At 45.9% G+C, this 71,871-nt stretch overlaps 2 protein-coding genes across 3 annotated transcripts; both read right to left on the bottom strand.

The window, feature by feature from the left end:
* Window positions 1-2,852: 2,852 nt before the first annotated feature.
* On the bottom strand, window positions 2,853-17,599 carry LOC146205904 (purine nucleoside phosphorylase-like). 2 transcript variants are annotated; one of them, XM_084590568.1, is made up of 6 exons: window positions 17,270-17,599; window positions 7,679-7,848; window positions 5,956-6,059; window positions 4,977-5,152; window positions 4,247-4,440; window positions 2,853-3,841 (listed from the first exon to the last, which is right to left on the bottom strand). In XM_084590568.1, the coding sequence occupies exons 1-6, from the start codon at window positions 17,311-17,313 to the stop codon at window positions 3,639-3,641; spliced, it is 891 nt and encodes a 296-aa protein (XP_084446694.1). In that variant the 5' UTR covers window positions 17,314-17,599; the 3' UTR covers window positions 2,853-3,638. The 2 variants fall into 2 exon arrangements, with proteins under 2 accessions (XP_084446694.1, XP_084446695.1); XM_084590569.1 differs by lacking the exon at window positions 17,270-17,599 and adding an exon at window positions 8,618-8,726.
* A 16,740-nt stretch (window positions 17,600-34,339) lies between these two features.
* On the bottom strand, window positions 34,340-48,921 carry LOC146205903 (uncharacterized). The gene is made up of 3 exons (XM_084590567.1): window positions 48,749-48,921; window positions 36,271-36,357; window positions 34,340-36,083 (listed from the first exon to the last, which is right to left on the bottom strand). The coding sequence occupies exons 1-3, from the start codon at window positions 48,770-48,772 to the stop codon at window positions 35,037-35,039; spliced, it is 1,158 nt and encodes a 385-aa protein (XP_084446693.1). The 5' UTR covers window positions 48,773-48,921; the 3' UTR covers window positions 34,340-35,036.
* Window positions 48,922-71,871: the final 22,950 nt, after the last annotated feature.

The raw sequence follows: 71,871 nt of genomic DNA, 5'->3' as shown, positions 1-71,871 counted from the left end.
TGCAGTCTGCTGTGCAAAACTTCGACAAAAAACATTAACAAAAAAAAAGAAACGAGTGCAGTACTATTACCCTCCCTTGCCCATAATAGAAAAAAAAAAAACTGGGAGGGGATTACGTCTGCATGCAGTTGTTGCGAGTTATGAACGAATTGTATTTTTTTCCATGTCATTCAAGACCGGACTTGCTCTCGTTAATTAACGCAGCATAAACCACCGGAGAAGAAAATGGCAGTCAGGTGTACAGCGTTGAGAACAGAGCGGCATGCTTTGATACAGGGAGTTTACATTAACCCGATAAAGTCGGGGTCGAGTCGGCCTGCAACGACCGTCGAGTCGGGTTGAGTCAGCTCGACTGCAGGGGCAGGTTGGCTCTTTCACTCGACTCGACCCGCTGGACAAGGATGCGTCGGGCCAGCGCCTCCCCTCTTGCCAACTTGCCCTCGGTGGTCGAGCAACAGCAGGACACGGACCGTGAGCTGTTCGTTGGCGCATTCCTCCTCTCTCTTGCGCGTCTATCTTCTTTGTTAGCATGGTTCGCTTGCTCGATGCAAAGTGTAGTGGTGACCTCGGCCCTACTAGGCCCGACAGAAACTGATTCATGTAAACGCGAATGGGTCAGGTTGACTCAATTCGACAACCGGCTCCCCCAGAGTCAACCTCGTAGCGTCGGGGCATACCTCGGCGTTCTGCGCTGAAGAAGAGGTTTAAAGCCTGACGCAAAGAGCCTGTCACCGATTTGTCAAAAAGCGAACTTCTTTCGCACGTGCACGCACTCGTCCGACGTCTCATACAGCGGGTTTACATGAACCCGACAAAGTCGGATTCATTTAAGTCTCCAAAAACGGAAGTATCCAAACATGCGACTTGCTAACCACGATCTCCTGAGCTTTACGCGCGGAGGACCTCGATTATGCTGCTTGTAAACTCAAACAATAATCAACCGCTCTACACGCTACATACAACTCACACAAATCTTACTGCCTCTTCCAACACAGTTGGTCTATGCGGCGATGGTGGTAATAAAAATATTCTTATAACTCCCCCCAGATACAGGCGCTGAAAGAAACATTTTGTTTCTGCGCAGAGGAAAAGTTCAGAGGACGATTACGGTACTCCCTAATAAGAAATTTGAGCGCAGCTGGTTAAGCATTTTTCGATATATTGAGGCAAATAATTTTAGAGAGGCCTGTGCAATTGCAAAGCATCTTTATTTTTGCCCCGAGCTGAAGACAATTTCTCACAAGAAGAGAAAGAAAAGCCACGAGCAAGCGGCGCAGAGCTCGCAGCTCTTCTTTCTGTTCTGTGAATTTTTTTCTTCTTTGCTCGTAACTATTTACCGTTAGGTTACATCAACCCTCACCCATACATCGTTTCAGAGTTCCTTAATTCAGAAAGTAGCCCGATCCGTCCCTTTTGCGGATAAATAGCATTATAAATAACATAATTTGGGATTGTTGGGCCCATCTAACTCTCAGAGAACTCATGCCTGATTTTTCTCTTGACATGTGGAACGAAGTAAAGGGCAGCGACGACCCGGACATCCAATCCTTAGCCGTGGCATGGACCTCTGTCGCCCGGAGCCTCCATGGTCTCGGAGGCAAGTGCTGACCACCTACAACAACGGCGACGTGGCCAAGCGCTCTTCATTTTTCTGACGAGCTAAAAAGAAGTTTCCAGAAGAGAAAGAAGAGCCACGAGCCAGTGACGCTGAGCTCGTGGCTCTTGTTTCTTTTCTTCTGGGAAATTTTCTTTGATTCGTGACTCTCCTTCACTCGGTTACACTAGCACCCACGGCGACGCCGCACAACCAACGAACTGGCGTATAAGAGCTGGGCTCAAGTATCTAAAGTAGCCCAACATGAACGTCAGCCACTACTGTGGAAAATAGCCGGAGATTGCGCACGGGTGGCAAAAGCCCTACGAAAGGTCTTCGTGCTGTCTCCTGTGGCGATACTGTAACGTACGCGTCCAGAAAAGACATATCGCGCATCAAATGATTGTTATCAGTTAAAATTAAACCCAACTATACTGGTCTCAATGTTATATTCACCTGCGTATCACTGCTTTTATGAGCACCGATGAAGAGGCTGACGTTAGGACAACCGTGCGGCTTTCTGTTTTCGTCTGCTGTAGGCCATATTAGACGGTACGAGACAATTTCACCCTACGCGATATCGAGCCGACCCATCAGTATAGGCTGTAATTTTAATGCTCAAGAATCAAGAAATGTTTTCAGCTCCACCACCATAACAATTTCAAAGAAAGTAGTAGGATATACTCTGCTTCGCAAGTCTGTAGATTGTGCGTGAGTATGTCCAGCCAATCACCAATGAACACAAGAGCGGAGTAATATCCTTAGAAAAAAATTTGATCCAGTCACTCTGTACGTGCATATGCCAAGGGGCAGCATGAGCTAACTTTCTAATTTTAACCCCCCCCCCCCCCCCCCCCCGCACAAAAAAAAAAAAAGATTTTTACGGTTATTGAAATTGTACTCCAGATCAGCACTGTAGGCTACGAGGGATAACGTTAGTGGAAGGCTCCAGATTATATTAGACAACAATGGGCACTGCAACGCGAACCGTTGTCCCAATACGTGGGTGCTTCTCATTTTTTGACCGAACGTGGCCGCCGCTGCTGGACCCGCGAACTCAGGCTCGGCAGCGGAACTACATAGTCACTGGGTGACTGTGGTGGGTAAGCAAAGAAAGGAGAAAAAAAAAAAAAAAAGTGAAATGCTGATTTTAGTCGCATTATTCAGTCACGCTCATCGGAATGAAGTGTGACTGATTAATGCTAATACTAGAAGCACCAAATTGAAAAAAGTGAAGAGAGACGGGAACATACGCATGTTTCATTCGTAAGAATATTTTATCGTATATAACAGCACCGGTACATAACGCCACTTCTACATTTACCTGCTGGCCAACTATTCGCGGCCATAATACATGCTACAGTCTGGTAAACGCTGCCCAAGAATTTCGTTTCAAAACGGCTTCAGCAGCAATATCGTTGGTGATTATGTAAGGCGGAACTGGAAAAAGGAAGACTAAAAACGATAAGAACGAGTTGATCACTGACTGTAGAGTAGTCATCTGGCTTCGCAACAGAACTTAATGCATGAAATATAACTAGAAAGAATGAACATGTCACACACCTAAAACGCGAATGGGTAAACCGCATCATTGCATTGGCGAACACGACACAGGCGACAAACAAAATGAGCACGTAATAAAACGAACAGAATAGCAGGTGGCAACTTCCGAGTCCTCTTCGCGAGAGTTGGTCTCAAAGGCTGGGCGCGCCACAAGAGGGCTCTGACTACAGGCAGACTCGCACATTGGGGTGCAGAAATTGAAATGTATTCACATGAAATTTATCAAAAAAAAAAAAAAAGAAAACTTCGGAGTAGCGCCGCTGGTTCAATGGCTCTCGAGAAGTTGCCTGCAACACTACTGTGACGCGTTGAGGCTTGCGCGAAGTGCAAGCTAAAGCATACAGAAAGTGGTCAAGCCGTTTGCTTTAGCTTTGCCTGCACGCAAGCCGCCGGCTATACCTAAGAAGTGTCACGTGCTTTCGAGGTCCGTAAAGTACATTCCGTATCGTGTCTAAGTGACTCCCGGGTGTAGCGCAGTCCCTCAGGCGTCCATCCGTTTGATGAGAGCCCTGACGAGTTTCTCGAGGTCCTTCTTGCGCTTCTGACCGGTTTCAAGGACCTCCTCGTGGTTGGCCACCTGTTGCGTGTCGTAGTTGCTGATGCACTCGTTGCTGATGAGAGAGAGGCCGAAAACGCGCAGACCACAGTGCCTGGCCACGATGACCTCGTGCGCCGTGCTCATGCCTGCGACGATCAAACGGGCAAAGGTTATTCACCCGATATTCGGCGCCTATTAGCCATCACGGGAGAACAAACAAAGAGCGAAAAGGAAGGAAATAAATGTGCACTGTCTACCTCGGTAGTGTAGGCTCCTGAGCTGAGGCAGTGTACCTCGTGACTAAAGAATTTTATGAAACCCACACTGCATGGGAGCAGTGAACAAACTGCATGCTGTATGGAACTATGCTACGAAACTAGCGGAAAGGCACGTCATGTTCAACGCAATTTTGGAATGGTATGACAAGCGGCTAGTTCGTATTTCACGATACTTTCGGTCGAATGCCCGCGATCTTTCAATTGCTTTACAGAAGCCGGTTATGGCAGTGTTGTAGCTAAAACAGTTGTCATGAAGGTTGGTGGGTCACTCACCACAAGCGTCCGCGCCGAGCACCCGAAGCATATTTATCTCGGCAACAGACTCGAAGTTTGGGCCACCTAACATGCAGTAGACGCCTTCTCTGAGGTAGGACCACAGTCCAAGTTCTTCGTTGGCGATTTTCTTGGCCAGCTCTCGGAGCTTGTTATCGTAAGCGTTGCTCATGGCCGGAAACCTCGGGCCCCACCTGCAGGTGAACACAGAATAGAAGGGAAGGTTATTCTTATGACTTACTCTACCCTTGACATCAATGTGCGTGAAATGTGCGCTTAACGCTTGAGAAAGGCAAAATGTGCTGTCAAGTATCCCTTTAATACTCGCGAAAATCTGTACAAGACCGCCTTGTAGTTTTTATAAAACACAAAACCACGCTTAAAATTTGAACAGTTTAATAAGCTGCTATTATCCATTACAATAATGTCGTCTCTGTAATACCTTGCCTGCCAATTATTTCCCTCTCTCCACACGTCAGCTGCACTCAGAACTACTCCCAAGATGTTCAGGTCAGACGTCCATTTAAAAAAAAAAAAAAAACATGTTGAAAGATAAATTATGCTCTTTCTTTCTCTGCTGTCGTACGTTCTTAAGCTGCTTGCTTATACCTCTTCAAGGAATTTCTCACGGCGCTAAAATTTGTTTCAGCCTTCGAATGTATCTTGGCAAGTTGCGCGATTTAATTCACGTAGCACTTCGTAAAATTAAAGCTGGAAAAAAAAAGCTTACCTTTCGTCATTTCGACCCTTCAGAGGATTGTCGCCACCGAGGCCAGGGAAGTTTATATGGTCCCGGATGATCATGATGTCTCCAGCTTTGTAGTTCGGGTTCACACCGCCAGCGGCGTTGGTGACAATGAGCGTCTTCACACCAAGGAGCTTCATCAGCCTCACCGGCATGGCACACTGAGGAAATAAATAAGGAAAGGGAACAAAGCGGTGCCATTACTAACACTGGTCAGGCGAGATTTATCACTGTCAGTGCAGGCAAGAGACTAAAAAGAAAGAAAATGAATTAACTCGAACAAGCTTTTGGTTGCTCGAGAATGAACAGCCGCCAGACAATTTCGAGCTATAAGCTATAGTGTTGCGTTTTTTTTTATTTATTTACAACTCAAAATCCCGTCATTTCTTACAGTATTGAAGGAACCCTAAGTTTTCAGGATGTTGCCTACAACAAAGATGGCGCTGTCTAGAAAAAGGTGCTCGAGCTCAGTTGTTGACGAACTGTCTATTTAGCCACTGCATCCTCTCCAACGATCTTTACTCGCTGTTTCATTGTAGCTTGTTGTTCAAAGTTATATTAAATTATTAGACAATTGCTACTGCTAAACTAAAAAGAATCCGTACTGTTTTTTATGCTAGGGGTGTAATTGATTGCTTCCTGTTTTAAATATGCTCCGTGGCTCGCAGAACTCTTCTAAACATAGTGCGTGATAAGTTATTCAGGTGAACTTGGGATATGGTACATGCTATAGAGGACGAAGAGGGACGAGAATAAATACTTTTAGCACATAAACAAAAAATCTTCCTCTACTTTCGTCTTCGACTTTCGTGCTCACGCACGCCACATGTTGCACCACGGTGAGGCAAATATATGGCGGAACAACGCTCGAGCAACTCTGGTACTTCTGAACAGAGTTCCTGCCGCATTGTGGCTGTGCGGCAAAATTTAGTGCGGGTGACAATTCGATTTCATAAACACGTACCTTCCATAGCGGATAACCCTCGTAAGCGTGAAAGCGTCCCTGCATGCATATCACAATTTTTCCTTCGAGTTTTCCGAAAACTAGCTTCCCGCTGTGGCCAGGAACTGCAAAAAGAGACAAAAGGACACACGCAAATTGAGACCTTTCACAATACGAGTCCCCACCAAGTCGCGGGCGAACAGCACTGTAACCACAAAAAGCGCATTCTCAGCTGTGTCGTGGTGTCATTGCAGGAGTAATGTAGAAAATGCACTCAACACGGCCAGGCAGAAAACAAAAAGGCAATATTTTGCCGGCTCTGCAGTGGCACATTTCCCTTGAACCTAAAGGTTTTGGCTTAGGTCAACTTTTATTTCGAGTATTTCTGCAGCGCAGAATCGTTTCATTTTATGAGGACAGGGCACGCTATGCATCCTGGGTGTGATGCCCCGGAGGATAAGAGAGATTATAGAAGACCGCCTATCGCACTTTGATTAAACGTCGAATAGCACGGCTTGCCGGCCTCCCCGTCCATTTCATGGCGAGCGCTTTCATCCGACGCGGAGATCAGGAGCTCCGGCGGGAATGACGTGACCTCGAGTCGGTCTTATCTCTAGACGGCGCCCATCGCCGGGCGCTTATCAGCGTGGTCCCGGAGAAACGAAACGAGACAACCAAGGGATAGAGAACGAGAGGCCACGAAAGCCGCAGACGGAGTCAAGGTTGGAAAAACACCTACGTGTATGGGGCTTCCAACCGGCTCTCTCATGATACCACGTGGAGCGGGGAAGGGGCCAGTAGAAGTTCCGTCGTCAAAACACAAAACCAGTCGGTCCCGTAAGAAATGCGTGAGTCTCAGGGCTCAGAATCTACGACGTGATGACAAGTTTTACTTTCAGTCAATGCGTTATAATTCGGAAATGCCATTGTTCTCTTTGCGAGCTTTCCATCAAGATTAACCCTCGTGCTTATCAGAGAGCGCATTCGGCTACATAATCGCCACTGATCTTGCAGCGCAGAAGGGGCGACTTTTGTGTATGTGCGAAAAGAACACCGGGGAAAGTGGTGCCGTGCTCCCTTATGCGACCGTATAGTGCACGACTCATATATGTTAAATCAACTGTTATGGTAGCGTAGAGCATGCAGATTAGGGTGAATGCCGTGTCATTTGCGACGTGACCCATTTCATTCCATTTTGCGTTACTTGAATCCCAAGATCATTCGCACTGAGTAAACTCGCGCTTATTTTGCACTATCTGTACCTCCAGTATACAATTAACTATTGCAGTTTCTACGATATAATAAACTATGCAAAAAAAAAAAAAAGAATTCATGTTCACCTTGAATGTGGCGAAGGTTGCACTTACCAGCAGCTAAGTTGACACAATAGCCTGTTATGTTTTGAGTAAACAAAAGCACACAGACAGGAAGGATAGCATACCGCTTGCGGACTATAGCGACGCCAGAAATCACACGCTTGCAGCTAGCGCTCCCGCTTCGCATGTAGTAGGCTCGCAGTATTTTGCTTACATGGTCAGTATTTACATGTCGGTAATGGTAGCGCATAAGAACTCCGGTAACAAGTATATTCTGTTACGTCTCACCCTAGCTTTGTTGCCGACGCTTCGAGCAGTCCCGCTTTTCACGTTTAATTGCTAGATCGAGCAAGTATTACTGGAACGCACCACAACTCTGTTCACTGGCCAGAGGCCCCACGCCCACAAATGTACCGAAAGATGCTGACCTGTGCTGACAGGAAAGTCTGGGATCTCCTTGTATTGAAATTGCTTGCTGCTTTCGATAAGATCAGCCAGGGAACCCAATCCTGAACCACAGATGATGCCAACGGTTGGTCGGTGCTCAGTCTTGCTGAGGAGAAAGTTTGCAATACTTTCGATGTGCTCGTAGGAGTACCTGCACACACAAAAAAGGAAACAAAAGCTTTGCATCGCGTTCTGACGAACGGAATTCTTCACATCAAAGTAAGTGGTAAGCAAACACACATGTACGAAAAAAGAAAGAGAATGCGAAAAATAAGCCGATAGTGTGTTAAGGGTTCGCCCATCATGCACACTTCGGTATCTAAGGGCAGAAATGCTTATCATGGCTAAGCTGGGCTCCCATTTCTAAATACCAAGCTGTTCGTTGTTCGGTGCACCGTAGTATAAAATATCATTGCAAACAACACAAGTAAAAATATCCACAGCGCAGAAGTGAAGTAATGAAACGTGTAGCATGTGCATGACAAGGATACAGTCAGGCATAACTGGACGCATCAACTACGATGTCTATGCGATACTGACTTGCTCCACATAGATAACTCAGGGTTAGAAGATCTATAAGAAAGATGGCTAACTATCACCTATTTATCTTCTACATGACCACAGTGCGCACATCGTTACGAGCTACCGCAGGATATTGGAAATCCTATAGAAGCTGGTTAAACGCTGCAAGCTCTAACTGGCGGAGGACGGTGTAATATCGAGACCGGACCAAAGACTCACTGGTAGCTACGACAGAACCGGCCTACGTTTCACTCCGCTCAGTAGAACGGCGAAATTTTACGAAAAGTATACCCATTAATCATTCTGATTCACTGAAAAATCCCACATCAATCTCGGCTGAAGGAATATTGAAAGAGCCATGCATCAGAACAGACATATGTGCGAAATACATTTCTTACGTTTCGTCCTTGGAGCTCATGGCGGAGTTGTGTCCTCTGAGACTGCGAAATGCCGACTAGCACTAGTGCGCAACTGGCTAAGTGAGTCCGGGAAGATAGTACGGGCTTTTATATACGTCGCTCGCTAGGGTCTGATAATGCGCCGGTTTTTAACAACTTAACGGCCACCATATCCTCTCAAGCCTATAAGGTGAGACTCGGAGGCAAAAAAGACAGTAATCCGTACAAGCAGCGGTTTTGGCCCAAAACGACTATGTACGCCTTCGGTGCACGGTAGTATAACGGCCATTAAAGTGCCTCTTCAGCACGTGAACTCTTTACTGCAGGTCACTGTATGCGCTGCAGAATTTTTCAACGCGTACAAAAAAACAAATAAATGCTTACGTCTCTATATAAATAGGGAGAGCACAACAACGGCAAACGGGTACTTTGTTGAGAGAATCGGTACATGTCTAACTGGTAAAGGCACAGCGCAACTAAGAGAGGAGGAACCACAGAGAACCTCCTCCCAGGAGCAATCTGGTCGTATACATTGGCTCTCATGCAAAAACTGCACCCCTGAGTTTACACGGACCAGAGTACTGCACAAACATAAGGGTTAGCAGACGCAGGATATCACTGAAGCGTTTCGGATACACCGGGAGAAAGACACGTGCGTCAGCGAACTTTTCGTTGCACTCAAACGAAAGAAAGAAAAAAAAAGGATATCGTAGCACCTAAGACGACAAGGTTGCAAGTTTTTTTTTTTTATTCTACAATACTTTTATGATACTTTTCTAATCTTTGATGCAGTAATATGGGTAAGTTGTACTAGTTTCCGCTTATTTATTGCGTCACACGACCCTGAAGTGCGAGTCAGCGCTGTGTCTGTGTACTCCCGTCGTCCCGTCTCAGTTGGGCTGTGCCTTTACCTGTTCAACAAGCTTCATAATGATTCCTCCACTTAGAATTTCATTTAGAGTCTATGTTTCGGCGAGAAGCCCGGCCTTACTCCAGATAAAAGATAAGCGTACGACTATATATATGGTCTGGACCGCTACGGTAGTTCAGCGGCTGTCTGGCGCTGAGCGCGATGTATCGGATTCGGTCCTGGCCACGGGGGACTGCATATCAATAAAGACGAAATGCTAAAAAGGCAGTCAAAGATTTCGGTGCACGTCGAAAAAGCCAGGTCACCGAAATTATTCCAGCGCTCCTTCACCATAGCGTGCACCAAAAGACGCTCATTCGGTTTTGGCGAGTGGAGAACATTGCATCTATCAATTTTGTGGTGCGTCATCTCAGCACTCTACAAAAAGTTCTCTCTGTATCATACAGACCTGAATATGTTTCTTGGTTTCCTTAGCTCTCAACGAGAATGTCCAGAGCAAAAGCGGAAAAAAAAAAAAACTGTCTTCTGCTAGGATGTTGACACACAAACCCGGTGATTTCACATCCTTCCTTCCGGCAGTGCCCAAAGGTGCACCTGGTGCCAGAAACTTGGTTTTAAAAAAGTGCCGTGAGACCATGAGATGCAGCTTGAAATACAGATGTTCACGAAGCGAATTTGGCATTCGTCGTTTTCAGACTCCATGCCCAGTAGGCACAGTAGCTTTGCCGTTTCCTTGCTGATCCCAAGGTCACAGATTCAACTCCAGCCACGGCGATCATATCTCGATTGAGACGAAATACAAAAACCCCCGTGTAGTATGCGATATCACTGCAGGTTACAGAACCTCGAGTGGTCTAAACTAATCCCCGCCGGATCCCCCTTCGTTCTTCATAGTCTCTGCTTTGTTTAAAAAAAAAAAAAAACCGTCTGCAGCGCTAAGAAAGGCAAGGGCAACATAGGCCATTCAGGCGCACACTACATTGTTGTATTCCTATGTGCCTATTGACCACGGGCACTCTGTAAAAGTGTGGTAGGAATTCAACCATATAGTGTGCGTCATTCTGACTGGCCCAGGTGGTTCTTGTCTATCCTAGTCCTTAAAAAAGCTTACGAAATGGAGTGCAGGTGTCGGATGTGCATGTTAAACCCAGCAAAGTACAATATTTAAACTGTGCGCCAAGGCTGCCAGAAAATTTAAAATATTTCGTGGCTGGCTCAGATGTGTAAATTGTGGACGCAGGGGGAACAATTAAGCGTGCCGTCGCAGACTCCTCACGTAACGAAAAATTATAAGGATGAAAAAAAAAAAAAAAAAAAGATAGCTCTTAGTTTTTAGCCAAGAAGTGATTCAGAAGCAAGCCGGCTTAAAGGGACAGTCCGAACGGTCGCATGCTGCTGGTTGTCAGTCGCTTGCCCGTTTGAGAGAATCGCCATGGAGAAAACGTGCCCCGATAGGAGCTGTTTTATCGTATCCGAATCGTTAACAACAAGACGCGCGACCCTCAAGACTTCACGAGCATAATCTTCCGGGGGGGCCTGTAATGCCCCTCAAGATCTGTGTACATCTCAAGGGGGCGAGAACAACAGTCATTGCAAGCGTAGCGTTTTTATCAGCAGCCCATTCAGCTAATAGGTCAGCACGTGCCATTCCCGCAAATAAGTGCTCCCATGCTGCAGCATCGCTTCCGCAAAGGCAACTGAAGCAGTTGAAGAAATCTCACGAAGAAGATAAAAGTTAGCTTGTACGCCAATCGGCTCATGCAAGCGACACTTGAGAGATTCTTGACCACTACTCGCGTGTCGTCATGGTAGAGTGAACTACGCGTTTCCTTCAGTTTTGATACGGCGTTAGAGAACAAGAGATTGTTCGACGCATCACGTTGGTTTAACAACTGTCCGCTTATCGCCGATACTTCCGAATCGGTAAGAAAAGAGTGCATGCCGCCGGGACTCATCGTGGTGTGCTGCTTCTGTGAGCAGATACCTCGTTCTTTTTACAACCCGGATTATACTGAAACTTTTGCGGTGCGGTGTTCGGGGCAATTTGATGTTTTGTGCTAAACGTCACAGCCGAGCGGCATTTAGTTTGAATGCAAATTATTTTAAATTTTCCCATTTGGTGGCCTCAGTCTGGCGATTTCTAAGGGCAATCTTGCGTGTGTGACGTCAAAGATGAAAGCCGGCCGATATTCTCTCCACGTTTGCTAATGACACTATTTTGAGCTTATTTATGTTTATTTCATACAAATTATGATCCATGAGCTCTCATTTACAGTCACTCATTGTTCTGTCGATCAACAAGCAGATGATAGGCTTTGTAGCAGTATGCCTGACGTCGTAGTTTTGTCCGTTGTTACGTCATACTTTGGTCGAGACTCGACTTAAGTATCCTGGTTTTCGCTGCCTGAAAATGTGTAAAAATAGTGTTAAAAAGTAGCTTTCGCTCCTGAGGAAGGAACCTGTAAATGTGATGTGTTTAGCAAATTAAAATTGTGAAAAGCGTCAGCAAAGCTGGCCTTCGGAATCCCTGTCTTTCCACCCTTAAGCCAGCGGTTAAATGTGTTTTAAATGTTACCTTTATCACAACCGCTTCAATTGAACGCTTCTTCTACACACACACACACACACACACACACACACACACACACACACACACACACACACACACACACACACACACACACACACACACACACACACACACACACACACACACACACACACACACACACACACGCACACACACACACGCACACACACACACACGCACACGCACACGCACGCACACACACACAGAGAGAGAGAGCGAGAGAGAACCGCTTTCGGGAGAGAGCGACAGCTCGGTAACTGGTTCCATTTGCTTCTGACAGCCACAAGGCTCGCTGCTGCGCCTGAAGTACGTTCAATGGAACCGTTTCCTAATGCCACCTGACACTGTTGTGACGGCGACTTTGACACTGCGAGTTGTTACCCACCTGGACTTTTGGTTTGGTTTACGGTTTGTAGGGTTTAACGTTCCAAAGCGACTCTGGCTACGAGAGACGCCGTAGCGGATGGCGCCGTACAATTTCGACCGCCTGGGGTTCTTTAGTGTGCACTAGCGTCGCACAGCACGCGGGCCCCTTGCTTTCCTCCCCCCTCGAAAAGCGGCCGCCAGAGTCAAGAGCGGACACACTTTACCCGCGTCCTTGGATTCAGCTGTCGTGCGCCCTAGCCACTGAGCCACCATGAAAGGGCTAGTGGGCTTTTTTTCCCGCCTGCTAAAGCGACCAACGCTTTTTACTGCATACGAAAATGCTGCACCTTTTCCTGTGCTTCCAAGCTGTTCCTCTGAACTTGGCAACGCATGAGTGTTTCAAGCGTGTATGACTTGTTACCGTTTTATTTTTGGTGTCTTCCAGTGACATAAATACCAAAAAATATTAAAATGCTGCAATCCCACGCCTGTATGACTACTCGTTGCTCCGAGATCATCCATCCGCTGCCGAGATAAAAAAAAATGTATTTCCTTTACCTATAAATGATCCACGCTTACCTGGACATGTGCATGACCCCTCTCTGGCTGCCGATTTTCTATATCTCGAACAAGGGCATTTATGATGCCAAATCTGAAGCTCGGTTTCTGTTTACATGTTTTCAGGTGTGGATGACTGGTGGATTATTTCCAACGGAGTGTATAAATTAGGCAGCGACGTTGCTGGACTTGCAGCGTTCATCTTACAAATTGCCTCGTTGTCGTCTTGTGCCTTGACATAACTGGCGTGGAGACGGTCTTACTGTAAGCGCGACGCAGTTGTTTATTGCTTTTACTAAATTAGCACTGTTTTTCCTTCTGCGGGCTGCTGCCGAGTGGTCCTTTTTGCAAGTGAAATTCTAAACCACGCACCAAAAAAGAAAAAAAAATTCCTCTGGCGCTCGTTGAGGATCCAAATGTGTGCAACCAAAATTTCTACTTTGCCCCGTGTACACACAACACAAAAGAATTCAATTGTATAGTTCCTCCCTTGAACGTGCACATATCTCCAGTCGTGACGGTGCGCAGCTGTTTGACCGTGCATGTTGCAAGGAGTGCCAGCACGGTATAAAAAAAAAAACGGAAATAGAGAAATCATGAGCCCGCAATGCTGTCTAAGCGAAACACCTCGTTGTCGGCTCTCGAAGGTCTCCTCATTCGCACACCAAACCTGATTACAGAATGAATTGGTGCAGAGCCGCCTCAACTTGCGGCCTCAGATCGCTTAGAAAACGCTACAAGCTTCGATTTCACGAATTATAAGCATGCTCCGTCTCGCGCCGAGCGTCTATTTCCGAGTCAATATCACCCACACCGCTTTATAGCATTCCACTCAATAGAAGAAGAAAAAAAAACGAAAAAAAAAAAAACCCCGAGTTGCGATAACAAGCGATGGTCGAAGCTTAGAAGGCAAGAAGATATATAGAAAGGGCGAATCGGGCGCTGGCAACGACGATATTGAACGAAAAGTCGCACAAAGAGAGAAATCGAGGGATGAGAAAGCGCGCCATTCCGCACTCTGACCTTGAACTGCAGGACAGGTTCTGCCGCTTTCCTTCCCCAGTGATAAGGTTTCTAATATTTTTGTTCATGTTTAGCTGTTTTCCTTAGAATATATTTTCCTTTTTCAAAGCGATGTCCATGCTTGGAATGTCGTCCCGTTTACTAACGTCGTCTTTTGGCCGCATTCTTTTTCTCCTTTTCTACTGGAGCCACAGAGCTTGCAGAACGTGGAAACAAATGATCCATTTTTACGACGCCATCAGGCTACGAGAACTACCTGAACGTAGAAGGTAACTTACAAACAACAAAGCTCGTTCAAACATAAAAGCGTGTAATTTGGGAATGACACGCCCATACGGCCAGGCTGGGAAGAGGTAACAGCTACGCTGCTTAAAGCAAGAGATGGAAAAGGTCCAGTAGATAGTGTAAAGCTGTTTAAATGGGCGGCTTCGATTCATGTCTTGAATTCTAATTGGACCGCGACGATACGTTATCTAGACTCCCAAGAAATTTTTCTCCATCGCGGCTTTGGAAAGCGCTTCGGATTGCCGGTTGGAATTCGCCATAAGCGGGCTGCACGGTATATCGAATCCCAACTTCATTTCGCCAAAAAGCTGCAGTCTTCAATAGGCTTTGATCATATTCTGTGGCTATTACGTATTCATAAGGGTTTACAATTTCTCTCTCTTGCGCCCTCTTTTATATAAAAGTGTGCTTTCCTTGCGTTTCGCTGCGCACAGGATTAGCGCCGCTTTTTAGCAACTCTGTTGTTGTCAGTGTCGCACTATAGTTGCTAACAGACCACTGCATGAGCAAGTGCCTTTTATATAAACATCTACGACCTGCATGCCAGGTGAAAGGGGGTGGACTGGGAGAGTGTGTCGCTGCAGCAGCCGGCGTCGTCACTTTGGCAACAGCAGTCGCTGCGACGCGCACCTTCCCTTTGAAGCGAAAGCTTCTCTACGCCATGCATCAGCCAAGATCAATCTTTTCGACAGCTTGCCCTTCAAAAGGGTGGTGTGACCTTGGCCCGATTAAGTGTAGGTGTTCGCCATTCCTTAGCGTCCACCCTAAAGTATATTTTGCCTTCCTCTCCACAAACCTTAAGCTAAAGAAAAAATACGAGAAAAAAAAAATCGCGGATTAAAAAGGCGGTGTTTCAGGGGATATCGCGTCTACTCTCAAGGCGAAGCCTAACCGTCCCCTTAGTTCAAACCGTCAAACCGTGTACAACCTTGCTAAAACATGCTTAACACAGCTTTCGCTCGTGGACGGACTAAAATCCGCAGACAACGCGATTGCAAAGCTCGTCATAAGTATCCTTGTACCAGCGTTCTGCGTCTTAACGCCATTTGCCTTAACTTATATAGCACCCAGAGAGGTAACGTGAGTTCACACCAACTTTAGTTGATGTCTCGTGAATAAAGCTGACAAGTATCATTCAGACGTTCCGTTTGCTCAGCTTGGTTTAGCTTGAACGGCTAAAGCCGCAAAAGCCTACGCGCCTCCATTCACAGTCATCTATAACCCCCGTGAACGTGTTGTGCTTCGTAGCACAGAGTCGCGCTGTCATGGGCAGCTCCTGCTATTTACATACCGAAAGCACGAAGCGAGCAGCAACGATTTGCTTTTACTTTTGTATTAGCGAACCTCCTGCAAAGAGCTAAACCATTCAAGTGCGCATGCATGAGTCGTACTAAAAAAACCTCTAATCTCCTCATTACATCGCACACTCAGCAACACGTGCGTGAAGATAAGCTCTCAATTGGTCGACCAGTACCTCGCTTAGAATGCTTGCCTGGGTGAAGTTGCGAGTAAGGTTGCTTTTGGAGATCTGGCCAACATCAGACCAATTACCTCGCTTCTCAAAGCAAGGACTGTGCGGGCAACCGGTTTGTTCCGTCGCCATATGCATGCCAGACTAATCTGTTTTCACTCAGATGCCTTAGTCGACCGCCGTCAGCATAACACTTGTCCAACGCGTTTCCTTTTGTTTATGAACTGAGAAAACAGCTGAAAGAGCGAGGTCCGTGCACCGCCCGTGAAACCAGTCCCTTTTTATGTGTCAGGAATGAGGACAAAAATGCAAATAAAATCTCATCGGAACCTCGATGAAAAAGCTTTTTAGTTTTAATCTGATATTCAATTTGAAACTTCTTGATTTCTTTTAGATTGACAAACGGGTGGAGCTGTAATCATAGCCACTGACTTAGAAACGAGAAGTAAGCCAGCATTGAGAGTAGAAGGCTTAAGAGAGGTCAGATTTTTTCTTACTTGCATTGCTTGCTGGAGGATTAAATACACCTGAAAGCAACTGGCTGTAACTTCAGCTTTTTCTGGTTCCTTTTGTTTAATTGCTCCATAATAGAAGAAAATGCAACATAACATTTTACACTATACATGCAGAGCCCTGGGCGGTGACTCTGCAATATCAGACGATATTTTCTCTGCTATGTGCTTCCGTGCACTTTCATATCTTACTGTCCACCACATTGAACCCCAACACTGAAAACACTGATGGCTTCAGGAAGCATGCGAGCCTAGAGTAGCACGTGCAGGGATGGCAATTTCAACAACGCGGATCGCGATAACATGAGAAATGAATGAAGCGCAGTAGTGATGAGCATGTTGAAGAGTGTGCAAATTATTCTAGGTGGTGATTTTCAATATTGCAACAAGCCGGAATGACTCCTTAGTTTAGTAGCTGAAATGCTCAATGTTTCAACGATTTGAAATAAATTCATTGAGTTTAATACCTAGTTCAATCGCTTGAATGGAAGCGAGAGAACATGAAGTGCGCTTCTGATTACTAGAGGAAAAAAAAAAGCGAAATAATCGCAAGCGCGCTTCAACATTCTCTCGAAAAAAATTTCAGAGATTAAATGTTGCGTCATCAGGCCGTAGATGCGCAGAGATTGGAGGTAATTGAAAACAAACGTTGTTTCCTGTTTCAACACGCGTCGGACGTCCACGAAATGCAAAGTGCGGTTTCTCGACGCACGCGCACATGGATGAAGAGACCACCGACGCGCACTGATCAGCATCGTTTTGCTAAGCTCTACGTCGATGCCTGCGAGGAGGCGCATGTCCGCGTCAACGCATCACTCATTAGTGGCAGGTGCTGTTGTCACATTAAGCGCCCACCCATCGCATAACTCCACAAACGGCCAAGGACGGTGGAGACAGGCATGACGGCGACGGGAGAGCAGGACGAAAAAAAAAAGCGATGCATAAAGAAGCAAGAGCAAGATGAGGCCGGTCTCACCCCTCGATACTATTCTCCGATGACTGTCCGGGCACCTTAGCCATTTCGGAAGCAGCGTGGTCGAGACGTGGCAGGAGGACGTGCAGGCAGCGGCAGCTTTCAGTTCGGACGCCGTGCAACTCCGAAGAGATGTCGAGGGAGAGCGGCAGAGGGGAAAGGACGCCTCCTCCTCAGCCAATCGCTACGACCAGCGGCACAGACTGTTGCCTCACAGTGGAACCTCTGTGGCTGCGGCGGCAGTAGCCTTGGCGCGCTCTCTCCGGCGTGGGTAATGGTCCCGATGACAATGGACTGCCGCGCTGGCGAGGCTGGACGCGCCACGCGCGTGATGATAAAGAAAGTGCGCGTACTTAACTGAACCGCACCTATCCCCTTCGCTTCCTTCTTTCCAGATAATTCCCGCCCTTTCCGTCGGCGTGTCAGCGCCGACGTCAAAATGAAAGGCGTGCGATGTCGCGACTGATTTCCCGTTGGCATTTCCCGCTTGGCCGGGGACGCGCGAGCCAGCTCACCGAAAAGGAAGGCGTGTCAGAACGCAGACACAACATGTGCCGCAAGGGGAAAACATTAGTCTACCAGCTTTGTCGGCAAGAGACCATCTCATGGTCACGTGTTATGTTTTTGTGCGGGGCTAGAAAGAGTTCTCCGATTGGCGGAGTCAGAAAGATGCGATGATTTTTAACCTCTCTTAAAGTGTAGCTGTAAGGTATCAACTATAAACCTATGCACACGTTCTTTAAACAGCGGTCAGACTAAGAGAGATTCAACGTGAAGCTAAGAGTTGCATGGCTAATCGTGCTTCTTATACAAGCCATAATTTAACGTCGGATGGGAGGGTCTGACATATTTACCGTAATATCTACATTGCCTGTGAATCAGCTTCTAAAATTCGAAAGACAAATCGATGAATGTTACTCGACAGAACAGCACGTAAAAGAAAAAGAAGTGGAGGGCATTCAGGTGCTGAAATAAAACTGGGGCGGCTGGCGTCGAGAGGGGGGTGCGGTCCGCACCGGGTGCAACGCTCAGGGGGTGTGCAGCAGTTAGATGAGTGAAGGGACAGGGGGCGAAATAAATTTTGTGTAAAGACGCGAAAAGGCGCGCATTGGAGGAGACACTGAATGACAAGTCTGATCTCCTCGTAGAACGAATTATTCTGCAGTGCGTAGAGTCTCTAGCACAAACTAAGGAATGTGTTTTCAAGCACATTCCTTAGTTTATGCTAGAGACTCAACGCCATTTTAACATTGGACCGGGCCTGTGTACGTGCTTGTACCCTGGAAAGACCAGCATTATTGCCTCGTTCACACTTGAGCATTCGGTGGAGCGAGCGAGCAAAATCCGCTGCCGCCGACACGCTCCTTCGTTCACACTTCTGAGCCAACATATCGCCGCCGTTGCCGCTTTGACTGCGAGCTTCCGTTAACCCTGACCTGACCGCTCGACTGCAGCTACGAATGCCACGAAAAGCATACAGCTATGCTAAGTCCCGAAGGAAAAACGCATCATTACTCATTTCTTCACTAAATCATGGCACATTTGACCCACGTAATGTGGCAACAAGAGCTTTAGCGTACTATTTGCAGGCATCGTAAATAAAAGGGGCATATTTGCCGCTCATACCAACGACAGCGCCATCTTATTCCAAATGTCATTCTTACCCTATTGCATCCTTCCCTATTGCGCTGTTTGCCCGGCGAAGAAGGGCTTCGGTTAAAAAGTAAATACTAAAAGGTAACGTAGCTCCTCAAATATATTAAAAAAGCTAAAAGAATCAATTTGTAAAAGAAAAAAAAAACGGCAGCGCGAGCGGCATTCGAATTCATTATCTCTTGCAGATTTCGGCCACGCCGAAATCTGCGAATCTCGGAAATATTTTTGCATTTTTTTTAAGGGCGCATTTATAATGGAACTTCATGTTTCGAGGTGTACAGGCCATTGCTGCCGCTCTAAAAATTACAATTTCTTGACCATCGGAGTTTGCTGCCTGCTCTCAGGACTTGCAACTAATGTTCTGGATACCTATGCTCACTATATTCTGCTCTGGAATCATTTTAATATGTGGAGTTTCACAGCGCTGACAAATTTAGGAGTGCCAGTTCTTCGGTCATGCTCTGCTAGTGGACGTAATTTTTGCTGAATACGGAGCTGCAGCACAAACATTCAAGGAAAAAAGAGCGGCGAAGCTTCAAAACCGGCAAGCGCAGAAGCAAGGACACTAGTTTGCTGGTAACTAAATCTTATTTGTATGTAAATATTTCGGGAAGCGTTGCGATGAACGAGAGATCGGTTTGGTTATACGCAGTGCAAGGAGGAGTGCAAAAGCTTGCGAAACACGTAAAGTAGTATTCATTGCAAGCACTCTATGTTGTTCTTTTTTTCTCTCATGAGCCCGTCGCTCGGTAAATTACTCTCTTCCTCGTTTTATCTATTTTTTTTTTTCTGCTGTTTATACTGGGCCCCGGTGCGCGCTACGCTCTCTGATGCGTAGGCCCGTTTTGAACCTGCAGTGAACATTTGGGCAGTAATCATCGTGTCAGAGTGGCCTCAAGAACAGCTGTGAAGATTGTCATGCATGTAGACCACATTATTCAATTCCAGATTTAGTTGTACGTTATTCGCCATGTGTTATGACACAGAGCCGCGCCGATCATCGTCTCTCTCGAAACGCTCGAAACGACGTAACGAAGCGTGGAAACTTTCGAAAAAAAAAAAAAAGATACCGTCGAAAAGATACACAATATAGCTTCACGGCGTCACGGCATCGAAAGCATTTCGGCTGTGGCCGTCACAATTTTCGTGAGCCGATGGTCGATTGCGAGTATGCTGTTGCCATGTTGGCCCCTGAGGGATGCTAACTGGTCGACGCTGCGGGCCGCGCCGGCTCAACTTCCTCGCCTTCCTATTGTCTGATGAATTCGGCGGAAAAAAATCCGGCGGCGAGAATCGGTCCCGGACTGATTTGGCTTTCCACCGATATTTCCGGCGGATTCTCTCCCACGGCGGCAGAATTCGCTCGCTCATGTGAACGAGCCATAAGCCTATACCCATCGGAAACCCCTGCGCGGGAGCGTGTTAGACGACACCCGTGGGCGGATGCGCCACTGCATCGCCTCTTCTTGTTTATGTGCACCTAGCTCTCACTCTCCTTTCCCACGCTAGGACCGCTGGCAGCATCTCTCCAGCAGTCTTTTGTATTTTGTCTTGTTCATTTATCTCCAGTACCTTTCTCGCTCCTCGGCCCAGTCACACATCCGCCTCACACTTTCGAAACGCCGAAAGGCACGGAATGCCTGTTGCTTAGGGGATGGCAAGTCTGATCACTACACGCTAACTAGAAAAAAAAAAAGATGAGAAGGAGGGCACCTGTGGTGTTCAGTATTTGACGAAGCCAGTGTTGAGCAACTGTATTTGCAGACAAAAGGACTATCCCTTGACAAAGTAGTAGCAAAGTTGGAGGCCCTAAAGCTTTTTCTCGAAGAGGAACGTGGTCGCCTATGTAAAATACTGCTCAGCAGGCGCTCATAAAATGCAATGAACTTGGAATTGCAGTTGAGAGGCGTGCAGTTGAACAAGCCAGAGATTCGGGAATTTCGCTGCAGGAAGAAAATAAGAGGGCGATGCTGAGTGCATTGATAGATTTTATGCTGAGCTCTGCACAAGATCCAAAAGCGATTCGAGAAGTGGCAACTCTGTTTGGACCTGTTGAAGCAAATAGCCTTCTTTATTCAACTGAGGAAGGGCTCAAAGTTTCTATTCCGAAACTTACCGAAATCTATGACGGACTGTCTGACACCGCTCTCCTTATCGAAATTCCTAGGATGAGAAGACACCTCATAGCAGCCGGAATTGCCCTCGAAGTCGCCAGCTGTTGGGCAGCATTGGAATTCTTGACATTCACTACAGAGTGGGATTTTGTAGACTTCCTTCCCACCTTGTCATTAGGGCTGTAGCTATTTCTCACGATATGTGTGTCTGTGGCATCGTGTGAGAGAAGTTTTTCTAAGCTGAAACTAATAAAAAACTACTTGAGATTTACAATGGGTCAGCCTAGACGATCAGAATTGGCATTATTATCGATTGAAAGTGAGCTGGCAAATGCACCGATTTTGATCAAGTGAGCAGCTTTGTAGTCCTGAAAGCCAGGAAAGCAAAATTTTGATTTGAGTTTCAATGTTTCCTTACACTCCGTGAATATCTGCTTTTAATATAACCATGATTTTTTTTTTTTTATTCATTACAACTTACATGAATAAAATTGGTTTTTAAGTGCTCGAACATTTTGTAACAGTAGAACCTCGGTTATACGAATCTCACTGGGTCGCGAAAGAATTCATATCACCCGAACATTGGTGTCATCAAAACGAAAGAGAATAAGTTTGCAGAATCGCGGGAAAGGTAGTTGCTCAAGCTGTTTACGTCTGAGAAGGTTTATTACGATCACGCGGTCACAGCTCGCCACTCACGGCGCACCAGACAATCGCGACGTCGGCGTCGTGCGCGCCACGTGCCTCCGCGGATTTCTCGCGGTACGTACAGCACGACTAGAGTTACTATACAGACTTAGCACGACAAAAGATGGCGACGCGTCGGCCGAGCGGCGCCGCAGACTGCTCGCGAAGCGTACAGCGCGACTATAGCGGTCGCGAAGTCTACGATGTGCGGACCACGCATCACCGCAAACTGCTCGTGATGCGTACATACAGCACGGCTGGCGATCGCGTAGTGCTCAAGGTTGCGGTCGCAGTTTGCGCGTTCGAGTTCGCAGAGGCGCGGGAGAGTGTCCGGAACATCCGAAATTTTGCACAATGTACACAATGCACTCCAGCCGGGAAATATCGCGAATTCGTATCATCCCAAAATTCGTATCAACCGGATTCGTATCACCGAAATTTTACTATATCGGTCAGTTCTTGATTGTACTTTCGCTTTGCAGTCTTTGCGTGAATTTCCGCCTTTAAAATAACCGTGATAATTTTGTAATAATTTACATGAAAAAACTGGCCTTCAGAGTTCAAATTTTTTGTATATCGGTCGGTTCTTGATTGTTTAACGAATGTGTTTGAGGGATACGTGTAAGTTTTTTTTAAATTTTGTATATGCGGCAGACATAATTCTTTGCTCCTTGTGACTTTTGCAAGTGTCGTGTTTTTTGGCATGTCCATAAAGGTCCTGATTACCAGCTTGTCTGTTTCATGACTTTAGTTATTTGCTGTGTGTTCCAGTTGTCCTTGAGTTATAGATTTGCCTCTCTAGTTCTCACTTGTCATTCCTATGCATATTCCTGCGCGCGCGATAACGTGCATTTAGTGTGACGTTGTTTGTGTTCGCCATTCCTTTACTCTGAGCCATTATTACCGGCATAAGTGCCTTGTTTATTGCACGTTGGAAACTTATTCTTACGCTGAATTCGTGTAACCAGCGTAATAAGCACAAACCCAAGGGGGACACAAGAAGGCACTTCTATACGGGTTACCACGTTTTATTCGCTGATTCTTTTTGATAGTCTCTACATATGTATGCGCAGTTGCGTTGCTACTCCGTTATAGTCAATGTAGCATTTACCACTGCACGTACTTGTTATATTTGTGCGCATACCGCTGCAGTGATTCATACGCTTAATGTTTACACATTGCGTAGTTCAGAGGCCGTTCTTATGGTCTAATACTGAGCACTCACCTACCTTAAGCCTCTTGCTCAGTGAATTTTCTCGCAACTTACGTGTTTCGGATATATCTGCTTTTGCTGTGATGTTTTACTGAATTATCAGTCGGTCACGACCACTGCGTATAAGTGTTAAAAAGAAAAAAAAATGCCACTCGCACTGCGCGATTGGGTGCAAAGCAAACTTTACTTCAACGCAAACCATGAGCACAGAGGAGGTAGAAAGGAAGTTGTGATTCGGAGGGGGGGGGGGGGGGGGGGGGGGGGGGAGGGGGGGTGCGGCGCCGGGCTTCCGCACCGGGTGCGGGTGACCCTAGCGACGCCACTGGTTTACCTGTAAGGGTATGAAGCGACAGCGTTGGTACCTCCCGTTTGTCAACTCTCCTTGCAGATCCTCGTTCGCGTTTATGCACTTTACTAAGCGCTTAATTACTGATATTTAACTTCGTGCCTCTATTAATCCACATACACAGTATACAGTCGTTACCTGCATTATTATATGAATAACCATGCGACATAAGTATAAATTCTCGCTTTAAACAAGCCGCAAGAACATGTCTGCGTATAATCTAGGTCTAACTAGAAATCCAATCATCCAGGAGGGCTGGATTCTGTTCCACTCTCCCATCCCAAAGGTGAAGCCCAAGTTGGCCACACCTGCCAGCTCGGCCATATAATGTGGTCTGGTGACGTCATAGAGCCCGCCGACCAATCAGAGCCCGGCCATGCCACCTGCCAAATACCACCTGCCACAGGGATGCCCACGATTTTTGCTCACAACGGCGACGCCGAATTCAACAGGGCCGCCTTTAATGTTGTGACGTTAAAAGAAAAGTTGGAGAGTGTTAACTGTCTAACAGGGCGAGATTCCGGTGAGCTGTGGGCAAAACACGAGAAATCCGATTCCACTCTATATAGTCCATGCATACACGTAGGCAGCAGTCACAATAGGCAAGCACGGTGTGGTTCAGCGAGGTGTGGCTCGCACACAAGTAATCTCGAACGAATTATTATATCTGACATAGCTGCTGCAACCCAACTTGCCGTTATGCATAAAAAAAAAAATCTTCTTCTTGAAGGATATACTATGTAATTAAATTTTAGGGCTGGATGAAAAAAAAAAAGAATTTGGAAGTTTGCATGCGAACTGCGTCACTGCGAGCGAACTGCGTGTTTCGAAATAAGAAGTCTGGGTTCCACAGGCGAGACGGCTAGTGCGAGAGGCAGTACCTTACGGTAGGAGTAGCCTAGCGTGCAACACGTATTCTACAAGGAAGATGTTTCCATTGCGATGCGGAGAAGGAAAAAAAAAGGAAAGAGAAGTTGACAATCTCGCGACTTATCGAAGCGAGCTTGTAGGAATCAAATTCCGCTGAAGTAGATCTATTGCAGAGCACTCACAGCTATCGCGCAAGGCCATCGGTACTTTCACTTCACGAAGGTAAGCATGGAATTCCATATATATATATATATATATATACAAGGTTTGCTTGTGACTAATGGGCCAATGTGCTACCTTGAAGAGGACTCGAAACTATTGTTAGAATGAAGCAGATAATCGAGATAATAATAATAATAACAAAGTAGATAAAGTAGATAAAGTTGTGTGACATCCTGTTTGACATTCTGTATATACTATAGGCACGTCAACGGGCAGCCGATAGGCCTGTATGATGAATACGCTTAGCAAAGACGTCTTACTCTATAGTGAACGTGCACCTACGTCACAGTGGCAGCCCTTTTGGCGTGCGTGTAATACAGCGAAAGACTGCAGGCATACGTAATTGCCTTATCATCGCTTGCTTCGGCTTGCACTGCTGAAGCTGTGCCCTGCACCACAAAATGGCGCCCGTGACGCCACTTCAATACTTTCTATTCTTGTTTCTTTACCATGTCCCTATGTACCTGAATGTATACTCTCTGTACGCGCAACATCGCAAGGCAAAGTACTTGTTTGTTTAAGCTGCCTTTATTTCCCGTGCGACTTAATGCGACGTGCCATCACTACACTTGCGTGTGGCTAGTCCACGCGTGCTGAGCTTGTAAGTTATGTCTTGAGAGCTCGTGTGTTGGTTATGGCCAAAAACGAAAGCTGTTTCCTTTTTTTCCGCCATCCTGGACCAAAAGGAAATCAAAGCAAAAAAAGAATTCTGCAAACGAACCACATTTTGCAGCAAGGAGATGCAAAATGCTGTAGCAGCATCAAGCGTGTTGACCCCAGCGATATCCGTCACCCGGTCGAATACTGATGCGGTGGTAGCCGAGGTGCAACGAATGATGGACACGAACGGAGCGCGTTCTAACTTGGCGGCTTACGCTCTTTCGTCACATGTTTAGAGCACAGAATTTCCTTTCTCCGACGGCTACGATCCATGCGTAACCAGTTCTTCACCTTGCCATGTTGCTGCTGGAGGCAGAACAGACGCACGTTTAGGTTAATCTTTTCTATTTTTTTTTTTTCATGTAAATCTCCTTCCTTCTCGCCTCCCTTTCTGCTTGTTTCGAATAAACCGCCTTGATGTCGGTGACCGGCGTCTGCAGTTCCTGGTTCGAAGTCTACAACATCCGTTCTCGCGCATCACTTTGTTGTGCAACGCTTCTATTTTTTTTAATTTCTTTTTATTTATGGCGCTTCATGGCTACGAGTTCTACCGCTATAGAAAGAAACGTTAGCAGATTGGTGACTGTAGAAAACAGGTTGTGTTTCACAAAAATACAAAATATAAAGTGACAGAATGTGGATGCACTTCAGCATTTCCGAGCCACTCCCGCATTAAAAAGTCGTTCTAGCCGGCTATAGAGCCGCGCATGCTGTAGTCATGGGAATATGAAAATGTAAGTAGGTTTAAGGGAACGCCACTTTCCTTCCATGACACTTCTCGTTTCTTTTTGCTTTAAATATTTAGAAACATTCTCTCAACGTGTGTACCGAGTGGTGCACCTCGAATGAACTGTTGCGTTGTGTCTGCTTCAGTAGCGGACCAACGGGTAGCGAAAAGCCGAGTCAGACGTCGGGCTGCATGCACTTGAACATTGGGCGGTGGTCACCCAAGCAGAGACTGGCCGAGAGTTAGAGAGAACTTAACGAAGGTTTATTTACATGGTGAATCTGAGAAGGTACACACCAGAGAGCACTAGTGCTCTCGTTTTTAACAACTTTTTTGTCCCCAAGTACCTAGTTGGGGAATTTTCTATTTTGTCAAAGTCCAATCACATTTGAGTTCCTGATCTGCTGACATTCGGGAACCGCCCAATAGAACGTCCTCCCAGCGCACTCTTTCCACTTTAGCGGCACGATGGCGACTCCGCCGGGGGAAGTCAGGCATGGGGGTCCCAAGGAAGCTTGCTGGCTGTCCAAGGTCGGAACCACGCGCCACCCACGCGGACCCCTCGCGCGGGAGCACTCCGCGGGCAAGGAATGCGGTGACCGCTCTTCTCCACGGGGGGGGGGGGGGGGGGGGGGGGGGGGGGGGGGGAAGATGACCCGCTCTCTCTCCTCGGTGCTAACACGCAGGCGCCGCGGCTCTCTGTTTCCAAACACAGGCGCGCCCGCTCTTCGGCGAATTCGTTAGCGCCTCTGTGCACAGTCCTTCGGACACAAACTAGGGCAACTGCTGCAGTCGCTGCCGATATGCGACACCGCGTTGCTGCGTCCTGGGTGGTTCTGGTCCGCGAACTCCGAGGTGGTCGCGTGCAGTCTTCTTAGAAAAACGGACGCCCATTTCGACACGTGCACCGTCTCGTTACTTGTGAAGTTCGAAACGTAACAGAACGTTGATACTGCCGCCAGACTACCATGAGCGATGGTGTGGTGTGGGGTTTAATGGCAAGTGGTGCTATGAGAGACCCGCACTAATAATCACACTTAGTGGGAACGCGGCTCCGCTTGGCTGCGTACGTACGGATCATCACTGCACCTAAGCCAGTGGCAAATTCGCGCAAAATAGCGGGCGACACGAGACACCACTTCGAGGTCCCCGTACTCATGCGCCAAATAAACACGTGCATGGCCACGCGGAGCCGTGTTCACGCTAAGCGGGATTTACACTGTACTTGCACCAGTTTTGAAAAATGTCCCGAAAAGTGAAGCCCGGTATAAACCTTATGTCTAGAAAAACACCATAAGCTAGCATTACACCTTAATTAGTTGGTTGGTTGGTTTGTGGGGTTTAACGTCCCAAAGCAACTCAGGCTATGAGAGACGCCGTAGTGGAGGACTCCGGAAATTTCGACCACCTGGGGTTCTTTAACGTGCACTGACATCGCACAGCACACGGGCGCCTTGCTTTTCGCCTCCATCGAAAAGTGGCCGCCGAGGCCGGGATTCGATCCCGCGTCCTTGGGAACAGTAGTCGAGCGCCGTAACCACTGCGCCACCCCGGCGGGTTTCTTAATTAGTGGTTTATGTCCAGATCCTATGCACATCGCTGGTATGTGGCCGGGCAGAAAAGATTGGCCCTGCAATGAGCTTTCGAAATGAGTTCACTTTGCATACGACTTGATCAGACGCGCGCAAGTGAGCTGGGCGGCACATGCACTCTTTTCAACGCGTACCAGGAAACCGTTCCGAAGTAAATAACACCAAGAAGCTGTACAGATAACACGGTTCAGGACCCTCCATCCAATATGGAATTAAACAAGACTTGAGCATTCAATTAATAATTCGTCCATATTATTATTAGGCGCAGACAAGCGATATTTTCCTGTTTTCTAACCAGTTTTCCTTTTGGACATAATATCCAGGGGTAATTTTCAACTTTTATGGAAAACAGCCAAGACTTCCTCTCTCTGCGCAAAGTGGCTTTTTGCCCACGGGCTGCTGTACTGCTGAGTTCGGCTCCTCCGCATAGGGGCTTTGCGGGGACTTTACGTCAGCTGAATAAAAGGTAGATGAACTTGTTTTTGACGAAATCGTTGACCCCGAGCGTCAGCCGACGTTTCCCATTACGATGCAAAGCCGTACGACGACTCTGCTTGCTGGCCATGGTGACTGATAGGGCCTCTCCAAAACACGGCTTGTCCCCCTCGCTACCCCACCACCTGAAGTGGGGAAACTAGTTTGGAGCGAGCTGCCTTCTTGCGCCCTGCAGCGGCTTCGCGTCACAGCGTTACGGCAGAGGCAAACCTATAGTCGAGCATTCCGCTGGCTTTTCGATTGGTGTATACTTGCGAATCGGATTCGAAAGCGACATCGGTCACCGTATCGGCAAAGGCGCGGTGGAGTATCGGAGCGGCTGAAACAATGAGCGGTTCGGTATGCCCTTGATCACACCGCAGCCACTCACGGGAGACGCTCCGTGATAGTTGTTGCGAGCTATACTTCCGATTTTGTGCTATCACCTCGAGAGGCAGTGCTATCAGTATCACTGTCTTGGGTGCTTTGAGTTGTCCAAATAATAAAGCGTTATGAGCATCGTAGAAAGGGGTAGAGCAAAGGAAACGGGGACATAGGAGAAGACGCACAAACGACCGGAAAAACGGTTATCATATCGTCTATATCATCTCCTGTGCCCCCGTTTCTTTTGCGCAGCCCCTTTCTACGGTGAATCACCGACTCTCCCGCATCAACTATATTAATCATTATGAGCGTTATTGTGCTGCTGAATTACATTCTGTTTTTCGACTTCAATTCATTACTTACTTGTGCTCTTTGACCTGTGATATTGCATAAATTAAGCTTACCATTCTTCGCGTAAGCTTCATATATGTAGAAAGCCTTCGGTGAACTGGCCGAAAACAAATGGTGCATCGCTAATGCTCATTTGCTTTTCGTCACAGATTATTCTGACGTCTTTAGACATGTTTAACATAGACGCGAACTCCGTTCAAGTGTCCTCTCCCCTACCGTCTTCGGTGAAACGAATTATACACGAAACTTCCAAGAGCAACTGAAAGACTGTGTCTGTGTTACGAGTCTCTTTTATGACTATATCAGCAAGGGAACTTCGTTCTAATTGCCCATGGGTTGTGTTGAGTATCCGTTCAAGGGTCACAGCGCGGGTATTTATGAACTTCTTGGCAGGATATTAAAGTAGTGGTTATAGGATGTGGGTGTACCTCCTAATCTACGTATGGTCACTTTTCAATGAGCGGCCAGTTCTTTCGGCTTGGAAAGCACGAAGGCCTACGAAGTACCTCAAAATAACAGCTTGTGAGACGAGTTGGTGCATGATACCCAGAACAGCGGCGCAACGGAGACAAACACAAAGAGAGGAACACAACACAGGCGCAAAGTGTGTAAAGTGTCGCAGCTCGCCTAGTTCTGAACGGCTCTTGCGTGTTCACACGCGCCGAATAGTATACATTAGCGCTACGACAGAAGAGTCGAGAGAAGGGTGCCATGTTTTGATGCTTCAAGGTCGAGGTTCTGTGGAATGGGGATCTTTGTTCTTGATGTTTTCACATGGTGCATTTGGAGGTCGTCTTAATGTAAGGTGCATTGGTCATCAATGTTCAGTGGTCCTTAGTTGCCTTAAGCATGCTAAGAGTGTTCGACGGATATTTAGGCGTGGTATTCAATACTTTAGGCCACCGGTGACAGTATGTCTCTGTCAACGAATGCTCCTATCGCGCACCGCTTATCGTTGGGAAAACCTCGCGCCATCCGCCTCCGTGTGGCGGTCGAGTCTCAGGTAGTGCCGGTTTTAGAATTTACGTTCCCGTGTTTATATATGGCATTTACGTGCAAGACGTTTTGTCCGAGGTGCTGCTCTTTGACATGCAGCTGCTCTGTTGAGCGAATCGTTGTTATTTGTGGGAGGATTGTTGTCGCTGCTAAGCCGATTTGTGGACAACCATACCGCCTTCGAGGTGTTCAGCAGGCCCGCAATCCAGAGATTGTAGAGATATTGGCGTACAGAAACACGAAACGTTTGGCGGAAGCTACTCTGATTAGCCGTATTTTCCTAAGCCTGCTGCTGAAGGCTACGCAGGTGACCCGGGAAGTCATTCTCAGCTTATTTTACTGCAGACTACGTTTTCCGACTGATTGCTTGAGTAACTAATTGCGTAGCCGTGTATACCTATGTGTTTCGTTGTGAGCTGCCAACTCGTCACTTCGAGGTTTTATGACTTACAGTTACAAACACTTTTGTCACCTTGTGGGACACAAAAAAGTCTCTAGCCTTATAGGTTTCTGTCTAATGACGAGTTGAACTTTACGTCGAAGCTCTCGATTATTTGGGTTTCGATAAGACAGATACAAGAACATGTATCTGCATTTGCGCAATTTAAACCGTTGCGTCGCGCAGAACTGATGTTTTCTTTTGGTATGGAGACCCTAGATTTTTTTTTTTTTTTTGCTAATTAGCAAAGGAAACAGACCTCGTCTCTGAGATGATGTCTGAGGTTCGTTCCTTTTAATCTGACAGTCCAGGGGCGTTGTAGCTACAGCACTTCTACCGTAATATACCGAGCATCCGCCCATGATCAAATAGGAGCCTGTGCACATTTTTCTTATGATTTAGAATTTTCCTAAAAGACCAAGCAAACGCCTATGCGATTATTTCTCATGTCCGGGAGAAGTTCAAAAACACAACAATGACACATCAAGCGCCTACATGGTATATAAACTGCACCGCACTCCTCCAACCGGCAGATGTTTACTGGGTTAAATATTTCAAGGATTGCTTAAGATAACAATCAGAAGCGTTTAGGAGGCACGATGAAAGGACGAACGAATGAAACCATCGGAAGCCGTCGCGGCAAGATGTACTGAACTTGGTGTCCAGAGCGTGGACGGCAGGATCACAACGTACTATAGTGGAATCCTTCAAGGGCTGTGGTATCACCATTTTCTTGGATGGCAGCGAAGACGGAGCGCTTCATCAACGCCTAGTGGAAGTGGGATCATCATCCATGCCCGAGGATTGTGGCGCCCTTGCCGATGAGTGCCTAGACCACATGTTTTGTTCCGACTCGCAAAAGTCGTTCGACGGATTCAGTGACGAAGAATGGCAGTGCTTTAAACACCCGACTTTTTATGTCTGTAAATAACCTGCTCCAATTCTTCGTCTGGAATTTTTTGTGCTTACGCGGTACCGAGACCTCACCCCGATGGCTGCCATTTTGAATTTATTGATCGGTCGTCGTACCAAGTAAGGGCCCAATCCGCTCTGTAACTGGTATTCCCCGGGATAGAATTAGAGCTGACCGTTTTTCCACGTCTTCTATGGGGCTGAATTGATGTCACTTTGGCTGGGAGGATGATGACCGCGATATTGAAGTTAAATCACTTGCTATGCGGCTGTCGAAGAAGCAGAACGTGGATATACGAATGCGAGGTATCGTATCCACTAGACTTCGGATGCCGAGAGCTGCGTAGACGTTGCAAAAGAACAACGAAACTATATTTTGCGCTCGACTAGTTATTGTAGAAAATCGACGTATTTTCTACTTTGTTTTCTCATCGAAAGTTGAAAATTCCCAGAGCACTTTCTTCGTCCACAGCACACTCGGAGATCAGGTGTAGACGCAAGTGCCAGAGAGTTGGGTGAATCAGAGCGCAGCGATCCCTCGACACGACAACCACTCGCGCCGTCGCGTCCAGGACCGTGGGTCGGACCAACATGAGCACACACCCCTGCAGAAACTCGAGTCTTTGATAAGCAGATGTCGTACGATGCTCAGCTGGGAAGATAAGGAGGTCGGAACTTATCAGTTCGGGCCCCCGCGGGAGTCTCGTCCTCAATAAACGCTATCCAGGCGCACGCAACGGGATCGACAACGGCGACGACAGCTCGAGCCTGGCGATAACGGCAGATAGCGGCCGGCTTCGCTCACAACTGCACATTCGGCAGAATGGTACTTCGGAGCGTGTTGCCGTGGGCGCCCTATTTGCTTGCTTTCTTTCATCGGATTTATACTATCTTTTAGCCCCTGGTGCGCAAGCGCGCGTAGAAGGTATGCCTGGCTCCCGGGGACAAAACACTCGACACTTGGCGTCAGGGGCACGCGCACTTCCCGGCTATCGTGACATTGCGTTTTTTTTTTTTTTTTATGCCGTCTTGGATCGGAAGCCTTGTCAGCTCGAGGGCATCAATATGAAAAATAACAGGGAAATACCGAACATATTGCTTCATGCTATCAGAATCTCAAGGCAGCCATCTTTCTACACCGAACAGTAGCTCGGAAGAGAGTCCCTGGAGGGTCGTCGGAAGATTTATCTTCGTAGGAAGTAGCAGAAAAAATTTAGTTGTGGTTTAGCTCTGGTCAACCCTAGTTGAATTGCGAAAGCAACGGCGGAAGCTTCTTTTGCCTGCTACATTATTCCCCTATCATGCCCTACCAGTGTAAGGTGCTAAATTATTGGGGAGAATTAAGCTCATCCTTTAAGGGTATGACGCGAGAGCGTGAGCTACCAGCCCACTTATAAAGTCCCGCTATAACCAAGCCGTATGGACGTGCCTGCGTGTCGCAGGGGTAACGAGAATGCAAACGGTTCTGGCTGGCTGATTGATATCACCCTCCCATATGAAAGGAGCGACCCGAGTTGGCAGCTCCTGCCCGTGGCATAGGGGTAACGTGAATTCAAATGTCATGGCAGGCTGATGTTTTTATGAGGAGACCGCAGCTACGCCTCTTCACGGCGTAGCTGCGGCCACCCGAGGTCTCGCTTTGGCTGTCGGAGTATTGCTTTCGCAATAACATCTTTTACGAGCAAAGTTTGTGAATTAAATTTGGTTGGCATACCAGCAGCACACTAACTTGGAGATATACGTGTATAACTTCCCCAGTACTTGAGCGTCTAGTGGAGATCCTGCGCCCCCTGCCCTCAAAAACTTGCTACGTCACTGAAGAATGGTTGTGGGCACTAACTATTCCAGTCAGTTCATAGGAGGAAGATAAGGACAACTTGCACGGCAGTGGAAGAACATTTTGTAGCAAACTTCCTTCTCGGTAGAGAAAAGGTCACCATCTCACGAGCATCGTCCCGCCAAAACGCGCTTCGTAACTGGAATTACGAAGGGCTAAGACTCACAATTCATCTCGTTGGACTTTTCCCCTTCCTTGTTTCTAGCAATCTGGGATCTGCAATTTCAGATTGGCTCGGACAATCCTCCTGCCTTGGACACTTCACCGGAGGCTTCGACAAGGCGTTATTAATTCGATCTAGTTGGTTTTGAGCCAATAATGTAAACAGCGTAAAGTCAAACAACAAATAGTAGCAGCCTTCTGTGAAAAATGGGGGCTTGGCGAACCCCAAGGAAAAAAAAGGTGGAATGCTTGTTTACAACTTGTGAAGTAATAATAGGAGAAATGACAAAGGAAAAAAAAGGTGGAATGCTTGTTTACAACTTGTGAAGTAATGATAGGAGAAATGACAAATATCAGTTGTGGAAAAAAGCGCAGTAAATTTACATGAAATTGGAAATAATTTGGAATTATGTTTGGAGGAATCGCGACAGAATTTCGAAAGAAGTTTATGACATCAGCACTCTTGTCAGGTTATATGTCCTTGTCCTTCGGTTATATGCTCCATATCCGTTCTTTCCTGTCACGAGGCGTGAAATGTTATGAGCTCTGAACCCTCTCTCAGCTACTGACTAAAATCGCGAGCCGTTTAAGAATTGAAATTAGCGCCAGCTACTCAGTTCATGTATATATAAGAAGCTACTTGCACGAATGAACAGTGCGTAGTCGCTCGGTGCCTTGGCTGTCACGTGGTAATCGCAGTGAAGAAGCTCTTCGTGAGACGAAGTATGAGCGCGGCTTTCCGCCACTCCGTTCGTTGGCGGTGTGTGCTCATGATGTTTTCAAGGAAGCCGGTCATAATCCGTCTGAGGCGTGCGTACGTAAAAGTGAGCATGTATTAGGGCGGGGATTCCAAACATGCTGCAGGAAAGGTTAAGCCACTTGCCTTTCTGAGCGAAAGTGCGCGTTCTTTTTGCACAGCAAAAGTATTCGGTTTGCGAAGTAGAAAAGTACGCTGCAATAAAACCAGAATAATCCCCGAAATTCATGACATACATCGCATGAGTGAAGTAAATTTGTAACCCTTTAAAACATCATATAAAATTTGCCACATGTGCGACCGGACGTCATGCGAGAGCTGGAGACACACGCTGCTACAAACGTCCCCAAGCCGAAGGGGAAAATGCACAAGAGGTGAATCGCTTCAATACCTATACAGTAATTAATAATTAACGTAAACTCACAATCAGCAGCGCGAGCCAATTGTGCTCTGCACAGGCATAATTAGAAAGGAGTAATATATACGTACACAGTTGTGCTGAGTGCCCAATGCATCTGATTCGGCTACATTTCTAGCCATCATCGTTTAATAAGCATTAAGGTGTTGCATTTGAAAAGGAAATTCTGAAGGCTGAATACTGAGATGACATTTTTAAATAGACTGTCGTCTACTCGTCTAGCAATTCCGTAGCAAGAAAAGACAATCCACGAGTGTTTGTTTTCGTTTGCTTTCATTTATTCGCTCTAGCACAGTCACATACGCACCCATAACAGTACCAGTTTACTGAAGGGATGACATGACCGTACAGATCGGCGACATTAAACAGTACACGTAAAAACGCGGTGTCCTCGTTCGTATTTCAGTGTAACTTATAGTACACGCTGGCTACCGAAGAAAAGTGTTGATAGCATTGTTTGTCTGACAGTGACTGTGGTTGTCTGCTACGGACCTTTCTTAAGAGTGAAGACATGTGTTGTAGAATTCAGAACACGCACTCTCAAGCACGGTCAGAGGAGGGGTATGCACTGAGCGGCTACTGGTAGGCCAGCTGCCATACTGAGTGACACAGCATTACATATTCCGAAAAGCAAAACAAAAAGCTCCCGCATTTTCACGCAAGTAATAGCAGTTGTGGCAACTACAACAAGAGCCGTGGATGCACATAATGACCGTTCTTTTCTTTTTTCTTTTGATTGCCAGACATCGTAGAACATGGAGGGAGTTACCCCGTGAATAGAAATAAATATGCTTTTAAATGAGTAATACAAGCTTATGAGTTCCCGCACGAAAGACGATTCAATGTTTTCTTTAGCTATAAACGCTGGAAAGCATTGTTAAACAGCCAAGGTTCAAAATGCAGAATGTAGATACATTGTGAGACATCAATATAAGGTACGGGCGTTTCGCTCATTAGACTTCGACGACTTGGCTGTCGTAAAAGGAGGATCCCTGCTGAGACTTGGTGTCGACTGTACCACGGGGCCTGACAATGTCACCCGCGTTAATGCTGCCGCCCTCGGCCTTGTCCGCAATAATGCGAGGCTGAATGGTGTCTGGTTGGGAGTAACTCGGGAAGAGTTCGCGCCCAGGGGCGTTCTCCTCGGATAGTACCGGTGGGTCGGACTGCGGGTCGGCGATCTCGGTGTCGTCACCGTCCTCTGGCAACGGAACCGGCCCCATCTCTGGCTCTGGCTTTCTCTCGGGCTTGGGCACCACCGGAGGTCTAGGTACAGCAGGAGGCCTTGGCAGCGGCAAAGGTTTCGGCACCGGCAACGGCTGAGGCGCGGGTTTGGGTAATGGAGGTCGGGGCTGCTTCCTCGGAGGCGTTTGGGGTCGCTTTGGGGGAGCTGGCTTGACGGGAGGGGAAGGCTTCGGCAGCGGAACCCTCGGTGGCTGCCTGGGTGGCATCGGCAACTTGGGAGGCAGCTGAGGTCTTCGTGGGGGTGGTAGTTGGGGCTTTGGAAGAGGAAGCGGCGGCTGTGGTTTGGGAAGCTGAGGTGGCGACGGAATACCGCCGGGACGACCTGGCAGTGGCGGCAACGGTGGGTATCCCGGCGGAGGCGGTGGAAGAGGCGGCAGATAGGATATTTCTGGCAGGAAAGGTGCTACAGGGTGGTGTATCTCCAGTGGGTATTCCGCAGCGGCGCCGCCGAGAGTAGGATGTCTGTGTATCACATACGGCATACCCAGTGGAAAAGGTAGCATGGGGTGATAAGAGAAGGGAACATTGAAGGGTACTGCAAACGGCTCATACATGGGACTGTGTATGAACACAAGAGCTTCGCGAGTACGCCTGCCCATAGGGACAGGCACGAAGCCCCTGGGGCTGTCACTGTGCCCAGCACTGACGACAGTGCCACCTGGTGCTTCAGGCGTGTCTAGTACTTGAACGGGATTGGCCACCAACGGTTCCGAAGACACTGCATGAGTAGCAGCTGTGACTTCAGTTCTGCGGGCCTGAAATCAACGTGGTGAGATGAGAGACGAATTTTCACATTCACACAGCATGTAGAGTCTATCGTATACCACGTCAAACGTCGTAAAACGACGCTAAACACCAAAGTTGCCACTATTCTGAGGCACAAACGCTGGCCTTTAAGACCAAGTGGCAAATTACTTTTTAAATGGTAGGAGCATATCTTACGTCGGTCTTGCTATCCGCTTCACTTGTGCCAGCCTGGAGCAATTCAGTGGCCGATCCCAAGCCAACCACCAGGCCGACCAGTAGGATCTAGAAAAGAAAGTCGAACGACGTCTGTCAGCAGATGTATAAGGCATTCGCAGACTCAATAATGCTTGATAGACTGGTGCAGTCTTGTGCCTTAGGGGCGCTCAGGCTCTTTAGCGTCACGAATCTTATAAAACAATACGTCAACATACAAATATACGGTTGCGCTTCCATCCAGCTTGTTTCAACCAGCGACCTCGGAGGCCTATTTCATTGAAGCGGAGGGCAAGGAAAAACGGGAAAATGAGCCTTGAGGTTTGCTTCCCTCGCCTCACCTCACTTCCCCTCTCGGTTCCCTAGTTATAGCAGTCACTTATTGCCACTTGCAGCATCGTGGTGCCAGATGTCACAGTGAAACTAAAAATAATGTCCGGCAGTAACTGCCCCACACCATACCCGCTGCTAAGCCGAACGGTAGCCGAAAAACGATTGCATTGAAGCTTGCAGTTATGATCAAGCAATGTAAATTTTTGCTTCAAATTCGACATTAGTTTTAACGGTGTCAGTGTACATTTCCTCCCTTGCAAAGAACAAACAGCTTTTCTGAAACTACTAAATCATTTGAAAACTAACATTCTCTGCGTCATTCACATCTCTTGCCAGGAAAATGTACGGCGTGGCTTGGTTACACTGCTGTTCATTTAAACTGTTTTACGCTGTTGACTGTTGACTCTTTCATGCGGGCTCTCGGCGTCAGCAGTGCAGACGAAGCCTCTTCCAGAGCTCTGAGCTTCCGCCTTCGAATCACACGGATGAAAGCAGAAGCTTGAGAAGAGCGGCCACGCGTGGGCGCGTTAGTTGACGATTGTTATGGTCTTCTTCGTTCCAAAGAATTAGAGCCAATGACAAGTTAAAACACGTTTAGGGGTTTTAACGATGAGTGGAATCACTCGCCTCTAAAGGGGGACAAGTAAGGAATGAAGCTATCCACGTAAGTAAAAGTAAAACAAAATAAACCTCGTTGTGAGCGGTGAGCACCACCCGATCGTCTACTGTCGAGGCTCATAACTATACTTAAGTGAATTTGTTTGGTTGCGTTTCTAGGGTTTCAATGTTCCAAAACGACTCAGGCTATGAGAGAAGCTATAGTGGAGGGCTCGGGAAATTTTGGCCTCCTGGGGCTCGTTACCGTACACTGATACCGCACAGCACACGGGCGTTTTGGTTTTTGCCCCCTTTGAAAAGCGGCCGGGATCGAACCCACGTCTTTGGACCAGCAGCCGAGCGCCTTAACTGCTGAGTGACTTCGGCAGGTTGTAATTAAGTACGACCATTCTCATATCGTGGGTGGTGATTTTAATGTAAGCAATCATCAGGAGCGTACTTGACTGGAGAAAAATAGTCATGAAACGGGCTGTGTTTGCACAAGAAAGAAATTTGCCAATTTGAGAAATCTGGCATGCGGTCATCGAATCTGGAAGGTGTAATACACGCAGCGTGAGAATAGCACTTCTCGTGAAGCCGTGGCATTTAAGCTAAAACCACTGACCGTCTAGGGTTCTGCTCCGTGTTGAATCCGTGTATGTGCCTGAAAGGTATGTGAACAAGGTCAAAAAACTTTTTGTACGTGGATGCTGTGTGGCCTGGAATTTGCCCACTAGCATAAGATGACCAGCACGTTTTGCCATATAGACAGAGAAAGAAACGGTCGCCAGAGATTTCCTCTTGCATGTCGGGTAAGGGTACAGTCGAGGATATTAATTTTCAAATGGGCGAGATGTCTAGCAGGGGGTAGGCTAGACCTCTCGCCCAATTGAAAAAAAAAAAAAAAACTAGGAGAGGTATGGCTATGTGGTCTGTACAGGCGAGTTTTACAGCAAGACAGGCATCGTATGTGCGTGATAGAGTTTGGAGATCAGATAAGGTAAATATAATAGTTGATCAACTTTATATTTACCATTTAAGCAGCAACATTATATCGCGAAATTCAAAGCAATCAACGTCAAATGTGAGCCTCGCATTTAATATATATATATATATATGTATGTATGTATGTATGTATGTATGTATGTATGTATGTATGTATGTATGTATGTATGTATGTATGTATGTATGTATGTATGTATGTATGTATGTATGTATGTATGTATGTATGTATGTATGTATGTATGTATGTATGTATGTATGTATGTATGTATGTATGTATGTATGTATGTATGTATGTATGTATGTATAGAAGAGACATCTGGGCGAGTTGGTACAGTGACATGATGAATAAACAGCGCTACAGACTAGGCCGGAGGTCAAGAACAAACAGGACGGGCGCTGACTCGCAACTGAAGTTTATTGAAAAAAACAAAACAAAAAAAGAACAGTATAAATATCCCAATCAAGGAGCACCAAACCAGACATTAAACAAAAACCAAATCGTGATGACCCCACACGCACACCACGTTCAAGAAACCCAACTTAATTATCTGTTAAAGCAAGCGATTGACGGTTCACTGACACATTTTCACATCTAATCGCATGATATGCCTGGCCTTTTGACAGAGGGATACAAAAAGATATATGGCCCTGCCATATGTGCATGGTCTATCACACAATTTGAAAAATGTAGCCAGAAGGTTTGATGTTAATGTGGTTTTCTCAGCACCAAATAAACTGTCAAAAATATGTAGCATAGTTAAGAACAAAGCAGCGAAAAAAGTCCGGGAAATAAACATGTGTCGGGTGAAGCATGCGTTTTCCTATGTTCCATGTAAAATAGGAGTGATATACAAGATTCCGTTATCTTGTGATAAAGTGTATGTGGGTCAAACAGGCAGATGTATCAATGTTCGGTTACGAGAGCACGAGAGATTATTAGAGATTGGTAGAGGATCTAATCTGGTTGTACACTGTAAGGGGTGTGATGGCTGCCATCCTTTTCTAACATAGTATTTTGGATGCCCATCCGGCACAGATTAACCGGGAAATCATTGAGGCCAGGCATATCATGCGATTAGGTGAAAAATGTGTTAGTGAACCGTCAATCGCTTTAACAGATAATGAGGTTGGGTTTCTTGAACGTGGTGTGTGTGTGGAGTCATGATTTGGTTTTTGATTATTGTGTGGTTTGGTGCTGCTTAGCTGGGATATTTATATTGCGCTGTTTGTTCCTGACCTCCGTCCTAGTCTGTAGCGCTGTTTATTCATCATATATATATATATATATATATATATATATATATATATATATATATATATATATATATATATATATATATATATATATATATATATATATATATATATATATATATATATATATATATATATATATATATATATATGTATATATATATATATATATATATGTATATATATATACATATATATATATATATGTATATATATATATATATCAGTTCAGTTCAGGCGTTCAGTCGTGTCCGACTCTTCATGACCCTATGGACCATGTCACGCCACGCTTTCCGGTCTCTCACTATCTTCTTAACATCACATAGCTTCATCTGCAATGCCTCGAGAATGCCATCTAACCATCGCGTTCGCTGCCTACCCCTTCTCCGGCGACCCTCAACCTTTCCCAACATCAAATCTTTCTCCAGCGACTCCTCTCTTCTCATCAGATGACCAAAGTAGCTGAGCTTTAACTTTAGAATTTGACCCTCCAATGAGCAGTCATGGTTTATGGTCGACAATATCGACTGATTTGATCTTCTGGCAGTCCAAGGAACTCTTAAGAGTCTTCGCCAGCACCACAATTCAAACGCGTCAATTCTTCGGCGGTCAGCCTTTTTCACAGTCCAACTCTCGCATCCATACATCACAACTGGAAAGACCATAGCACGGGTTATACGGATCTTGGTTGGCAGACTAATGTCTCTGCTCTTTACTAGGCGGTCAAGGCTAACCATTGCTCTCTTTCCCAGAAGCAGGCGTCTTCTAATTTCATGGCTGCAGTCTCCTTCCGAGGTAATCTTGGCGCCCAAGAACAGAAAATCTGTCACAGCTTCCACTTCTTGTCCATTGATGCTCCAGGACTTGATAGGGCAAGACGCCATGATCTTCGTCTTTTTAATGTTCAGTTTAAGCCCAAACTTCTCACTCTCTTCTTGTACGCGCATCAGAAGTCTCTTGAGATCCAATTCACTTTCTGCCATTAAAGTGGTATCATCCGCATATCTAAGGTTGTTGATGCGTTTTCCAGCGATCTTCACTCCAGCTGAAGACTCGTCCAGACCGGCCTTCCTCATGATGCACTCTGCATATAGGTTAAATAGGCAGGGCGACAGTATGCAGCCTTGCCTCACCCCTTTCTCAATCGGAAACCAATCAGTAAGACCATGCCCAGTTCTGACTGTGGCCTCTTGCCCTTCATAAAGGTTCCTATATATATATATATATATATATATATATATATATATATATATATATATATATATATATATATATATATATATATATATATATGCTACCGGCAGTGTGGTTTAAAATAGCGAGTGTCAAAAATACGGGTTTGAAAGCTCGTTAAGTTGGCTTTTTCGCATTGCAGAATTGTATATTGATGTCGTTACGCGGGAAAACCGCGAGAATTTCTTCAATAATCAAATCTACAAAAGGCATCTGTATTTGTTGCGTAGGAAATGCGTTAGACGCCATTTTATGAAAAGCCAAGTCAACGCGCTTTCAAGTGCGCATTTTTGACTTTCGATAATTACAACCACACTGATCATTCACAAAATTTAAAAATTGGGCTCACCTTTGCTGTCAACAGCCTTCAGTTTCTCAACATTGTAGTGGCCTTTAAGATAAAAGTGATTAGTTAAATTCAGTTGTTCTCAATAACTATACTAACGATAAATACTTATTACATGGATGAACTACAGTTCATTTTAAAAGATGAACTATAAAAGGTCATTTACAATGAGGCTGTCAGTGTGAGGTAGAAGTAGCGACCGAAGGATGCGAACCGAAAGGTAACCTTGTTACTTCTGCAGCGCACTTTCATTTCTGAAGGCTCTGAGTGTACGGTGCTTGAATTTCGGCGCTTGCCCAAATTAACAACTCTGAAGACTCTGTGCACTTTAACAAATGTTGTCAAAGATGATTACCGTCAGATGTAAACGGCCGGGTAACGCGTGGCTTGAGCACGTACGCGATAGAAAGGTATGCCACAACGGCACATAGTGAGGAACTTGTTGCTAATTAGCGATAACTGTGCTGGTCATGTTTGCACCTATCACGTATTTTTTTAACAACTTCCAGACAAACCTGCAGTACGATTGGCTTTTTTGTTTTCAACTGAAAGGTGTTAACACTGCTTGAGTACACCATGCTGCAGCTATATTAGCTGCAAATCTGTGCATCCTCCTGTGCGGCGCTTTCTCTTCTTCTTCTTCTTCTTCTTTTCCTTTTTCTTCTTCTTCTTCTTTCTCTTTCTCTTTTTCTTTTCCTTTTCCGTTTTCTTTTTCTTGATATATGGCACATAACTGAGCTGTAGCTCCCTCCTCTACATCTTTCCTTTCCCCTTCCACATGTCCCCGTGCAATGAGCGAAACAAACACATTTCTATAGTTAACCTCCCTACGTTTCATTATCTGATTCTGCCCTATCGCACAGCTGCTGCTAACAGAACTTAATGCTGCCAGCATGCACGTCGTATTGAGCGCTTCGACGTCTCGCCATTTCGATTATATCTTTAAAAGCAATCCTGCCAGCCATGGTGTAAATTCTTCGCCTAATAAATAAGTTAAAGTAGAATGATTCAGCCCGAAATTTTGACGACCGTAAGTAACCGTTAACAGCTGAAAATGGCACTGCATCCAGGGTAAGAAAGAGGACGTTAAAACTTGTGACGAGTCGGGAAGAGGTGAAACACCATACGTGAAATAATATTGCTAGAGAGGATAACGGAAAAATATTGCTGGTCGATAGCAGATGTCCATGCGGTCTTTTACGCTGTGCTACAACAGCTAACTGGTGTATGCTTTGTGATAGCCGTGCCCCACCGTGGCAGCTCAGTGGTTACGATGCTCTACTGTGATCTCGAGAATGCGGGCTTTCATCACCAGTACAGCTTCTCTTCTTTTCTGTGAGCTCTGGACGCTCACCGAATGAGGAGTTCAGTGAGGTATTTGAAGCCCGAAGAAGTCGAGAACTTTTCACTTCAGTGTTTTCAAACCACCAGTTATTTTACTTCTTTTCTTAATTTTGATTTTCGCATTATTAGTGACAGTACTTTTGCCAATGCTGTGGCTGCTGCTACTGTTATTGTCACCACCTTCGGTGTTGGCCAACTGGTTATCGCTTATGCTGCTGTGTCCGAGGACGTGAGGTTGAATCACGGCAGATGCGGCGCTGGAGGTGAAAGGCAAGCGGCAATGTATCGTTCGGTCACAGCGCACGTGCAAGGTCGAAATTAATCCGGTGCCTTTCAGTACGATGAATCTCATCACCCTATTGACAGCTTCGGGACGTCAAATACCGCATACCATACAATCCAATACCATACTATCTTAATGACACCGTTATCACTATTTGGTTTTTGATTTCGGTGCTGTAGCGGAGTTGGCTTTCTTGCCAATGATTTCGCACACTGAACATGTCATGCTTATGTGTCATGTTCATGTTAGCTGGTTGCGGCCAAACAATATATATATACAGATGATTTTCGCACTCATTACTGCAAGCCCCGCGCTAACTACAGCGCTTGTTATCAGCTGTCCGCAGCATGCACGGAAGAAGCTCAATTTGATGCCACGAAGCAACACGTACAAAAATACCAAATCACATGATACTATACGCATCATTCGCGCATTCAGCTGCGATGGCTCATTCTATGACCTGCAAATTACCCTCGCTAGACCACCCGGACTATTTTGGAAAATCGTGTGCTATAGGGGGAAGTGCGCCGGTTTTCTTTCTCACGAGCAACCGCAAGCCACACCAGAGCGCACGAGAGACGCTATCCGGTTATGAAATCAGAGCGCCTCTTGAAAGCGACAGCGGAGGGACGAAGATTGGCGCGATAAATTCGTTGCCAGCCGCTATACGCGTAGCGTGGCAAGAATCCAACATAACCCAAGCGTCGTCGTGAGACATCGTATAACAGAGCGGTACCCACAGCGCATCATAATGTGCACTTAAAATGCTGCAAATCAGTGGTTGCGTATCATGTCGCCGGGAAAGACCGCATTTTATTTGTGTCAAAGTTCCTGACTGCGCTTAAATGATTCCCGACTATATAATAAACTGGTAAATTTATACAAATGCATACTGAGTTCAAACCAACACAAGCGAATATGATTCGCAAGGCTGCGTCCGTGGGCCTCACAAATTGCATAATGAATAGAACCGTTCTTTAAGCAGAAAAAGACAGCAAAAAAAAAAAAAAAAAAAGCAAAGTCTACCTCGTCTTTGAGTATACGCGGGATCGGCATGAAATTCTCTGGCGGCATCAATTTACACGCATGGTTTAAATGACATGAATTTTCAGCCCCGCCGTGGTGCTGCGTGCAATGTGGCGTTGGCGCATGCCTCTAGTAGTAACACCTTCAGAGATGTTGCATGCATTAAAAATTTGTTGGTCACTTTATCTCCGCCTTTTATAGTATGAGGCGGCAGCATTAACGGCTCCCATTCTCGGCTTGCCTTGTGGATTCTCGTTAGCGTACTACATCCGCTTTGTCAATCGCCCAGTCCCTAATCCCTTACCTCACACATAGTGGTTAAGCATACAGTCGGTAGCTGCCACACAATGTGAAAGACCATCCGACATAGAAATAAAGCCCATCTCACACATAGTGGTTAAGCATACAGTCGGTAGCTGGCACACAATGTGAAAGACCATCCGACATAGAAATAAAGCCCCACTTAATTAGCCATGCAAACTTGCCTGCCCGGCCTAGAGATAGCACGCCTGATGCGGAATGCAACGGTCGTGGAGGGATTGATAACCTCCCATCTGAATTGCTATGCCCAAATTGGTCGCACCTACCAAATCGGTCACTTCACGCGGTTGTTAGATGTCGCACAACCATCCACCAACCAATGTCTGGTCACGTCGCTACCACCTGGCCCGTGATTCTTCGCACACAACTCCGACAACGCCGGCGCCGGGTTTTCTGGAGAAGGGTGCCTTTAACGCCACCGCGTGGAAACGAGCTTCGTGTAAGTATTACGAACTTAATAGCCGAAGAAAGATTCCGTGGATTATTTTAAGGTGGTGCAGTACAAATATCCCAGGTTTAGACATTTGGTTGCTTCTAAGACGACTCGGTGGTTGGCTCAGTGACAATTGCTATCGGTTCCTCTGTTGATGGTCGCGGGTTCAATTTTCAGCCGCGGAGGCCCTGCCTCGACGCAGGCGCAATGTAAAAACACTCGTACGCTGATGTTTCTGCACGCGTTCAAGAATCTGAGGTGGTTAAAGCTAATCCACTGCTCATCCTCAAAACCCGTAGTTTGCTACTGCGTGCATGAGCCGATCACTTTTTATTATCCATTTAGTATCCGCCGCTGCGCGGCTTAGTAGCTGTGGGCTCGGCTGAGGATCCCAAGGTCACGAGTTTGATCCCGGTAGTGGTGACTATGAGAGGCGAAATATATATACGTAAAACATCCCCGTGTGCTGAGCGATGCGGGCGCACGTTAAACAACCCCAGGTGGCTTAAATTAACCCGGAATAGCCGACTATAGCGTGTCTCATAGTCCATGACTTGCTTTGGGGCGTTAAACTACACAATCTATGATTTAGTTTTATTCCTTTATTTTTCACACTCCGGGGTTAAAGATGCAGGTCGAGTGATATGGCCCATGCCAGCCATCTGGTAACAAGAACGTTAGTATGCATGGCACTCTTCGGTCAAGCTGCCCTCGCGACATCAAAAATCAAATAGTCATAGTCATGAATTTTTCGAATTCACAGTCTCTTACTGTGACCGTCTGCAAAACAAAGCTTTGCACCGCTGCATGCCGAGAAGTACTTTTGGTACTAGGATTATGAACATTATTTCGCACAGTTTTCACTATCAGGGCCTCACAAGAGCCGCACTAATGACATTTAGGCATTTCACACTTCACAGAATTTACGCTCTAAAAAAAAAAAAGAAAAATCGCGGCCTAGTATGGCATATGGAGTCAGCAAGTTGGTTTTTTTTTTTTTTTTGCTTATCAGTGTAGTTAGCTAAAATAATGCTGAGCATGGAGGTTGTGAATTGGACAGTCATGGAAATTAGTAGGAACAGAAGCAGAACCATGCAGCAGGTTTGTTTGTGAGATTATAGCAGCCACAAAAGGAACTAACTAGATCTGAATGATTAAAGAAAAAAAATGGAAGCTCGATGCATGTTAGTTCATGAGGCATTTATCTTTGCAATTTTTCTTTCATGGCTCTTGAGGAGGAATGATGGATTACGCGCTACAGCAATGAATGCCTGGAGGCCCACTCACTCTCTTTGCTGACAAACTACTGAATTATTGTATGCAGCAATGTCTCCTTTTGTGCAGGATCGCTTCAAAAATAGTAATTTGCAGTTCTTAAAATGCTCATTAAATTTGTCCATTGTTGGCCTAACATGCGCACTGTAAGCGACCGGACTTTTTACGCTGAGGCCACTCGTATATATCGGCGTGAAATCGCTGATGGGCAGGGTATATAGGACTGTGCACAGCATTCTCGTAACAATGCACTCTGCTTATATCGCTATCTCCAAGGATGTCTGCCTGGACCTGCAAACAAAGGCTGTCGGACGCCGAGCGCTTCCATTATCAGTTTAATCGACACCCAGACTTGTTGGCCGCGTGTTTAACGGCTGTCATTTTGTGCACGGCTCCTGTTGCTTCATTAGCAGTGCTTACGTCACTGGGTAGTGTCACCTCTCCGCGTATGCCAGATTGGAGTCGTTCATCACTGATATGAACGCCTGGAAAACCAACTCTTTAAGCTCACGTTTAGCTTTCAACTAGGCTTATACATTCCACTCCATGCTACGGAGAGAGCGTCGAACTCGGCAATACGACCGCGTTTTCTTGTGAGCGACTCCTCAAGGTTTAAAGAAAAACCTTCCGCGTCGGTTAGCGATGAAAGAAGCAAGCAGGGAAACTACAAACAGATGTTTAGAGGACAAAACGATGAGTCGGCCCATTAGACTGACTTCGGTAAAGGCGCGAGAAGCACGTAGAACACCACCACCAACAACAAGGGATGATAAGAAAAGCGCTTCGCTAGATGAATGCTAAGTGGGACTAACCGCAACAAGGGAAGAGGACTTCTCCAAATGGCTCACCGACAACAATAAGAGCAGGAGCCTTCTCCAGTTCCTAACGGAAAATTCTTTGCTTGGGTTTTTATAATGTGCCTTATGGCAAGCTTGCGTAATAAAAAAAAAAAAATATCACACAACAGACGCGCTAAACCAGAAAGTTCATGAGCTTACAGTGATGACGTCATGATGTGCCGGTACAATTTGTGACAGATAAAAACGAATGCACGCTGCCAATATCCTTTCGTCTCGCTATTATTTTACCATATTCACTTCTTTTTTTTTTTTTTCTGTGAAGAGAAATGAGCTACCTCGTCCAGAGTTCCACAACAGTTATTCGCGCCTTGTAGTGTACACCTGCGTACCAACATGCAGTTGGAATTGCTTTCGGTCAAAATTAAGATGGGGAGACAACGGTCAAGAATCGAAATCGTGACCTTGAGGAAAGCTATAAAAAGTCCACCACTGCGCTTTAATTTTTCTTCTGAGCAAGTTGACTGGTGGACCTCAAGAAACACAAAACAGTATACCGCGGCTAGTTGCAAGCATACTAGTAAAGGTCATGTTTAAAAATTCGGGGCATTTACTGGTCGCCTAACGCCATACAAAATGTTTCTTTGCGCACATGAATTTCAAGCAATGTAATATATGCATCCAGGTTTCTTGGGCTCCAAATTTAATTGTGAGGCAACTGTGAAATATTATATAAGATACTGTTATGATCATTATGACCATATTGATGGGGAATGGTCGACTCTTCCGACGCATAGCAATACCAAGCTCTTGAAGCTTGTACGGGGCCTGCATCGAATAATTGAAACTGCCATAGAAAACTAAATGGGTGCTTTTCTGTCAATAAATAGCATGCAACTACAAGCGAGGGGAGACCTTCAGATATATATTGATAAATGTGGTATAATCTTAAGATATGCAGAAAAATTATTCTAACAAACAATTTTCCGTTGGAAAAAATGAGCTTGTCCAAAAGTTTGGCTATGACGACGACACAACGAAAATACTATCTGAGCGCACGAACGATTTATGCACCAAACATCCCCATACGTCAGTTACAGTTCGAGCAAGGTTCCCCCGAAACCGTTCCGCTGGACTGCCGAGACCGCGAAGATGGAGCGTCTACCCGTCCATGTACTGCACCACCCGTGTAGCGCTGCGACTTTCTGTGGTCAGTCGCTGCCCTACACGCGGGAGCGCACAGGGCACGAGACTAGCTTCGCCAGACGCCATGCACAAGCAGTTAGTGCAACAAGCCTGTGTACAACAGACAACACTACGTGAAACGGAATGTGCTGTAGCTTTCTTATGCAAAGTTTATGGTTGCAATGCAGCGCCCGTCTACAGGCGCGAGGGCCCGAACTCCCGTCAATCAGACCGGTACTTCGGCTGTTCAAGCCATGATCAAGCGTTTCTTTCTTTTTTTTTTTTTTTGTTCGCCGAGACAGAGCACTCACTGGTTTGCGGTCTGGTGCCCATGATACACTTTTGCGCAATGGCTTCCCACTACGAGGTGCGTGGGGAGTGACTTCTGGAAGAGGTCCTTTTCAGTAGCCGCACTCTTAAGCCAGCATCCACACACTGAACAGCGCGCAGTTAAATATGCCCTAGCTTTTTCCATTATGAATTAAATAGCGCGAAGGACCAGGACGAAGATATAGGAGACAAACACAGTCACGAATCTGCTATGTATTATACTTGTTTACTTCTGAAAATAATACCATTTGTCAGTCAATCTGTGTGTGTGTCCTCCATTTTCGTCCTGGTCCTTTACGCTGTTTAATCCATCAAGCACAACCAACTGACCGCACCTAAACGCCTGTGAGCTTTCACCGTTTGTGGAATGAGGAAAGGTGCATTCTTCCGAGAAAGGATGGTTCCCCGAGGCATGGCTTAAGCGCCCTAGTGTCCTAACACAGCTGAAAAAAAAAACAAACAAAAAACAAGAAAACGGACAAAAATTGCAATCTAGCTAGTTTGCTTTCTCATTAAAAAGGGCTCATCCTTTTCCCCTGACTTCCGACGACGTACTTGAAATAAAAACAAAGATAATGTATTCAGTGTTTACACACAAATGCATAGAAACAAAGAGCGCACATATAGAGCGTCGAAAAACCGCCGGATTGAGCGGTTTTTCTTCTGCAAGCAGGTAAACGAGACGCGATGGATCTTACCTTGAAGTGCACGTTAAACCTCATGGCTCAGAACATGGAAAAGATCCAACGGTCCTACACAAACAGTGCACGAGTGCCGAGCTTGTGCAACCGGCGGATGCCCGGAGTCGAGTGAAGTAGTCTGCCTGCCTCCGGGCACCGGAACTGCGCGATGAGCGGCGAAGATCAGTCCGGGGCAGCCGACAGCGGCGCTTCTTATAGAAATCTCCGGGCCGCACCCTTTTATTGGGGGAGGGGGGTGCCAGTGGCAACACACGACCAGGAGAGGGTTCAGGAGAGAAATCCGAAAGTGAAAAAGAAAAAAAAAAAAACGAAAGGAAGAAAGGTGGCAGCAAGAGCGGCGCACTGCGCTCTGGAGGCGCCGCCAGCGCGCATACGCTGCATTGCAGAGTTAAGGTGCGCGAACTGTGCCCCTCCTTCCCTTCTCCTTTCCGAAATACGCGGTGGCTGTGGCGCGTGTGCAGGCCGTGGTGGAGGTGGTGGCGGTCCGGCCAGACTGCGGCGCGTGTAGGGGCTCGGAACGCTGCGACAGTCTTCGAAGGCCTTCTCTCCACAGCTTGGGACAATCCAGTTTACCGGTGGTCCGAGTGCGTTGAGGAGAGGACCATTACAGCCACTCGGTGAGGAAGTGAGTAAACTGCGAAGCGGAGAGGAGAAGAAAAAAGAAAATAGGGACACTGAACCGAGAGCAACGACGGTTGAAGTCTTATATGGCTCTTCAAGAGCGTCTTTACTCGTAGGCCGTCGTATGTAAATGTGATCTTCTTGAACCTCTTTCTTTGGGTCTCCGGAGACAAGATGACACGTGTACGTAAAACGCCAACAAAGACCACTATCGCTTGAACGCTCTGTCGTCGAAGTGGCCTAGCTAGCTGCAACTGAAACCTGAAACGGATAAAGCTTTCACTTTTTTTCGCTACATCTAGCCAGGCATGCCTGCTGAGAGATGAACGATTCAGAAAAGTTGCTCCGAGATGCGGGAGCGGTGCGGAAAGATATTATTAAGCTGCTGGCATAGAGTGCAAACTACACATACACTTGCATCTCACACACTTCCTCAGAGAGATGTCAGAATATAGCAGCATGTGGGATCTTGCACTTCGTGAAAAAAAAAAAAAAAAAAAAAAAGCCACATCTTACGCAGCGAAATTTCGTCGATTTGTGTCATTCTTCGCAAAATGTTAGTGCTTCATCAGCAGTGTTCATCATCATAACAATATTTTTTTTAATAAATAAAAAATAAAAGCTCGCGCAATTTCTTCCTATCAAGGAACACACTTCCTGGTGTGCTGTAGATTATGGGAAGAAATATGACGGATAGTGAGTTTTGTATAGAATCCAGCGCCTGCCTCCTCATGCCACTAGGATCAATACGTTCTCTCACAAAAGAGCTTCGAGTTTCTCTAGCTTTTGTGAGTATGAAATAAGAGGGATCGCTCGCTGAGAAAGTGTAATGGCACCGCACCCCCTCGATAGTTTGCCGCCGCAATGTCCCAGCATTTCTTGGAACTCTGACAACGATCATTCCACTCAGTGTACATTTCGTCTTGCCGACACACGCTAGAAAAATAGTCATTAAAGAAACGTGTAGCTAAAACCTGTGCTTTCCGTCCTTAGCTCACCAGTGGGAAAAAAAAAAAAAAAGGCTTGCGATGGAGCTGCGCAGATAGCCCAGGATGACACACGGGCAACTGGCAGTGAATCTGGTGCATGCGGCTTATTATCTTTCATATATGTATCGTCCCACAACCCCTACTTGACAGGGCGGCCAGTGCTCATGAAGCAATGCTCGCGAGAGCCCGCTACAAGTAGAGTTCTTGTGTCTCTCTGCGTGGACGGTCATCCTAATACTTCATACCAATATTTTTGTTTTCGGCTTTATTTGCCCGAGTTCCCAGTTAACAGGCAATTAAACTCGTCTTGAGAGGGCAGCTTCGTACGCGCGGCAACTAGACAGCGAAGTATCACTCGCCCTTTTGTTAGCAAAGGTGGAAAGGAGCAGGTAAAATGAAAAGAGAATCAAAGCAATGCGCGCCCATTTACTAATATGTTGTACGGCAGTTCTCCAAGGAATGCCCACTGCAGCAATCTAGCAAATGTGTTTTGTAAAAGGTGGCGGTACCGCCATTTACGCACACGAGTAGCACTGTAGAGTGTTGGCGCCCTTGACGGTGTGCGCACTTATCGGCGAGCTGTAGCTCATTTCGACACCAGGCGCGTCCACGTCTGGCAACATTTGCCAATCTGGTATCACAGGTGGCGTCTCTCTCAGTTCACGGCCGTTCGCGCGTAGCGCGGTCGATGGTATAAAAAAAAAGAACGACGCCATAATTCCTTATTTCTGTCGAAGGCCAGGGATTTTGAAGGAGCACTTCTCTTTTAATCCGCATCTTGGCATGTGTGTGTCACTTTCGGTTATTCCTTTGCAATTACACGCTTTCCATGGCTTAAAGCGAACAAACAGATATTGGAAAATTACTGACAAAGGCTCGAATCGAACGCTCACTCAGCAAAATAAATCCTTAACTTGACTGTGAGTTTCCGTTCACTTTCTGATGAAGTCCGAGAAAATTTCGACCAGGGCTGGCTTTAAAAGGGAAACATTTGCTCGAATGTATAACATGAGCTATATCGACAATATTGAATTGCGGGGGCCTCTCTGAAAAAGGTTCAAAGCACTTTTCTGGAAGAAATCAGGCTTCCTTTCATTTTTCTGAAGCTTAAGGAAATGCTTAAGGTTCAAGTAGGCCACCCTATAGCTGACAGGTTTAATCAGTTAAACTAACACCGTACAGTTGCTTCGCAAGTGAAACTGGGCATGTGCTACGTCAGTTTCATTAACGACGATCTAGATAATAATTTAAAGGCCTTAGGTAATAACAACCACCAAACAAGCAGTTTCTTAATGACGCTCTATTTGATGCAATTTTCAATGTTTTCGGAATTGCTTGTATTTCGGGGCTACCTTTTTGAAAAAGTGAAATTCGAGCAATGCGGACTTCAGCTTAATAGAACTGTATTGTATTTACAAATATCGAACAAATCCTGACCTTAACTGATAATATAAATTTGTTGCCCATTGAAAGTGATAAACCACTTATGTTCGTTCAGTGCATAGGTGCGCATTACGCATACACTGGAGTGCTGGACTCTGGCTCTGCAGCTATTGATGCTCGCTGAGCGCCGAAAACTCTGCACACTACTACAAGTTCATGTCACGTCGGCGTAAAGTTTAACTGTTTTGATGAAGAAAAAACATCACCGCGTCAGTCATTCCTGCTGCGAAGCACGAAACGTAATTTCAACAAGTTCAGCTGCTTCATTAGCCCATTATGCTCGAAACGTCAAGTGATGACACTGTGCGGTGGATACTTAGCGCAAATGGTTTTGAAACACGTGTTTACCTCCTTCCTTTTTATCCTCCACTTTCTGGGAGCCCTATACGAACTGTGTCACTGGTATACAGATGCCAGAAAGCTAATCTGATTCACACGCAGAGGTCGTTGGCATGCGCGTGCACAGCGTCCTTGAGTTGTTGTTGTTGTTGTTGTTACTGGGTGAAGAAAGGAGCAAAGCGCGCCGCTACGCTTGCAATCCCCGCCATCGCGCGACTCCCTCGCGAGGTGGCGTAAGGTCTCGGCGAACGCTGGGGGTATCGAGCTGCATGGATTACATCGCCATTGGTCCGTTACGAATATTCTTCAGAGTGCGCGAGCAGTACCGCCATAAAGAGTGCACATCCTGCTGCCTTCGCGACTGCTTCCTGCAATCGCAGATGCCATGTTTACCGTCGGTTCAAAGCCCTCGCGCACTGCTGCGGGCAACTGCAGTTGCTTTCTTGAGGGTTGCATAATATATTTACGCTTATAACATAGCCGCTAATTGCGGCTGATAGCAGAAAACAGTGTTCTCGTCTTTTAATTTTGTTTCAAGTACAAAAGTTCTTTTCTTCAGTTATTCCTCTCAGTAATTTTTGTCTACTTAAAACTTCGTAGCAAGTTCTTGATCGTTTCACCCTCATCTTAGCTTCGCCAACAACGAACGAAAGTTAATGCTGACTTGCCGTGAGGCCAGTGTGAGCATGCAGTTAATCAGAGAATTTGAAGTCTATAATTTTGGACTATACGTAGATCATTGGTGGCAAATGAATGTGAACATCACCGATCTCTTCCAGAATGTCCTTCTAGCGCTACGCGAGAAGGCTGCCTTGAAAAAAGTAGATGATAATCGTCTACTCCATTAAAACAAGCTTGAATTTCCCTGTGGCGAGGACAAACAAATAAAATGGTTAATTTTGCATAATTTGGAGCATCTTCGGTTTTGAAGGATGTGCGCTCGTCCGCGTGCTTTTTTGCCCGGCTATTCCGTCACTTCGGAGTTGCTGAACGTGCGCCCCGTACAACGTTGCGTTGGAATATAGGGTAACATCCAAAATTGACTCAGGCTATGAGAAACGCCGTACTGGAAGGCTCCGGAAATTTGACCACTGCATTCCTTACTCTCCGCTGTTGTGCTACGGCAGTTGAAGCAAGAACCAAGAAAGTGTGAACAACCAGAACTTAGCTCTACGTTTCAGATGAGGGCGAAGCCTTGCTGTTTGAAAAAAAAAAAAAAAAACGTATAAAACTGAAAATTCCGCAAAGCGCATTCTACCTGTTCTTTGCGCTGTAGCGGCATTGCGCGAGCGAATAAACATATGGTATATAGCCACACGGGCACGAAGCAAGCGGTCTAAACAAATGAAGTGGTTAGTAACATAATTTGGATCTTTACGCCCAAAGACAACGTTCGTGCACACACAGTAGAACCCATTAGCACGATCCTTTAATAATATCCCGTAATGTGCCCGTAAACGTTAATAATAATAATAATAATAATAATAATAATAATAATAATAATAATAATAATAATAATAATAATAATAATAATAATAATAATAATAATAATAATAATAATAATAATAATAAAATAATAATAATAATAATAATAATAATAATAATAATAATAATAATAATAATAATAATAATAATAAACTTTTTAGAAACCTTTGCCTTCGCATCCGTCCCTAAGCCGCAGAAACCTGTCTCCTATACCTTAGGGTAGCACAGTTCGTGCTATAAGAAGCAAGATTGGTGTATAGCATACGATATGCGTGGCTAGCTGATTTTGCAACACCTTTAGTCGTTTTCGCAACATAGGATAGCTACGGATAGCCACGGGTCTAAACGAGCAAACTAGATAAAAACGGCTACCTTCTCGCCTCTCTCGACAAAAGCAAAGCCGAAAAATAGCGTCGCAACAGAGATTAAGGAATCAAAACTTTGTCTGCAATGTTTGTTCCTGTATACCAGATTGGTGACCCTGTTCGGTATCTTCTGTATATTGGCTTTCTTCATATTAAATTTTTAGAGTCACATTAGCATCTAACCTGATCAGTGATGTGTTAAGTAAAACACGGGTGCTTAATTATTAGTGCTAATTCCTCTGTTTTCCACACTTTTATATTCTTTGTCGGTCCTTTGAGAGCAGTCCGTAGGTTTTGATCTGATACCTTGCTGTCTTCTTTTTTGTCTTTCCCTGTCTAGCGTGAAAAGCAAAACGTCGAGATTGAAAACTCAAATACTCATTAAACGCGAGCCTTAATTTTGAAGATAATTCAATATCTACAGGAATATCCATTAATGTGTCTGACAGATAACGACCAAACTGAAGCCAGTAAAGAAGTACATTTTAGTAGGGCGTTCTGATTTTAAGCTACTGTTATGTTATAATGTATTACGCAAACAAAAATCCGGTACTCTTCAGCTAGAGAAAGTTAAGCTTTTGAGGAAGGCGGCCTAATGTAATTTTAGTAATAGTGATTTTACTGCTAAAGCCTCGAAAAATGACGGCTACGCTAACATTGCACCTTAACATTACACGTCACACGCGGTAAAGTGGAATTTATGACCGGCGTTCTGGACATCAAAACCTGAGCTGTGGCATGGGCCTCTGTCACTCTGAATCCAAATTGGTCTCGAACGCACTTGCAGACTACATTTCCTACCCCCCCCCCCCCCTCCCTTTTCTTTCTCAAATAAAGTTGTAATTTATTTGGTTTTGGGGGTCTGTGCACGAGCGCTTCTACAAACGCCTGTGCTGACTTTTACGCCTGTGAAAATCCCAACACGCTGCACATTAGGAATATTTTATATTATCGAGACGGCACTAACGCCTATAAGCTTGGGACAAACTCGAGAAAATTAATTTTTTAATCACTTCACTCTTCATCACCTTATTTTAATATTGGAGACGGTAGCAGTGCAGATGCAAAAAATCAACACCGGAGCCTAATACTGTAACGCAACAATTACTCCAATAAAATGGCCAGAAAATCTTTTACAGAAAAAAAAAACATTCCAGTGTTCCCTTCTGCATTTCTGAGCGTGCGGCCAGCATTCGCACCACGTCTCTGCCACGGAGTATATTGTAACGACCGCTGAGCCACGAAGACGAAGAAGCAGGATTCAAGGTTTTAGATTCATGCACTCCAGCTGGTGATATGCTCCTCGGAGAAGAAATTATTTGGAAAATCCTCTTGCTCGCTAAGGACGGCCGTTTACAATTCCTGCGCTCCTCTCTGGTGCAACCGTCAAAAGCCATGTCCTAAAACCGGTGTGTGAGTTACTTCATAGCTTTAATGCGTCCAAAAGATTTGTTTGTTATCGCTTTCTGTGTTGAGTTTACTTGCAAGGTTTGCTTGCATTTCTTATTTTCTCTAAATTGTTTTCCAAAAATTTTCTGATCGACACTAGTTTCTAATTGATATGTAATAAACTATACAGCCTAAGTCTGGATCAATTATTCGATTCTTGTGCACGCACTGAACCCTGGTCAATCCCCCACTGTAGGTATGTGCCATGTGTACAGAGATTAGAAGAAGAAGAAGCGAAAGTTGAGACAGCTGGCATGCTATCGGGAGCTGAGTTTGGAAGGTTTTCTCTTGCAACAATATAAAGAGAACTCGTCGGAAAACTTTAATCCCTATTTGAACCCGTTGAAATTATTGTGTATACAAAGAAATGCAGTTAAACCACATAATGAAGTCATATGGCTGCCCTTACTCTTCAACTGTCACATCAGTGTACAAAACGTGATGTCGCCACTTGACCTGGCGTCTACCTTTTTGCCACACCTGTTGCTGTAAACAGTTTTTCGCCTATAACCCATAGCACATTACCTTAACACGTGGGAAGAAAATAACATATGTATAGCAGAAATCTCATGCTATCAGTTATTGTCAGTCATGTGCATTTTCGAATCTATTGCGTATCATTGTAAATAACAATGGTGCATTGTAATGTAGCATGTTTTTCTTTTTATGTATGCCCAGTTTGTTTGTTTTTTCGTGTGTGTATGTGTTGATCGTTATACTATATATATTTTTGGAGGGTATATTATATATCACACAAAACTGATGTACGCGAACGTAATGCTGTTGATGTATATCTGGGGAACTGAACAGCGGCGCAACACGGAAACGGACACAGACAAGAATGGGACACCACAAGCGCACCTACCAACTATTTATTAAACGGAAATGTGGCATATTTATACGTCCAGCTAAAGCATGAGACTCATCTCCAAAATTCGCTCCAAACCCAACACGTGAACGCCAGGCGGCACGGCACCATCAGGATAACAGACAAGATATTTCTAACCCCAGCATATAAACTATCAAAAACAGGAAAAACATTTTTTTAATATAAAAAACGGAAGGCAGGCCATCTCTTAGCAAATGCAGTGCGGACCAAGCATAGCAAACAGCAGAATAAGACAAGATAAGCAAACCAGCCCGAACCCTAAAAAAATAAAAAATAAAAAAATAAATAAAACGAGAAAACAATCGTAGCAAAAGCAGAGCCAAAACAATTAAGCAAAAGCAGTCATTGTTACGACCGTGCATCCGCATTTGCGCGCTCTATTGTTCGCCTGTGGGCATGAATAAGTGCTGTGGAAATGTGGTGATGGTCCAATGGCTCTAAGTGAGCCTGTTTCCAGGAATCCTGTTTTGTAAGCCTGTTTTGCTTTGTGGACAACCTGCAAATGCCAAATTGACCCTGTCAAGAGAACGTCTGGAAAAACACAAAGAAACGTCCCCCTGCGGGAAATAGCAGGAAGTGCTTTCTTTCTTTTGTTCACCCTTCCAGTCGAGAAGGGCTATCCTCCAGTGATGAATGCCTCCTATCCAAGGGAGACGACAGAGTGACATGTCCGCTGACGGGCAGGACAAGAAAGGAGCATGACGCATACGGCCATTAAGTAATTTCCCAGGAATGCAGGAAAGATTTGCAATTGTCGAAAAGGGACAATGCTGGGAGCCCTATGCGGCGCGCACGTGTACTTGGGTTTCTGAGAAGTAAATCCACTTGCCGGAACCAGCTGCCTATCGATTCTTGGCTGAAGAATAGAAATGTACCTCCTCGCCGTTCCCAAGCTTTTCCCGCCAACAAGTGACCAGGCTCAACGAAACAGTGCCGGGCCAGTCAGTGCTTCAGACCATCAGTGCAGTGATGTGTTCGATTGGATGCCGATATCTGAGGGGCGTGCCCTGGATTTGGTTGGTCAGCATCTTCAGAGAGGGGCTGGACATAGGGGGTTTTAAGGACGCTGCAGAGCACGAAATGTCGCTCTGAGCCCTGGGTAAACGGCTCATCCAGTCGCTTCTCGCTATGAACTCTTAACGCTTGCCATTTTGCTGATGTACCCTTCTTTTTCGTGTAAATATTGTAAATAAGTTTTCTCAAAGTGCCATTAAACCTGCTTGTACATATTTCACCAACTTCGAAGATTCATTCCTACTTCAACCCCGAGTCTCTGCACGCTACCAAGTGAAGGCCGGGTCGACGTAGCCCCAGCGTCACGACAACTGGTGATCAGCGGTAGGATCTGAATCTACAAGCCCCAACACTGGTGCCCAGCGTTGGGATCTGAATCTACAAGCCACAACATCTGGTGATTGGAGGTGGATCTGAAGCTACAAGCCACAACACCTTGTGATCGGAGGTGGCATCTCAAGCAACAAGCAGGAGCAACAATCGGCCAAGAGGGCAGCTCGGAACATCGATCGCATGTGTGGGTGAGTGCTTGGCTTTTCTTCTGATGTGGACCAGGTTCTAGAACAGGGTTAGATTTTAGAACTGGTAAAGAGAGTGTGGAAACGCCTTTAGGTTGGTAGTTTGCACAGTTGTTTTGGAAGTAGCCGACACTCGGAGCGATCATGGACCTACAAAAGCTGCAGAAACCGGACCTGTTGCTATTGTGTGAGGAATTGGGAATTGATACAAGTGGTTTGGCACGAAAACCTTTGATTATAAAGGCAATCACAGATTTGGGAGCCGATGATGAGGAGCTCAGTGAAGCATGGAACCTCATCGCCCAAAAAAAGGAGGAACAGCTCAGACAGCAGAAAGAGCGGGAAAAAGAGGAAAAGAGGCGTGAGCGTGAACTTGAGAGGGAAAAAGAGGAAAGGGAGCGCGAACGTCAGAGGGAAAAAGAGGAAAGGGAGCGCGAACGTCAGAGGGAAAAAGAGGAAAGGGAGCGCGAACGTCAGAGGGAAAAAGAGGAAAGGGAGCGTGAACTTGAGAGGGAAAAAGAGGAAAGGGAGCACGAACGTGAGAAGCTTGAGAGAGAAGCAAAAAAGCGGGAGCTAGAAATTGAGCTCCGGAAATTAGAAGTAGAGTTGAGCAAGAGGTCGGGCGATTGTCCCCAGCTAGCGGTACCTCGTCTCAACAAGGAGGCAGATTTCAAGATGTCAAAGTACATGCAGCCATATGTGATATCAGGGGATATCGGTCTGTATCTGGGTAACTTTGAGCGAACTTGCGAAGAACTGTCCTTCCAGCGAGACACGTGGTCTCAGAGATTATTGACGGTTCTGCCCTGCGAGGCAGCGGAGGTTGTCGCGCGGCTAAACAAGGAGGACGCGGACAACTACGAGAAGGTCAAAGCTTGCCTTCTGATTTTCGGAGACAGAAATGTGCAGGCCTTAACACGTTCAAAGGCGCGAGAACTAGCTACACTGCTCATTTCAGAAAAATCAACAGCGGAGGAAACGGCAGTTAAAACAGTGGTAAATGCGGAAAATAGCGGGCCAGAAAACTTTGAGAGCGAGGCATCTCAGATAAGTCAACATGAAAGTGAGCTTGATAAGACACGGAATGAGGACGTTCTTGAAAGTAACCTCTTGCCGCCAGTGTCTAGTAATCTCACGAGACTTTTAAGTGGAACCCGAGAGGACTTAGCTATGGAGCAAGCCAATGATCCCAAGATACAGGAGATAAGGGAGCGCCACCGCGCCACTAAGACAGCAAACAATATTTCTTTCGAGATGAGAAAGGGAGTGCTGTATCGCTTATTCAAGGATAAGCGCGGAGTAGAGCGGGACCAATTAGTCGTTCCCCAAAAGTACCGCGGAGACTTACTGCGACTTTCCCATGGCAGCTCGTGGTCATGTCACCTTGGAATAAAGAAAACAAAGCAGAGGCTGTTGCAAGAATACTATTGGCCTGGATGTTTTAAGGACACGGAAAATTTTGTACGGTCATGCGACACGTGCCAGCGGGTTGGAAAGGCGCAAGATAAGTGGAAAGCTCCGATGGTGTTAGTACCAATCATTACCGAGCCGTTTCACCGTTTAGTAATAGATGTAGTTGGGCCACTTCCTGTGACAGAGTCAGGGTACCGTTATATCCTCACTATGTTATGTCCAGCCACAAAGTTTCCAGAGGCTGTTCCGCTGCGCGAGGTGACGTCCGAAAGTGTAGTGGATTCGCTGCTGTCAGTGTTTGCACGAGTTGGATTCTCTTCCAAGGTCCAAAGTGATCAGGGTAGCGTTTTCACGAGTGTCCTCACCACCTCATTTCTCGAGCGATGCGGCATTAAGGTAGTGCATAACTCGATCCATCATCCGCAGAGCAACAGCGTAGAAAGATGGCACTCTGTTCTCAAACGAGTCCTGAGGGGACTGTGCTATGAAAACAAGCGCGAATGGGATACCTGCCTGCCTGCAGCGCTTTTCGCTTTGCGGTCAGTGCCGCACGAATCCACTGGATTTAGCCCAGCCGAGTTGGTGTACGGAAGGTCACTGCGCTCACCTTTGCGAATGGTGCGCGAAGCCTGGGAGGGGCGCGGAGAAGACCCAACAGTAGTAGAATTCATTCTGAACCTCTTGAATCGCTTACATAACACTAAGGAACTCGTTGAGGCCAGCATGAAGTCAGCCCAGGCTCGTTCCAAGGTGTACTATGATAAGACAGCCCATCAAAGGACGTTTTGTATCGGGGACCAGGTGATGTTGCTGAGAAGTTCAAGGCAGAATAAGCTCGAAGTACAGTGGGAAGGACCGGCTGAAGTCGTTGCAAAGCTTTGTAACACTAACTACGCAGTGAAAATTCCCGGTAGGCGTAAAGAAGTGCGCATTTATCATTGCAATCTTATGAAGCCTTATGTGCAGAGGGAAGCCGTGGTAAATCTAACTTTAAACCTTCCCGAGGAGATGGGGGACAACTTGATTTGCCTCAGCGGAAAAGGAAGCAACGCTCAGGAGCTTCTCAGAAAGACGGAGCAGAGAGGAGAACTAAAGAAATCCCAGCTGTCCGATCTGGGCGAAATAATAACAGAGTTTGAGGCCTGCTTCGTGGACAGGCCAGGCAGAACTGATTTGACTGAGCACGATATTGAGCTGACTTCAGACGTGCCAGTGCGATCAAGGTGCTACCGATTTTCTCCAAGGCAAAGAGAAATTCTGGATAGGGAAGTAACTCGCATGCTGGAATTGGGAGTAATAAAACCCTCGGAAAGCGATTATGCTTCGCCTATGATCTTAGTAGAAGCTCCAGGTAAAGACCCTAGGCCTGTGGTAGACTACCGAAAGCTAAATTCTCTCACCAGGGATCAAGTGTATCCTATTCCGAATGTTGAGGAGAGAGTAGAACAGGTCAGTAGAGCGGCATATGTGACTACGCTGGACCTTACTCGAGGATACTGGCAAGTACCGCTCACTGAACGCGCCAGCAGATACGCGGCTTTCGTCACTCCGACGGGCAGCTACCAGCCAACAATGATGAGTTTCGGGCTCAAAAATGCTCCATTTTGTTTTTCCCGACTCATGGATAGGGTTTTAAATGGGTGTGAAACATTCGCGGTGCCTTATTTAGATGACATTGCGGTTTTTTCCGACTCATGGGCGGACCATATGGTACATCTAAGAGCTGTACTGAGCCTTTTGCGTCAAGCTGGACTAACCGTAAAGGCCGAGAAATGTAGCCTGGCAAGGGCGACCGTGGACTACTTGGGTCACAATGTAGGTCAAGGTTTCAGGAAACCCAGCGAGATTAAGATTTCTGCGGTAGCAGACTATCCGCGGCCGAGCACGAAGACGGAAATTCGAGCATTCCTAGGTCTGACTGGGTACTACAATCACTACATCCCTAACTATTCAGCTTTGGCTAGCCCTCTGACCGACGCTCTCCGCAAGACAGAACCGACAAATGTAGTCTGGGACGAACAAAAGGAAGCCTCCTTCGTAAACCTGAAGGCTGTGCTGATTAGCCGTCCGGTATTGCGAGCTCCAGACTATGGCCGAGAATTCACGGTCCAGTGTGATGCCAGTGATCGAGGGTTAGTTGCCGTTCTCTGCCAGAGAGATGACGACGGTAATGAGCACCCCGTGCTCTACCTGAGCAGAAAACTGAGTTCTAGAGAGAGGGCTTATTGCGCGTCAGAGAAAGAGTGCGCTTGCATTGTATGGGCCATTCAAAAATTGCAGTGCTATCTTGGAGGGGCCAAATTCACCGTAGAGACGGACCATTGTCCCCTGGCTTGGCTGCAAACTGCGACATCGAAGAACAGTCGCCTTCTTAGGTGGAGCTTGATTTTACAGCAGTACAATTTTGAAATAAGATACAAAAAGGGGAAGTTAAATGGGAATGCGGACGCGCTTAGCCGCTCTTTCTAAGCGGTCCGAGATGTTCCTCACCATGTATCCAAATTGATAATCAGGTTTCTTTTTTTCGTGCGCTTGTATATGTGTGGCTATGTAAAGCAGCACGTTTGGTTTGCTAGGAATACGTGGGTCCTGAACGTCTTGAGAGTGGGCTTTTCTCGAACAACAATGGCAGTTTTCTTTTGACCTGGTCTCTTCAGACGGGAGCCGAGTGCTTGTTTAGACATGTGGTTGAGTTTCAGACAGCTCGAGCAATTTGGCCTACAACAATCAAGACAACGCGACAAGCAACAGCGAGCTTCAAGCGTTCACGTGCAGGCCATTAAGTCGTCTCTTCATGCAGCAGCTGCGACTGCTGCCCTCCGAGACTCTTCTGGCGGGGGAGGAGGCTGTTACGACCGTGCATCCGCATTTGCGCGCTCTATTGTTCGCCTGTGGGCATGAATAAGTGCTGTGGAAATGTGGTGATGGTCCAATGGCTCTAAGTGAGCCTGTTTCCAGGAATCCTGTTTTGTAAGCCTGTTTTGCTTTGTGGACAACCTGCAAATGCCAAATTGACCCTGTCAAGAGAACGTCTGGAAAAACACAAAGAAACGTCCCCCTGCGGGAAATAGCAGGAAGTGCTTTCTTTCTTTTGTTCACCCTTCCAGTCGAGAAGGGCTATCCTCCAGTGATGAATGCCTCCTATCCAAGGGAGACGACAGAGTGACATGTCCGCTGACGGGCAGGACAAGAAAGGAGCATGACGCATACGGCCATTAAGTAATTTCCCAGGAATGCAGGAAAGATTTGCAATTGTCGAAAAGGGACAATGCTGGGAGCCCTATGCGGCGCGCACGTGTACTTGGGTTTCTGAGAAGTAAATCCACTTGCCGGAACCAGCTGCCTATCGATTCTTGGCTGAAGAATAGAAATGTACCTCCTCGCCGTTCCCAAGCTTTTCCCGCCAACAAGTGACCAGGCTCAACGAAACAGTGCCGGGCCAGTCAGTGCTTCAGACCATCAGTGCAGTGATGTGTTCGATTGGATGCCGATATCTGAGGGGCGTGCCCTGGATTTGGTTGGTCAGCATCTTCAGAGAGGGGCTGGACATAGGGGGTTTTAAGGACGCTGCAGAGCACGAAATGTCGCTCTGAGCCCTGGGTAAACGGCTCATCCAGTCGCTTCTCGCTATGAACTCTTAACGCTTGCCATTTTGCTGATGTACCCTTCTTTTTCGTGTAAATATTGTAAATAAGTTTTCTCAAAGTGCCATTAAACCTGCTTGTACATATTTCACCAACTTCGAAGATTCATTCCTACTTCAACCCCGAGTCTCTGCACGCTACCAAGTGAAGGCCGGGTCGACGTAGCCCCAGCGTCACGACAGTCATAAACCCCAAAAAACCCTAAACCAACAACAAAAGACGATGATAGCAACAACAGAGTCAAAAACAAAGGAAGCAAAAGCAGTCAGAAACCTAAGCCAACAACAACAGAAAACAAAAGACGACCATAGCAACAGCAGAGTCAAAAAAAAAAAGCAAAAGAAGTCAGAACCGAAACCAACACCAACACTCGTAGCTCAAGCAGAGTCAAATAAATGAAGCAAAAGCAGTAAAAAAAAAAAAAAAAAAAAAAATCCAAACGAACAACAAAAAACGATGGTAGCAACAGCGGAGTCAAAAACAAAGGAAGCAAAAGCAGTCAGAAACTTAAGCCAACAACAACAGAAAACAAAAGACGACCATAGCAACAGCAGAGTAAAAAAAAGAAAAAAAAAAAGAAGCAGAAGAAGTCAGAACCTAAACCAACACCAACACTCGTAGCTCAAGCAGAGTCAAAGAAATTAAGCAAAAGCAGTCAAAAAAAAAAAGAAAAAAAAACAGTCCAACAACAAAAGACGATGGTAGCAACAGCAGAGTCAAAAAAAAAATAAAAGAAGCAAAAGAAGTCAGAACCTAAACCAACACCAACACTTGTAGCTCAAGCAGAGTCAAAGAAATGAAGTAAAAGCAGTCAAAAAAAAAAAAAAAACAAACAAACGCACAACAAAAGACGATGGTAGCAACAGCAGAGTCAAAAACAAAGGAAGCAAAAGCAGTCAGAAACCTAACCCAACAACAACAGAAAACAAAAGACGACCATAGCAGCAGCAGAGTAAAAAAAAAAAAAAAAAAAAGAAGCAAAAGAAGTCAGAACCTAAACCAACACCAACACTCGTAGCTCAAGCAGAGTCAAAGAAATTAAGCAAAAGCAGTCAAAAAAAAAAAAACAGTCCAACAACAAAGGACGATGGTAGCAACAGCAGAGTAAGAAAAAAAAAGAAGCAAAAGAAGCCAGAACCTAAACCAACACCAACACTCGTAGCTCAAGCAGAGTAAAAGAAATGAAGCAAAAGCAGTCAAAAAAAAAACAACAACAACAAAAGAGAATGGTAGCAACAGCAGAGTCAAAAACAAAGGAAGCAAAAGCAGTCAGAAACCTAAGCCAACAACAACAGAACACAAAAGACGACCATAGCAACAGCAGAGTAAAAAAAAAAAAAAAAAAAAGAAGCAAAAGAAGTCAGAACCTAAACCAACACCAACACTCGTAGCTCAAGCAGAGTCAAAGAAATTAAGCAAAAGCATTCAAAAAAAAAAAAAACAGTCCAACAACAAAAGACGATGGTAGCAACAGCAGAGTCAAAAACAAAGGAAGCAAAAGCAGTCAGAAACCTAAGCCAACAACAACAGAAAACAAAAGACGATCATAGCGACAGCAGAGTAAAAAAAAAAAAGAAGCAAAATCAGTCAGAACCTAAACAAACACCAACACTCGTAGCTCAAGCAGAGTCGAAGAAATGAAGCTAAAGCAGTAAAAAAATAAATAAGTAAAAAAAATAATAGCAATCGTATATCAAAGGCATCGTCAAAAAGGGAGCAACAACTAAAAACGATCGTAGCAAAAGCAGAGTCAAAACAAAAGGAACAACAGCGGTCAAACCTAAAACAACAGCAACAAAAAGCACTGGTAGCATAGGCAGAATCAAACGAACGACAAAAATTAACAACCCGCCTAGCCAAACAACACAAGGCCGCTAAAATTTCCGGGCTTAAAGTCGCGCAGTGCATACCGTCACATAAAGTTATCAAGAAATGAAACTTCATTTCTACGGAGGGATACAGAAGAGTCGCTAACACAAGTGCTACCCTTTTTTTTTTTTTATCATAAAGGCTTCAAGTGCTTTTGTGCGCTTGTGGTGCCCATTCTTGTCTGTGTCTGTTTCCGTGTTGCGCCGCCGCTCAATTCCATCATGCACCAACTCGCCCCCCAGGCCGTTATTCTGATATACCTGGGGCATTGGTTGCTACTTCAAGCTGGCTTAAGCAGGTTATTCCCCAATGTCTCCTCTTCTCATTGTAATGTGTGTTAGAGAAAAAAAAAACTTTCTATTTTAATTTCAGAGACCACAGAGATACACACACACACACACACAAAAAAAAAAATAGAGGGTCTCTTGATGCCTCTTAAGAGGAGAATGGCGAAAGCCTACTCTTTCTATCCTGTAATTCGCCTCCCACCGTTATCCTCTTGTCGCATCCGTTGCAGTGCTACATATAATTATAATTGGTTTACAGGAAAGGAAAGGTGCAGTATCAATCAGACTTTCTCCGGCAAGTGTGAGTTTGGACGGTACACCATCGCTCCTGTCGCGTGGCGCGTTCCTTGGCGCGCGTTCAAGTGTGGCATTGTAAATGGCAGGGACGCATCCCGCCTCGGCCAATCAGAACGCCGCAAAAGCGGGACACCCTTTGTCCACGACAGCATGAGCCATTAAAGCCTATCGCCTTGAAAAAAAAAAAAAAAAGCCACAACGAAACGGCATCTTTAGAGGCCTTCAGTCTTAGCAGCCACAGGAGGAACAGGCGCTGCATTCCGCATGAAGGCTGCTGGAATTCGCGTGATCGACATGGTACAAGTCGTATGCGCAGTAAGCAAACGAAATCAAAATAAACAAACACCACCCCAAACTTCAGACCGGCATAGAAGCCACATGTTTTCCTCCCCATTAGGCCCTTGTCTAGACCGCAGTTATATATACCTTCCCTGTTATCGATATGGTGAAATCGTCTAGTTGCCGCGACCGAGTACAGTCATCACAAAAATCCACATTGATTCTGCTGCGATCTGTTATAACCATAATATCACAGTTACCATTAAAGTTAACCCTAGCCACTTCCAAATTAACGTTTCAGAGAGCGAGGAAAAGCGACTGCTGTTAGTAACCCTCTTCGTCATCTTAATGCTAATGGAGCATTTCCGCTCCCATGATCACAGCCAACCAGCTATCGCCCTACAAACAAGGCAGGTGAAATTACTCACGTCCGCGAAGGACTAACATCCTCATGAACCTGATAGCTTTGTAAAGCACGCGTGGGTCCCACGGCTGAATACATGACGATAATGTTGAGTACAATTGCAATAACTGACGACCGAATGATACAAAAAGGAATATTTACTCAAAGCAAGCTCCCTCTGTTGCCCTGTCTCGCGGCCGCAAATGCTTCTCACGCAGCATGGCAGTCCTTTAGCTTGGCGTCGCTTTGTCCAATTCGCGGTTTCCGAGCACAGCCGCTATGCGCAAGAACATTATATCGTTTGCACGCACAGAAGCAGAAACATGCACGCTGACTTCTGGATATGTCTCGAAGGGCCTCGGGCGAATATTCTAGCTGCAGAACGGTTCACCGGGCGTCACAACGAAATTAAGACCTTCTCAATTAGAAACATGCCGGCTGTATTAAATGTACAGGGTTGCCCACTCCTAGCCCGAACACTGGCCACTCTCCTCGAAGCGCCAATACGTCCGACGTGGCCCCACGTAGATGCAAAGTGGCCTGGGTCCAGAAAGAGTTGGACGGGGTGCTTCACTGCCTGTCATTTGGCTTCAATGCGCGGCCGAGTCGGGGCGCAATGATGCTTTGAACAGAGTGACCAGTGTTCGCACTAAGAGAGGACGACCTTGTTCATGCAACGCCTTCTTTTTTAGCAAAAACACCAATGCTGCACAATGACCACAATATAAGGCAGGAAAAAAATACAGAACATTTCCAAACAAAGTCAACAGGCAGCAGGCAAAACTTGTAAAGAAAAATCAGTTACCGACTAGTACACGAAGTGGGAACGACAGACATAGACAAGAGCAGTGAAAAAAATTGCAGATCTCTCAGTTTCAATAAATGCGTTATGTTTTTCGGTGGCAAGGGATCTCGAAATCGTATAGACTTAGGAAAAAAAAAAAAAAGGTAAATTGAGGGGCTGGTTATGTTTTATACGCCCCTATTTTGTGCGACGGTAGTGCACGTTAAAGAACGTCAATTGCATGGTGTTAAATTAATCCGAAGCCTTCGACTACGCTGTCTCTTACAGCCTCCCCCACGATGTAGAGTTTTGGGATGTTAAACCGTATACCATACCCGCTTAAAGCTTTAAAACTGATGAGACATAATGTTTCCTTTCAGAGTTTGATGGCCTGTTTTATGTATTTTTGTTCAGTTCATATAACCTGAACAATCAACACACATGCATTATGTTGCGTTCTGGGAAAGGTACAGGGAACGAAAAAAAAAAAAAAAAAAAAAAGCAGCGATACGTTGGACAACGATAGTCGGGAGAATGACGCTTGTGTAAACGAAGCTTTGGGCCAAGACGGCTCCTGTGTAGGGATTCCGCAAAGATACTTATTGCCTGCCGAATAGATTGTGAGTGTGGTCATGGCCGCAAGATAACCTCTTCCAACAAAGGCCGGTTATCCGAGTGTGTTTCGATCTGCAGCAAATGTCGCCCTCGCGCAAGACAGGGTATTTATTCTGTTGTCTCCAGTGGGTACGTATCCGCCGTCACAGTCGAGACAGTAAATATTTGGGCGCGCTTATAAGCCACATTCAATAATGTCGATGCCAGTTTTAACAGTTCCTGGACTTGGCTGTATGCTACGCAGGTTAACTTCCTTTGCTAGCAAGCATTAATGTTCGAAAGACTGTGCTCCGTCATCTAGCATTTTCCTTATCAGCGTATCGCGGTAGCATCTGCCTGGAAATAAGCTTCGGAACCATTTACTTATAGTGCTTCGTTCGCCGCATTAATAAACGGACTAAGCCGGTAAGCGTTCACTGGGCAAACATCTCGAACCGAAACCAAGAGTTGAGACTGCAAGAGGGAGACAGCCACAGGCACTGACTTACTACTGGGCGGTTACTCCAAACACCCACGGTCTTGAACAAGATACAGGAGCTTGCGCGGACACGTGAGCAGGATGCATTGCGGACGTTCGTTTAGCTTGAAGTGTTCGGCCTTGTGCACTTTGCTTTTACGTACACGCCCTTTCCAGTTTTGGTGTACACTCCGCCTTCCTATTAAATGCCTAGTTAAATGTCGACGCTCGTTCCACCGCTTATCTACAGCGTAATTTGTCCGTCGTGTTGTTTTTCCTGTGATGTTTTGCCTGTCACCCTCGCTGAATGAATTTATTTATTAGCGAGTTCACGTGTACAGTATAATGTGTTGGTGAAAGGTTTAGGACGTGACAGTTTTGCATGTACAGCCTCGTCCACTTCTAGCTATAACATGGTAACTGCTTTCAAAACGCTATTACTTCCGAACTGTCCGCACAGTAAAGGTAACTGACAGTCCATGTGAAGAAGCCCTTCCGAATCCATATGTGCTTGCATCGCTGTACATCGATATGCACCTGGGTTGGACGTAATGTCGTTTCGAAAGCAGTCATCATGTTATAGCTAGAAGTGGACGACCCTGTACATGACCGTACGACGCGCGCAAAGATATACATGTATCGTTGCTTGCTGCTGCAGCGGAAAGAAGATGACCACTATGGTGCACGGCATAGTGCCTTGCAAAATGCGGCCCTAGACAGGCTCGGATGCTGGCGAGTCTTAAGCAAGCTTTGGTGGGTTCTGAGTTCAAAAAGTTATCACCCTGATCAGCCGCGTTGTGTCCATTCATAGAAGAGGACTCATGCGTTGATGTCTCTGCTTAGCGCTGCACTTTGATCATGCGTCTACCAGCAACTTTCCTCATGTCGTCACCGTTAGCATGTTTCATTTTGCGAACACAAATTTTAACTTGAATTTTGACTCAAATGGTTACGTCCAGGCTAAAACGGGACGTTCTACGGAATTATACATTCTCTACGAGTGTACAAGAACAAAAAAGAAAGAATATACAGCTGGCTGGCGGGAAGGCAAAAAAAAAAAAAGAAAAGAGCTAAAGGATGCAGCAAGCATTCAATCGTTAGTTTTGCTGTTGAGCTATTCCACATATCAAATAGGAGTCCAAGATTGTGGGACATCTTTTAATTGTGATGCTTCTGTTGTATATCGTAACGTCGTGTTATGGTCATGTTAGTTAGGAGCGTCTAAGGTTCCGATGCAAGGCAAACATTTCCCTTAAACATTTGTCCTGCGCTCGCAGCGAGTAGTTAAAGCTGTCACAGAAAACCAATGGGCTACGTTTCTAAAAATAATTGTGAGGAAACTGCGGCATATTGCCAGATACTTTTATGAACAGACTGACAGAAATAATCAGAGCTCTTGATGCATAACAAAAATTTGGCTCTGAATTGAGCCCTGCGCTTACAAGAAAAGTCAAGCAGCCATATAAAACTAATGTGGCGCGCTTTTGAAAATTAATAAAAATAATTTAAGTAAATAGAAGCCTGCCGAGGGAATATTTGTAGATGTATTGAGCGTTATCGCGATGTTAAATGAAGTTACGTTCAAGATCTCTTTCCCAGAAAGTGTCCGAAATTTCTTGGTGTTCTTGGATGATCGCGCTGACGAAGACCACTTGTCGAAACGTTGGTTCGACTTGCGAACCAAGGCTCTCACTTCTACCCTTGTTCAGTGCACCCTTTCTTACCGTGTAGCCATATTCTTTCTCTCGTTCTACCTTGGCATGAAGGCGCTCATTTGTGGTTCGTATTAGAAAATCAAGGTACGCTGCACTGAACCGCTTACAAATGAGCTCTGGTCTGGTCGTTGCGGCCATTTAGCACTTGCTCAAATTCTGCAGACAAGGACGAGAGGTATGAAACTAACCCAGTGCTCACTTAATATTCTCACGAACGTTGCTAGTGTTGCCAAAGGTGCAAATAATGCAAGTCCCGCAACAGCAAAAAAAAAAAAAAAAATATATATATATATATATATATATATATATATATATATATATATATATATATATATATATATATATATATATATATATATATATATATATATATATATATATGCAAGAAACTTGAAGAAAGACAGCGACATATACCACTTCAGACGCAAAACAAGCAAACAAGCAAACCATTCACGGAGGCAGTCCTATCCGCAACGGGTCCTCTCCACATCCATCTCTCCTTCCCTATATGAAAAAGAAAAAAGAAATTAACAGCTCCCGGTTCTTTCTAGACACAGAGCAGTGGGCGTGCCAAAAATTGTACCGAGTGCCGTGACATCGATTTCTCGTGTTTTGATACCTCTCGTTTTAAAAAAGAGCATCATTGTTCGCAACTTCTTATGGCAGTGTAAAATATTGTTTACATTTCAATATTAGGAAATATTTCGCATTACCTGCAGCAATGGCTTGTTACCTACTGTTTTCGGCTGCCGCGCCCAAGGATGTGGGATAAAACTTCGACTGCAGCGGCCGTAATTAGACGAAGGTGAAATGCGGAAACGCCTTTTTGCTGCGCGATGCCAGTGCACGTTAAGCATTCCAGGCGGCCTAAATGAATTCAGTGCCTTCCATAGCCTATGTGCAGTTTTGAAACGTTAACGATTCCCCTACCGTGAGAGAAACGGCCGTGTTTTTGAAGTGTTGACCAAGTTTTCCTGTTCCAATAACTATGGAAGTTTAAAGGCCAATACAAACATCAAACTGAATCCATTTAACCACACATTTAATAATATTGCCACACCGCTGTCTCTCTTCTGGCGCCACCATGCAGCCGAACCATATCTTGGCACGTGGCCGAACTTCTTCGTCGCTCTCGAGCTTCACCTTATTAAAAGACCAGCTGGGTTGTCCTGCATCTTGCCACGTTTGCCGGTGACATCTGGTGGACCATGCTGGGTAACATGCCATGTACGCTGACCACGAAGACATCAGTGACGTTGCTCACCGACGCGTGGACGCCACTCCCGTCCATAAAGCGAGCAGTCGCCCTCCGAGGCCTCCAACCCGAGTTTGATCCATGACCACACCGGTGGGAGCCATGACACCCACTACGGGAAGCTAGGCAAGTCTGTAGCAACGCCCCATCGTTCGTCCTTGTCACACCTCGACCACCGCCATCATTTCACGGTGACGGGTTCGAGGATGTGGAAGACAGGTTGGATGGTTTGACCATGAGGTCGCATTCAACCAATGGGACGACGAGCGCAAGCTGATGAACCTGTACTTCGGGCTGCAAGACTAGGCCAAGACATGGTTTGAGAACTATGAGACGGCCTTTGCCAACTGGGAAGCTTTTCGCGTGAGTTGCTCGCAATATTCAGCTCGAGCGCGCGAAAGGAAAACACAGATTGCCATTCGTTCGAGATCTCAGCAGTCAAATGAAAGCGTGGCCACGTTTGTCGAGGACACGACGCGACTTTTCAATCGAGCCGATCCTACAATGTCTGAGGCAACGAAGGTACAACACCTCATGTGTGGAGTGAAGAGACAGCTGTTTTCTGGCCTCATTCGCGACCCTCCAAGAACTTTCGCTGATTTCGCCAAAGAAAGTACAAGCATGGAACGTCCAGTGCAGGAACGGAAAGCCCAATACGGCCGCCAAGCAAGCGTAGCGGCCAGACACTACTGCGCGTCCATGCTGCAGCCAGGGACGAGGCATTGCGAGAACTTGTGAGGAGCATTGTCCGCGAAGAGTTGCAAAACCTCCACTTGGATGCTCCATCTGTAATGGTTTCTTCTACCAATGACATCATACGTGATGAAATCCGGCGAGCAGTACCACTACCAGAGCCATGCATCACAACTAATAGCGATGTCCTACGCCGACCTGCCCCCGAGCCAATGCATTCCACCCCCTTGTCGGACCACCACGCCGTTCCCTGCGCCCCCGTCGAGCAGCAACAAGACCTGCGCCTCGTCGAGCCAC

This window comes from Amblyomma maculatum, chromosome 1, assembly GCF_055883805.1.
Source record: "Amblyomma maculatum isolate TAMU_Amacu chromosome 1, ASM5588380v1, whole genome shotgun sequence".
Lineage (NCBI taxonomy): Eukaryota > Metazoa > Arthropoda > Arachnida > Ixodida > Ixodidae > Amblyomma > Amblyomma maculatum.
The sequence above is the reverse complement of the archived record's forward strand: the minus strand, read 5'-3'. Positions and strand labels throughout refer to the sequence as shown.

What these genes read in the sequence shown, in the direction of transcription:
- LOC146205904 (XM_084590568.1), bottom strand. Translation starts at nt 17,313, where the DNA reads ATGGCTAAGGTGCCCGGACAGTCATCGGAGAATAGTATCGAGGG. An exon ending in AGGGTTATCCGCTATGGAAG is followed by an intron (nt 5,153 to 5,955) that starts GTACGTGTTTAT and finishes TTATTTCCTCAG; the next exon opens with TGTGCCATGCCGGTGAGGCT. An exon ending in AAGGGTCGAAATGACGAAAG is followed by an intron (nt 4,441 to 4,976) that starts GTAAGCTTTTTT and finishes GTTCACCTGCAG; the next exon opens with GTGGGGCCCGAGGTTTCCGG.
- LOC146205903 (XM_084590567.1), bottom strand. Translation starts at nt 48,772, where the DNA reads ATGAGGTTTAACGTGCACTTCAAG. An exon ending in GGTTTAACGTGCACTTCAAG is followed by an intron (nt 36,358 to 48,748) that starts GTAAGATCCATC and finishes TTTCTTTTCTAG; the next exon opens with ATCCTACTGGTCGGCCTGGT. An exon ending in AAGCGGATAGCAAGACCGAC is followed by an intron (nt 36,084 to 36,270) that starts GTAAGATATGCT and finishes CGTTGATTTCAG; the next exon opens with GCCCGCAGAACTGAAGTCAC.